The sequence below is a fragment of the Anopheles coluzzii genome, chromosome 3 (genome assembly GCF_943734685.1).
Source record: "Anopheles coluzzii chromosome 3, AcolN3, whole genome shotgun sequence".
In the NCBI taxonomy this organism is placed as follows: domain Eukaryota; kingdom Metazoa; phylum Arthropoda; class Insecta; order Diptera; family Culicidae; genus Anopheles; species Anopheles coluzzii.
Genome location: NC_064671.1, coordinates 82160942 through 82233030, shown reverse-complemented (window position 1 = coordinate 82233030; position 72089 = coordinate 82160942). Strand labels below are relative to the sequence as shown.

The 72089-nt window shown below is 42.1% G+C and overlaps 3 protein-coding genes and 5 non-coding genes across 8 annotated transcripts; 3 read left to right on the top strand and 5 right to left on the bottom strand.

Annotated features, from left to right (window-relative positions):
• Positions 1 to 3810: 3810 nt before the first annotated feature.
• Positions 3811 to 3883, bottom strand: Trnar-acg (transfer RNA arginine (anticodon ACG)). The gene has a single exon. It is a non-coding gene; the product is annotated as a tRNA-Arg (tRNA).
• Positions 3884 to 18222: 14339 nt separating this feature from the next.
• Trnav-aac (transfer RNA valine (anticodon AAC)) lies at positions 18223 to 18295 on the bottom strand. Its single transcript has one exon. It is a non-coding gene; the product is annotated as a tRNA-Val (tRNA).
• Positions 18296 to 21508: 3213 nt separating this feature from the next.
• On the bottom strand, positions 21509 to 21580 carry Trnaq-cug (transfer RNA glutamine (anticodon CUG)). The gene has a single exon. It is a non-coding gene; the product is annotated as a tRNA-Gln (tRNA).
• Positions 21581 to 29344: 7764 nt separating this feature from the next.
• On the top strand, positions 29345 to 29426 carry Trnal-aag (transfer RNA leucine (anticodon AAG)). The gene has a single exon. It is a non-coding gene; the product is annotated as a tRNA-Leu (tRNA).
• Positions 29427 to 55398: 25972 nt separating this feature from the next.
• Positions 55399 to 57908, bottom strand: LOC125907379 (translation initiation factor IF-2-like). The gene is made up of 2 exons (XM_049609135.1): positions 57820 to 57908; positions 55399 to 57461 (listed from the first exon to the last, which is right to left on the bottom strand). The coding sequence occupies exon 2, from the start codon at positions 57196 to 57198 to the stop codon at positions 56497 to 56499; it is 702 nt and encodes a 233-aa protein (XP_049465092.1). The 5' UTR covers positions 57199 to 57461; positions 57820 to 57908; the 3' UTR covers positions 55399 to 56496.
• Positions 57803 to 58891, top strand: LOC125907358 (uncharacterized). Its single transcript, XM_049609014.1, has one exon. The coding sequence runs from the start codon at positions 57803 to 57805 to the stop codon at positions 58889 to 58891; it is 1089 nt and encodes a 362-aa protein (XP_049464971.1).
• Positions 58892 to 60622: 1731 nt separating this feature from the next.
• On the top strand, positions 60623 to 61909 carry LOC120959648 (uncharacterized). The gene is made up of 2 exons (XM_040383217.2): positions 60623 to 60851; positions 60916 to 61909. Exons 1-2 carry the CDS (start codon positions 60638 to 60640, stop codon positions 61518 to 61520), a joined length of 819 nt encoding a protein of 272 aa, XP_040239151.2. The 5' UTR covers positions 60623 to 60637; the 3' UTR covers positions 61521 to 61909.
• A 740-nt stretch (positions 61910 to 62649) lies between these two features.
• Trnaq-cug (transfer RNA glutamine (anticodon CUG)) lies at positions 62650 to 62721 on the bottom strand. The gene has a single exon. It is a non-coding gene; the product is annotated as a tRNA-Gln (tRNA).
• Positions 62722 to 72089: the final 9368 nt, after the last annotated feature.

The following is a 72089-nucleotide window of genomic DNA, read 5'->3' as shown; positions in this document are numbered from 1 at the left end:
TAAATATCCGCAACATTGAAAGCACCGCTCCGAGACCTTTTTCCCCCCACGGGAGGTTAACAATAAATCGAAAGCCCATTAAATTGATTTACTTGCGTTCGAGTAATTATAATATCTACATTTTGGTTCCCATTTGCATAAAAACTGTCACGAATGGGAAAAATTAAAAAAATCGAATCAAGCAAAAACTTGGCCACAAACGGGGTGATATAGGATACAGAAGCACACACAGACACACACGCATGCAGCATTATCACACCGATTGCGTATTGTCTTGTCGTAATTTATAGGCATTTTATGCGACATTGGGTTTAATTAAAAAACAAAAGTTCATCCCGGCTACGGGGGGATCGAACCCCTTATTCATTGTGGCGTTTCGCGCAAACATAAACGATTACTGCCACTGTGTTTTCGCGCACGACGATGCAGCAAACACATGCGCTACGGTTGTAAATTGTATCGATTTATTAATTTCCCGTTTTTTTTTTTTGTTCGCTGTTTCGCGCTCGCTGAAATGTTTGTCGCCCTCTTCCTATCCCCTCCCCGCTTAGCGCTTCTGTTATCATCGAGTGGTGATCATCAAATAGCAATGATTTAGCCTCGGATTGCACCGCAAATGTCAACACTTTGTGCTATTATTTATTTTTAAATGTGTTTTTCCCTTTTTACTTTTTACACACATGCAGACACACACACACACGCTTCCCCGTGCTCTGTCCCACGATCGAGTGTTGCGCGCACGGGAGAGCGTGGTAGCTATTTCTTCCCAATCCCGTGCGCGATACGCGCTATTTCAATTAAAAGTGCGCCTCTGCACACAATATTTATGGCCCAATGGCACACATACGCACGACACGCAATGCTGGAATGGGGTGCCACAAAACAGGACATTCAGGACGAAAAAGGTCACACAGCGCAGTTGGCAGTCTTTTTTGAAGCACCCGAAAAACGACGTGCGGCTGATGTGCAGCGCACGTTTGTGTCCTCTGCCCCGATCGCAAGCAAATGGACAGTTAACACTCTGGGTGACATTAGAAAGCCCTCTCCGACAACTGGTACTACAGGTATCGGTCGGTAAGTGGGAAAAGGTTGCCTGTTTATTTGTTTTCTTTTATTCCAGGCTCGGAAATGTTCACATTAACGACCAAACGCCAAACACAATAGCGTGGATAGTGTTTTGTTGTCCCAGTCAGCTGTTTTACCCACGGTTTAAAGGTTAGTGCTGATGGGAGAGAGAGAGTGCCTTATCGATTGTCATCAAAGTGAACTGCTCATTCGGTAGCTCATAATTCATAATTTATTATCTGGGAGAAAAAAGGTTCATTTTGGGATGCATGTGTAGTTTGGCTACAAATCGTCCAAGTTTTATGGATGCTTTTGTAGCGAAAATGTCACGAGCGTAAAGATGGCTTGCATTTTTACTGTTTACTGTTGTTAATTATGATTTGTAGTCGCAAAAGGTTTATTTATTTTTGCCAAGGATTCGCTATTCATTGATTTTTGAGCGATTCTCACAGATTCTAGTCTGTTTGTAATGTGTATAAGGTGCAAAAAATATAATGAAACGCAGATAATATCGGTCCAAAAGCTTACTTACCAAAGCCTATGTGAATATTTCATAAGCGATGAATGAAATGTTGTTTAATGTGTGCTCTTTTCATTCTTTTGCATATTTGAAAGTGGAGTGAACATCCAGTTTTTTTTTAATTTATTTTATGATACTGGCTTATTGGCTGGTAGTCTTAACACTTTAAGAACTGTCCTAAACTATGCATGAACTATCGACCAATCAAGAACTGGCTTTAGGATGTTTAAAAATCAAAATACATTTAAGACAAGTTAATACTTTAAGTAAGACTTGGACATCAATGCTTCATAAGTGCTACATTGTTGCATCGTACAGTCAATAGCTACATGATAGTTAATATATTAATCATAATTCTACACAACTTTGGAAGACGTTAACATTTTAATTACTCAATTCGTAACATTCTAACAAACACTGCATCTGATACGATACCGAAGACTCATTAATACTCAAGATAAGACCTGGTAAATGATAAATAGAGGGATTTGAGGCAATGAAAGTCAGTTTGAGAAGCGGAGCGACGGTTAACAAAGTCTAGCATTCTGTGAGCTGATGATTGTCTCATAATAAACAAGAAAATCTTATTTGATATCTCACATCTCCTAACTCGCGTTATGCATGCGAGCGTCCTAATGTAGTGTGTATTCAAAATAAATAGGGGTTTAAATGATCAAAATACACTACAGTGCATTCACAGTCTAGAGTCTACAGTCTAGCGATCAGTTCGTGTAGCTCTATGCAGTCCAATGGTACTAGAACAGTATCAGATGTTCATTTCTCGTTGCACACATAAAAGGGTTCATCGTTAATGTACAACAAAAAGAATCCTGGATTATTGCCTTGCGGAAATCATAAACAGCTCTTCAACGTTTTCGATACACAGCCTTTGCTTTGTAGATAGTACTTTCTATATCAACCATGGTTTTAGAGATTGGGATATTCTGGTGCCCTAAAGCTGCTCATAAGGAGTTTTATTTTTGTTTTTGCTTAATGACCCTCGAGACTAAAACTGAGAAAGGATGACTAAGACGGAAATAAAAAAAAGACATCAATTAATAAATAGTAAATTTTTACAAGAGATTTATACATCCTTTCAGCTATTTTTCAATGAAAAAGCAAAGCATTATTTGAAATATAACATTTTATTTGAAAAAAAAACAGCCGCACCCGTTGGACACTTTTTGTTGCTCGTTCGAAATCAAACGATTCACACACACACACACATACACACACATGACCGAACAGCGCAAACATTTAACAGCTTCACCATTGGCTGTGCAGCAAACGGTGTGCGCCGAAAACATTATTTATAATCATTATTTATTATCGACGGGGCAATATCTCCTACCGAACCACTCGCGAGCATTTGCTGTCTCTGGCAGCGCTTTTCCGAGGTTTTGTTGTTCCCCACTTCCCGTTGCTGGTATGATGTATGGTTTTTGTTGCCGTTTCGTTTTGTTGCTACCACTCTCGGCCTTTTGCTTCCTTTTTTTGCCACCGGCATAGCAAAATAGCACCACGGTAATCCTCACATGACACCCTACCATTCCTGCGATCGCTCCACCGTTGCCATAAATACCCGTGTCCCAGTGATGTCCCAGCGTAGAAAGCAAAAATTATGATGTTCCCTTGACTTCGGGCTTCGGATGGTGTGGAGGGGTTGGAGCAGGGGACGAAGGAAGAGAAGGACGCTAAGCCCAGGACGGCCCAGGAGTGACCGGAAGCTCACCCGAGAGGAAGGAATTAATTGCTCGAAAGGAATTCCGTTGCCATTGTGTGGAGCAAAACCCAAACTTCACGGCACACGCTTCAAGACCGGGAGACTGTGAGAGGAACGAATAGGGTGGAGGGAGAGGGGGGATTAAAGATGCTTTTGATAAGAACAAAATAGCAAACGGCAACGTACTATTTGGGTCAGCTTTCCGCGCATTACAAGCGCGCGCGTTCGTCCGACCACTCGCCTATCGGTCAGCCACATTCGGCCAGGGTAACTGGGTCAAGGGCAGCTAGCTACTCGTCCGTGTGTAGCTGCCAATTTATCTAATCTTATCTAATAATAGCGAACGCAGCACGACGCAAAATCTTAGACATTTGCCGTGGTTTTTTCTGCGACTCAGCCGAAAGGCACAACAAACGAAAGCAACGTCATCAAGAAATTGATTAGAATGCTTTGTTGTGATGAACATTTGATAGTATTGTTTCATAAAAAAAGTTCTTCGTAGCGATCCTGCCAGGAGTCGAACCTGGAATCTTCTGATCCGTAGTCAGACGCGTTATCCATTGCGCCACAGGACCCGATTGACAGAGGCGAGGTTATTTTGAAATTTAAAAATAAATTTCAAACACTTTTCTAATCGCTGCTGCTTTGTTTGCTTGGATCTATTTTCAAATGGTTCTTGATCGAGAAGATAGTTGTATGCGCATGATCAAAGGCGTCTGCTAAGCAATGGTTGGATGTGATTTTAGATGGAGGAACGACCGCATTTGGTACTATTTTCTAAAGATTTTTTTTTAATTGATACAACTATTATTCCAGATCTATCTTCTTTATTATTAACATTGTATTTAATTTATTTCGCTTGAAATTACTAGTCAATGCGCTATATATTACAGTTGGATGTGACGAAGATGCTTTGCATTGGTTTTTGGTTTGTGTTTCCTATTTCTTTTTGAATCTATTTATTCGGTTTCGGAATCCAAAAACAAAAAAAAAAATTATATTAAATTTTATTATTGTTCATTTTATTTTAATGGATTAAGTTTAGTTTAATCTTTTATTGGGTTTTTAAAGGTGGAGCTTCGGTTGGTTTTTTTGTTGTTGCGCTAAGCTGACTGATTGAGCTCCAAATGACGACTCATGACTTGTTTCTTGCAGTTTGTGGATTCATTAGAACCTCTAATATGATTAATTTTAAGAAATTAAACACATTTTTGTGGTATCACGCTTGACAACATGCTTCAATCGCTTAAATCCTTTAATGCTAATATTTTCCATAGTTTTTCCATCATGATCATCATCATCATCATGGACCTAAGAATAGCAAATGCGACGAGAAAAAATTCCAGTTATGCCCAGTAACGACAACGCATAACGGCCATAACGATCCCCAGAACCACGTCACCATCGATCGATACTCTCTCACATCCTGCCTCATAGCACGCTACATAGCACGCAAACCCAACCGGGGCCGGACTCGGACTGCACAGTTTCCTTTACGCAGGTCGCAGCCGCCGGGCCCTGGCAGAGTTGTCCTTCGGTCCGACAATTCGATCACTGTAAATCAGTACACGATTTCCTGAGTTTAATAACCATCTCCTGCTCGGACTGCGGCAGGCAAGGATCCCATACATGAGCGACCGGTCTCCCTCCCTGATTCTATCCTTTTGGTTCGCCTTGGGCAGTTTCCTAACCTAAAACGGATATTGCAAAACCGTCCTCCTCCTCATCAGCTTCTGACCCCGTGCAAAGGTTCGGCCGGCATCATCATCATCATTGGTTGGAAAAAAAAACTACCCTTACGGTTATGTTGGTGGTGGCCAACGGTCGTTCACCAACACAGACACACACACACGGGAGCATACTTCCGGGGGCCTTTTCCGGCGCGAACGCGCGGAAGGGAAATTGAAAATATAATCACTAAAAATAACAATCACCAATCATCGGTCCGGCAAACGTGACAGCGATTACGATGACACGCGGCCACAGAAGGACACACACACACACACACGTCCACACACCACCATGAGTGTCACATTTCCCGGGGACGCTTTTGTCACGTGTGTTTTTTTTTTCTTTTTTTTCCCCGCTCCCGCTCCCTTTGCTTTTGCTTTTGGTTCGGGGGCGAGCAAACGCGAGGAGAGGGCCAGCGCTTACTTGGATGGATTTTGCGGTTGTTACATGACGCTTTTCGTTCGCGAACTTTGGTAAGGTTAGAGTAGTAAGGAAAGATAGGAAGAGAGAGAGAGAGAGAGATTGAGGGAGGAATGGTCCAATGTGTGTTGTTGATTTATGCCATTCGAACCGGAAGTTGATATTTTGGGTTTTTGTGGTTCTGCTGTGCACTACGGTCCAGTGTGGGAAGGAAACGTGGGAAAACTCGGAGTGGTGGCAGCCCGAAATCGGATTATAATTGCAAACGTACGTGTGTGTGTGTGTGTTCGTGTCCATGTTTAGTGGTGGTTGGGCTTTGTGGTTGTGGATTTTTTTTCTCGTCCCAATGTATAATCCAACTTTTGTTTCATATGTTACATAATGAAGCTGATGTTCGGCATTTTGGTTTGGTCGCCCTTTCTGCTACTGTGGTTCATTTTTTTACGTTTCTGTTCCCTTTTCTGGATGGCTGGAAAATTGCTTTTCAATGTAATTATCAAGCATCATCACCACCACCATCATCGTCCACCGTCATCATTGGAGCTGTCCTTGCAATCAGCAGCCGATGAGTGAGTAATTGGATTGATTTCGAGTTTCGACTGATAATTTAATTGATTTATTCACATCCAATACGAGGACAATTGTTGTTTGGGGTGTCGCACGCGGGGGAGACGTGCGCATAATTTGGGAATTGATTGGTTCAGTTGAAATTTCCATTTGAAGCATGATGCGGTTGACAATGTATATCGTGCGGTGGTGGGCACGATTCACTCTTTTGTGGTCAATCGGTATTGCTGGTCGGTTTTTACATTGTAATAATTTCGTTACAACTGTTTCAGCTACTTATAAACAAAATTAAATTAGTGGTTTTAAATCAAATATCAATGCTGGGTTTTTATGTCGTATATGTCTATTACAAAATAAAGATTTGCGGATAATTGACATTCGGTACAATTTTGTGGAGTTTAATCCAGAATAAAGACTTGAATTCACTCTTTTGATTTTAAACGCTGATTTTAGTTCTGAATCAAAAGTAGTTTTGCAATTTCGACCTAATCTCATGAAGAATCACCACGAATACGGAAGGATCCTGACAATTCCGGGAGATTCCGGGCGAGTTCGGATGAGTCCGGAAAACTCCAGATGATTCCGGACGATTTCGGACGACTCTAGATAAATCCCGACGACACCAAAAGGATTTTGAACAATTCCCGTTGAGTCCAAACTATTCCGGACGACTCCGTGCCGCTCCGGATGACTTTGGGTGACTCCGGATGGCTCAGGTTTACTCTTGTGATATCCAGGTTTGAGGAAGTTCGGATGACTCTGGAAAATTCCAAATGATTCCGGCTGGCTCTGGGCGAATCCAGTCGACTCTTGATGATTTTTAGTGAGTTGAGCTAACTCTGGATGTATCCTGATGACTTCAGGTAAACTGTATACGATTCCGTTTGAACTATGTTGACTCTCGAACACTCCCGAACTCTGGGAGAGTGCATTTATGTCCGGGCGAATCAAGATGGGTCGGGACAACTTTGGATGAGTTCAAATAAGACCATAAGATGCTCTATTCTCAAAATAGTTCAAACTCCTCGTTCATCTGGAGTCGCTGTAACTCATTCGGAGCCGCGGGTATTTGCCCGAAATTACCCGGATTCGATGCATCCCAAATTGGCTGAAAAGCGTTTATAAACCCAGGAATTAATCTGACTAGGATTTTTGTTAAATTTTCAATTTCCTCATCATTAGTAAGCTTAATTTTACGATACGTTAAGTTTTAGAAGTATGACAGATACACACGAATATTGTTTTTATTCATTAAGACATCTGTGCCGACATTAGAATATGTTGTCTCCGTTCAGTGCATCATCGATTTTTGCAAAGTACCAACTTCTATACGATTTACTCTATGTTTCAAAATTATTTCGAACTATTTTTACAACATTTTAATACACTGAAGTAGAGAAAAGTAGAGCAATTCCACCCAGACGCACAATAAAGTCTCCCCTTTAACAGTACGGAACGACCCAGGAAGTCCACCCCATGCCAAATTATACGAAAAAGATTATGACAAGTAAAAATAGCCAGAACCGTTCGGAGAAACGGAAGAAGAAAGCAACGGCAAAAAGAAAGCCATCCGAAAATGAAAGAGGAGACACTTCTTATCAGAAGGCAGGGTGGCAAGACCGAGCAAAAAAAAAAAAAACGACGTCCACAACTTCCGGGCGGCCCAGGACCAGAATAGAATGGGCATAAAAGTTCCCTTCTTTGCTGGAGAACCATCATCAACCCATCGTACGGGATTCATCCCAAAAAGAGAAAGGGATGGAAAAATAAAACTCATACATGAAGAGCACCACACCAACAGAGCACACGCAGCAGAAAGCCGGCTGGCCTCGGATTCCTCGGACGTAATGTGCGGAAGTGTAGCAAAATTCGCTTCTCAAGACGTTCCAATTGACATTCGAACTCGTCTGCTTGTGTGCGAGTATTGTGAAAACCGATTTGATTCGATCATAACTCTTCCCTCGGAGCAGGGGGAGAGAGAGTGAAGGAGTCTTTTTATCTCGATATTTGTGTTGTGCATCCCACAGCGACCCAGAGAGCTGAGTGGCCAGTGATGGATGGATGGCCCTCGGTGACAGGGCGCTACAAATGTCAACCGGAATTGCTCCCCACGGAGAGAGAGAGAGAGAGAGAGAGAGAGAGGGGGTAGCAGGTTGGCTCTGGCTGGTCGGTCGGGGTCGGGTCGGGGTGGATGCGAAAGCGACCGTGAAAAGTAAAGAAAACGGTTTCCATCTCGATCGATCTCTCTTTCGTTGGTAGAAAAGGAGAAAATAAAATTTTATTGCATATTTTTATTGCCATTTCTTCCTGCGTTTTCCTGTCGTAGGATGGTCCCGGTCGCCCGATGGGTTTGCGCATTGCTGCTGACGGAAGCCAAGGCACTGCTGCTGATTTCTGGTTACTGCCAGTTCATGTCCTGCCTTCTACTGTTTGCCCCCTCAGCCCGTGGCAACCCGGGGGAGATAAGTTGTTTTTCGATCAATTCAATTGCTCACCGCCGAACATGGAAGAGGCGGACCCCACCGGCCCATTGAGAAACGGTCGGTTCCCGAAACGGTTTGCCCCAGCGCTGATGATGGCGACAATAGCTTAGACGTCCTGCTCCTCGGTAAGAAGCTCCACACCATTTGAAGAACAGCATTTGGTTTGGAAAAGGGAAACCTTTTTTGGTAGGAGAATAGCATCAAGCATCAAACGGGATTTTTATTACTCTTCGAGTAGCATCGTTGAGTCGGGGATTCGGTGTCCTCTGGTTGAATGTCCGTTTTTTTTTTGACCGTGTCACATTGAACCCGGGGAGGGAGGATTGTGCTACAACGGTGCTTCATCAAGACGAAGACGGTGATGAATTTTCCTATTTTAATTGAAATTGTGTCCTGCCAACCTTCCTTCCCGATGTTTTTACGGAGTTGATGCACCGTAACAAACGGTGATTGTCAAACGAATTCGTAGCGTAAACGAGCTCATGAGAGTGTACTGTTTTGTACGGGGTGCTACACATACACCACCCAGCGGGTGGAATTGTTTTGTATTTTTCCCTTCCCGTTTTTTTCTGTTTATTTTTCGGGGCAATTGTATTTGTTTTATCGTTATCGAATTTTCATCAATCACTCTGTGGCTGCGGTTTGGTAGAGGATGTGTGGTACTGCCTGCCCAGAGGTTCCTCCCAGACGCTGTTTTGCCGCTGTATTGACAATTGCTAGCGTTGCGCTACTAGCAATCTCTTGGCTAATGTTTGTTTTATGCTGATGCGACGTAGAACGTCGAATAAATTACTTACTGATGGTAGTGGCTTTCGATTGGGTGGCACTGATGATCATCTCTGCTTTGCATTCAGTTTATTGAGTTTTAAATGGCAAAGTTCCATTGTTTTGCAAGGTTTCTTACAATAATTTTAAATAATCGTTTTTTCATTCAAATTAACTTAAATGATACCATAACCTCTACGGAAATCATGGATGATTTGCTCTCCAAATACTTTCTACTAAGAGTTCAGTGCATGTTATGCTTCAAATCTCAATTTGATTGTCTTGGAATGCAATAGTGTTTATGATAGGTGTGTTTACACTTTTAAGACCATTTTACATATATATGAATACATTGACACATTCTACAGTCTATAGAATATAAATAAATTAAATGTTATATATTCAAATAATTATAAACAGTTAAAAAAACATGTATCTGATTTTATTTATGAATTTACCAATGGATACTAATTCGCTTTTGTTTTGTTGTACTTTAACACCTAATTTCAAAAATGTTCCAAACAGCCTGGCTCTCACAAATGGTAGTAAGACCTTGGGTTCTAGGTTCCAGTTTCCAGCCGTAGTTCTACACGCAATGGAGTCTTCCTCCTTCTATTTGGTGTAACGTCCTACGCGGATATATCGACCTATACAAGGCTTTCGAGTCTTTATTCAATGCCACACGGCTGCTCGGGATAATCAGGTCCTTGATTCGGGGCCCTACATTCTAGGCTAGAACTCACGACTTCCATGTTGTTACATCGTTCAATTAGACGACTGTACCACGGGATCGCACTTATGGAAGTGCAAGCGAAACTATGTAGACAAAAACAAAACGGGTCATATCCTAGTCCGCAGTCTCATCATTCTACGATGTTCCACAGGATACTTCCCAGGTTCAAGCATTTTATGGTCCTCGTTCTTAGTTCTTAGATTATTGTTTTCTTTCTCATAATTACATTCTCCTGCTTCGGAAGGTAAGAGCCTGACAGTGGTGCCAGAGACCCTGGGGTCAACGGTAGGCACTAGTGGAACTGGCCATATGCATGTCGCAGTTGTGTCCTGATAAGTGGTGCGTCAGATCCATTTATTGGTTCTTGGCGGGCTACGTAAAGGATACTAGGGAATACCATTGTATTCGATGGAGTATGACCCGTTTTTTTCTTGATGAAACTATGTTGGTCATCTTGGGTGTGTGCATGACTCGGACAGCTCCTCTGAGAGTATTCCGATGCCACCACTTGCTCGTACAGAATATTTCAATATACCTATCAGAGTAATATTATCGTAAAGATACTTCCGTCCTTCTCAAACCTATGTTGGCGAAAGAGGTGGGACTTATCATCATCATACTCATGGTAATAATCAATTGTCTTAAGGTTCATATAGATAAGAGCTAATTTCTATAACTCCTAGTATATTTATCAAATCCAAAATGAATGTTAATAGTATGGAAACTATTACATTGAATTAAAAAAAACACAAATGATAAGAAAAGAAACTTATTTTATTTGCATCATCATTCGCTTAAGTAATATTTCATCGCTGCATCAGAAATAAGCAAAAAAATGGTACCAAACAATTTCTCCAACCCTAAACACTTGCAAAGTAATTGCACCGGCAAAGAGAGAAACAAAACGTACAAAAAAAGTAATATTTTTGCATCCTTGCACCTTTTCTTTGCACTCTCTATCTCTCTCTCCGGTTCCCAGTAATTCCTTCTCTGTCCAACGCATAAAGAAACGTTTGCTCTTTCTCGTATCCTTCCCGTGAAGCCACTTGATTTGTTTCTTAAGTTCTTTCTTAAGACCCGTTCCTTCCTTTGTTCTTTCATTACTGTGAAAAGCGAAAGAGAAACAAAAAAAACGGCCGGCTAGGTACAAAGCGGCAAAAGAAATTACACTGAAGTGTGCAATTAGTTGCATTCAAATCGAGTGCAGACAGGCGCGCCGTCGCCCCTCCTTCCGCTATGCCAATACTTAGCAAGGACTACACTTCTGGAATCTGTTCTTTTTTAAAATAACGGCGGCCCAGTGAATGGCGCGCGAAGGCGGCTACTGCGTTTTTTTCCCCCTTGACCGTAACTTCGCAATCATAATTTCCTTCACACCGATGGGGCTGTGGATGTGGCAGTGGGCGGCGGCGAGCAAGGCGTGAACCAGAGGCGCAAAATTTACAGCTCAATCTTTCGCGCCTTTCCCGGTTCTTTTACGCGTTTTTCTTCCACCACTAGAGAGCAAAAATTGTCTCCTTTTCGCACCCCAAAGCAAAGCTGCCATGGACACAAGGTGTCGTCGGCACAGCCCCACACAGTGGACGGGCCCATTACTTGGTGCGTTTTATGAAGATTGGATTACTTAATTGCGACGGACGGACGAGGGGATGCTAAAGTTACGAACGAACGAAAATCCACTGCAGTGCAAATGTCTGCAGCGGTGGAGAAGCGCATTAAAAAATAAATAAAAGAATGCCCCCGCATTCTCTCTCTCTCTCCTATCAAGTAATTAAATTTACGGAAAACACACTCGCACACAAATACAGGCGGGGACCGTTCTTGCATAGGAAGGAAGCATAACAGCAGCATAATAAGGCGCAGAGAGAGTTGGCACAAAAATAGCGACACTTGCACTTGCTATAACGCCCTCGATCAATAATGGATAGCACGCTCGGGGAGCGCGCTGTGGCTGCTCTGCCGGTAACGTCTTCGCCCCGGCAGGCAGGCAGGCCCGGCGGTGGTGACTCAACACTGTTTGGAGCAACAACTAAATTAGCATGTTGATGGCTTTCTTCGGTGTGTCGCCTCGAGGTGGTCCCGCGTGGTCCCCATTGTAGAGTGTCATATTTTGCTGTGCCGATGTGTTGTTATGGCTGTGCTGTGGCCCTTCCTCTTCGCAACAGGATCGCCAACGACGACAGCCCAAGACGAGGACCGACACACCACTGCAATTGAATTAGATGTGTCTTATGTATACATCCCTTATTGGAAGGCACCGTTTGAAGAGAGGAAAAAAAAGAAGAAAAGGAAAACACATCGCTCCGAGCCAACCAATCATCCTGTAATACAATTTCCAAATTATTCAATTACAAAAATAAACACTACTAACCTTCGGCGCTAAGGTTTGGACAGTCGCGGGAGCATCACAGGCTGAAGAAATTGGTAGAGCACGACACACAAACGGTCATAGCCCTTAGGATCTTAAACAAAGCATCAAACAAAAAAACGGGACACAAACAAAGTGTGACAGTCCTTCGCTTTTTCCCATTTTTTTCCTTCTTCTCACGTCAAACTGATTTTCAGTCAAAAGCGCTGCCTACTTCTATTGTCATGTTTCATTTTCATGTTTTTTTTTATGCTTCTGTTTCCGTTTTTCCGTCCCCTCTCCCGTTTCGCTTCACTGGAGAGCCAGTAATGGTGTAGCCTGTTTGTTTAGCAGCTAGTACGATAAATTGCTTGTTTGTTTAATCGTTCTCGGCTTGCTTTTTTCTCTCCACTCAGGGGACAATTTCGTTTGTGCAGCGGGCGCACGTCATCATTTACTGGCACGTCAATTGGTGATACACTCTCTCGTGCACCGGGGAAGGGAAAACTGTCAACCGTCGGCAATTGGCAATCCTGTATCCAGGAGATTGCTGCCGGTCGTGTTGCGTGCATATTAATGTCGCTTGGTAAAGAAATTGCTCACTTTCCTGTCCAGAAGTTGGGCCCCCCCGTGCGGCAGTCGTCTCTTATGCGGCCCTGCGAGGTATTGTGGATAATGGCACTGTTTGAATGAAGGTAATACGGTGAGCAAATAGGCGCACTGTCAGTCGCACGGAACCTCAACGCGCCCATGCGGTTTGGTTGTTTAGGTTCTTCGTGGGTTTTTCCATGTTCGTTGTTTTGTCGTTGAATAAGATGTTTTTACAATTTTTTCAATTAATTTCTGGTATTTTTAGGTTGTTTTCTTCGACAAGTTTCATCTTTATCAATGCTTTGTTACTTGTTTCAAGTGTTTTCTTTGTTAATCATACACTTGTTTGTCCAACTCCGCTATATGTCCTAGATGTTGCAATGTACGTGGTATGTGTTATAATTTAAATATTATGTGTTATTTACTTCATGTTTGAATGTAGATTTGGATCATTTATGCTGTTTAACAATCATTCCATAACTTTTTTTCTCAATGATTTAAAGTGTTGAAAACCCCCTCTAATAGTAGGACCAGTAATATCATAAACCATTTTAACTGAAATAAAATCCGTGTCAGTGTCACGTACTAAATTGTGATAGTCAGAGGGTGATGCTCAAACCAACGGTGGTGTGTCCAATACATGCTTGGTGATTTTTAGGCAACAAACGCTTAGTCAGTCACTATGTTATGACTTTTGTTTTTCACTGTGATCAGTTCTGCAAAATGTCATTGAAATAGTCAGGACAATTTTCGACTGAAACAAATTAAAGTCAGAGTCACGAGCTCTACTGTGATGATCAGAGGTGAGACTCAAACAGTTGGTGCGACTGTCACATGCTTGGTGACATTTTGAGCAACCAACTCTTGGTCAGTCACTTGGTCGCGACATTTTCTGTCGGTGATCATCACGATAGTCATGGGAGATAGGCGGTGCGTGCGAGTGGCCGTCAGTCGCACTGTCGGGTCAGACAGACCATCAAACCAGACGGAGTGAGTAAACATGCTCATTTTGTTGCTTGGGACGACACGCCAAGTATATTCCAAGAATGTCGTGATTATCACCTATAGAAAATGACGTGACCAAGTGAGTGATTAAGATTTGGGTGCTGCTTAAAATGTCACCAGGCATGTGATTTGTATTGGCAATGAGCATCAAGCGACCACGGATATGTTGATTGTTTTCTATGGTGATTATCACTTGATTCTCATGACATTATACATAACTGACTAGGAGATTTTCAAATAATGATTTCAAACATCAAAGAGTAAATGTAATATGATGAATGTGTTAGAACACAAAAATACCAAACCCTCCAGTGCGTACATCAGTAAAAGATTATATTCAATGGCTTTAAAAATTTAAATAAACCATCTCAAAACACTTTGATGTAGCATTAACTTTGATTTGAAAGAATAATCTGCAGTTATAAGTAAAGATCCTTGCATTATACTATATTCATTTGAATGTATTTGTACACGTGTTTCTACGATTGAAGATACATACAAATGAATGAGTGGGAAAATTCCAACTAATATCAACTACCACTATATCATAATATATCATCAAGAAAGCACACTTCCAAAATCTAACAAAGGGGAACAACAATGTTCCAAGTTTCAAAACGGTTGAGCAGCGCCGTTTTAATTATTGCCACACTGATCACCGTATCCACGATTTCCCTTTAATCCTACCAAGAAGAATCCGACAAGAAGAAAAGCTTCATAACAACAACGTCAATCTCTACACGAGATAATACACCGTTGTTGTACTTACACTTACTTCTCTTCGTTTGGGGATTAAAAAAATTTCAGAAAAATCAGAAAGCAAAACCAATTTTATAATTTTCGCAACATGCCGCAAATCAACTTCAAGCTAGGAAAAATACGATCTAAGACCAACACACACACACACACAGCACACAGCACACACTTCATCAGCAATGTAGCAAATGATTCATCACACCGTAATCCCATCACCAGCCGCTCTCATCATCGTGTACCCCGAAAAGCGGTACAGCTACAGCAAGTCAAAACTCATCCATCAGCGGCGGTGGTGGTGCTTGGTTCCTGCTATGGGCAGGATTAATTTCTTCTCCCCTCCCTCTCCGTAAAGGAAATGCACACACAGTAAGAAGCTCACGCGCGCTAGTACGCCCGGCAAACGGTTTCCCTGGGCAACGTAAAATGAGCAACAGAGCGCAGCACAGCGCAGCAGAAAATCCCCATTTCTCCTTCATACATCGCAATCGTGCAACGGTAGCAGTTACGCAGCAAGCCTTTGAAGCGAGTGTTGGAGCGCTAATCCTTTCGGTAAACCTCTACCAACCAGAGGGAGCGAATGGGAAGCCGGTGCCGTTCCTGTTTGCTCACTGCCCTTGGTTGTGTCGGTATGGGATCTGCAGGGAAACACGCGTTCGCAAAGCCGCGCATCATCGATGACGGAGGGCGATTAACTCTCTGTCTCTCTCCCTACACACCTGGCCATACACGGCCACCGTGAAGCCATCTTTCGGGGCGACGAATAAACCAATTCCTCTTGATGTGGCTTTCCAGCACCGTTTGGCATGGGGCGAAAATCCTGTAAAAGAACGGAGGGAACCACGGCAAACCACGACGCATCTTCCTTCCACGAATGGCGGCGTGTGTGTGATGAGCTTTAACCCCCCCCGTTACCTTGGCAACATTCTTGCATGATTTTAATTGACATTTTTATTTCTCCCTTTCGCACGCCTGTCGTCATTTGCCCAGGATGCAGGAGCCGAAAAATTGGAACCTGATCTCCCCGTACGCAATCCGGGAAAACCGGGAAGCATAAATAAACATGCGTGCTATTAAAATGCTAGCGCCCATGACGACTTCCAGAAAACGAGAGAACTCTGTATAAAGCCAACAAAGGATGTGCTCCTTGGCCTTTTTCTCGGCCGCTAACTGCGTAGTATTGCTAATCAGAAAGGAAGAAAAACGGTAAAAAGGAATGCAAAGAAACTCTTGAATCAACATTGTGCGCACAAAATAGTTACATCAAATCTATGCTTGGTGTGATTAGTTCCGGACGAGCGGATCCATTGCGCGTAGTTCGGGGACCATCTCATCACCGTTGTTGGGCCACTGGGGCGGGCGCGCCCAACCTTTGTGTATAGCAAAACGTTTAATCAAGCCCAATTACACACCAAACCGCCAGCAGCACCCTTTTGTGTTTCGCAAAAGGACGTGCAACCACTTACATTGCTTAACAGCAGGACCGCGCCATCCTGGCCAGGTGAACGGAGCACATGTATTGCCAGCTGGAATTCAGCATGTGTGTGCGTGTTGATTTTAGCGACCTCAGCTCGGGGTGACATTTTGGGTTGGTCGCGTTGCAGTCTTCCCTACCCTCCAGCGGAATCGTGTGTATTAGCCCGCTGGACAGGATTTTCCTCTTGTTCGGTGGTATGTTGCTTCAACTGTGCGCTTTGTTTTCGCGTACGCCTGTGTAGGAAAGGGGAAAGGAGGTTTGTTTTTGATTAACAATAGGTAAGCTTAGCCGTACACGGTTGGGTGACAAAGTGCTTGGCGAAAGAACTGTGAATTGTCTTGGTTTTGTAGCTCTGTTTTCGTATCTACTTATCCAGAAGCACACGGTGGATTTTAGGTTGTCCTTGAGTGAATAAGATGTAATGATAAAAGTAAAGTTCAAGTGATGCTAAAAGTATTACATTTTAACAGAGACACGGAAGCGATGTAAAGGATCTTGTGCTTGTAAAAGTGATTTTTTACTATAATTTTAATCTTTTTCATTTGTTGGTGTGTACCTGTAAAATTCTATTTTTAAGATTCTTTAACATTGCATTTGATTCTTTTTGCTTTGTTACGTTGACATACAGTGAACCCTCTCTTATTTGAGAGGCGATGGGACTGTCGAATAAGAGAGATTTTCAAATTACAGAGGTGGAAAGTGAATGAAAGGTCCTTCCAAACAAGAAAGAGACAGAACATTTAGTATGCAGCCTTAACTGTTGCTATAGGAAACTGCGAACAGGATTGCCAATTTGAGCATACATCATTCAATAACCATGGCAACACCATACATAAATAAGAGGGACACAGATTTCAGAGGTTTTCCAAATTAGAGGAACAAAAATGTACTGGAAATCAAGGGACTGTGCAAAATGTTCAAATAAGAGAGGTTTTTCAAATTGGAGAGGTGTCAAATAAGAGAGGGTTCACTGTAATTCTATTTTTAAGATTCTTTAACATTGCATTTGTTTCTTTTTGCTTTGTTACGTTGACATAATTGCTTTTTTATTCTCTTTATTCTCTTCCTTCTTCATCTTTGAATCTTCTTACGTATTAGTATTAGTTTTGATGATCGCTTTCTCATGTCTTACTTGTGTTCATTAATATATTGTTTCTTTATAGTTTTCTATCTATCCGATATACTTAATCATTTTTCATTTTCATAACTTAGCATTGAAATTGAAGTATTTCTGACTTTTTAAATACAAATATCATTATCGTTATTTTATTACTCTGTATACTTTCATTCCCTTCTTACGTTATTATTTTTTTCATACGTGTTTTTTTTATTTTCTGTTTTCCATATTGCTGTAACGACTTTTTTTTATATTTTTCATGCAATCTTAGCTTATTTGATAAGGGATAGAGCTTCTTTTATGTAGTGATGATTGGTTATTTGTTTGTTATTTTATATTAACAGTATTTTGGTTGTTTTATTATGCTTATTATCCAAATGACAGTAAATGTTATGTACACGAATGTTTAACACGAAGAATGTTGTCAGACTTGTATTTGTTTGTATTTGTTTGTATTTGTATTCTTTATGGTTATAATAGTTTCCGTGTTTTGCCTATGTTTTTCTTAAGAATTGTTATGTCTATTCCTTTGTTTATTTAGTTATGTTCTTCAGTTTTTGACGTAGTTTTTAAAGTAATTTTGTATCGAATTGGGATCATGTTTTAGGTGGTTGCTTCATTCGCTGTACATTTTTTAAAATAATTATTTCAGGTATATGGATTTTACTATGTTTTTCGGATCAATTTACAATGTTGACGGCATTACTCAATGCTCGGACGATGTATTTCAACAGCTGTCATGTATATTGAACGACAGAGCTGTTGAAAAACATATCGCAAGCGTTGAATAATGTTTTTCAAGTTGGAAATCGAAACCAAAAATCATTATTATAGCTTCAAACAATTACCTTCCGGTGAAAAATTCCTCCATCACAGACTTGTTGCTGCCTTTTAAACAAAAGACACAAACACAAAAAAGGTTCTCTGTTTCCGCCCGGGATCGAACCGGGGGCCTTCCGCGTGTTAGGCGGATGTGATAACCACTACACCACGGAAACAGCTGGATTTTCTATTAGCGGGAGCTTAACTCCTCACCTATTGCGGTGCAAAAGCATGTTTCGCTACGAAGAAATTAAAAACAAACTCGCCACCGCACATTACAAAAATACTACTACAACGCTCTTCTTGACTTCTTCATCCTACGATTGCCGCGAACCCAACGCAAATCCCGACCTCCGCCGTAGAGCCCGTATCGAACCAGGAATAGAATGCCGTGCACACTTGACTCGAGAGAGAGAACCAGAAGTGCCACTCGCCGGGCGAATAATCGGCTTGATAGTCGACTGATTCAACACGATCCCTCGGTTGCGTCATATTTTTGCGCCGAAATTCTTGCATTATCGCAAACACGCCGGGTCAAATTTGGCAAGCCTCGTGTCGTCGTGATGTGGGATGCAAACGCAACAAAACATGTCAAGAATAAGCCAGATATTGTTAACAAACAACAGCTTTGAAGGAGTCTGTGACGCAAAAAAACCGAAAACGATGATAAGTATTGTAGGACGCTGTGTTGAAGAATGGTGAAAAGGTGCGTTACAGTTGCTCATTATTTTAGATTAATATATTGCATTTTGTATGAACCAGCCGCAAACTCTCAATTGCCATTCCTGTAAAGCACATAACTCCAATAAACGATTCCCACTCCTCACCGTTATCAGTGGCCATTAAAGCGAGCAATTATAATTCAATCGCACTGACGTAATCGTCTGGCGCGACCCATGGACGGATGTGGAGGAATCCTTTATTGTCTTGCGATTGCGACCTCCTCGGCTGACCCTCGAGAGCATTTGCAAAAAAAAAACCCTTATACACTAATCAAACCATCCATTGCTCGGCCATATTTTACTGCTAAACGACTTTGCTCTTTTCCCTTTAAACGTGTTATCAGGCTTTGGTACGATTGGTGATACCGGTTCGAATCGGATCGGGCGTAGATTGCTCCTGCCTGCCGGTCTGAGAACTTCTGTAACCGGTTATCATCGTCGCGACTGCCAGTGAGTATAGAGCGGAAGCAAAAACCGACCAACAAACCAACCAACCGGGCAGCAATCGTCACTGTACGACAGCCCCCCGTGTCCCTGAACTGTGAGCGTGCCCCGAACCAGATTGCGAATGGTGGTACGACCGAGGGATTATCAATTTATTGCACAAACGCTTGATGTTAAGGTTTGTTGTTTCTTTCTTTTTTCTTGCACCATACCGGCAACCATATTGAAATGCAGCCATTATTGTTTTGAAAGTAGCGATCAAGTGCAATAGCTCTTACGACCACGATGAAGGATGCTCGAGAAATAATCCTTTAAAGAAATAAAAGGGTAATTATGTCTAGAATGTCTAGCAATACTTTAGTCGCTAGAAGATGAGATTTTTAGTAGAAAATTTCAAGAAATTGACGTCAATTATTTAATCGTTTTTGCAGATGAAGTAATAGAAGGAGGAATAAATTATTGAACATTCCAATAAAGCTTGAAAATACAGTGAAGTATCTCTCTACTATGAATCTTCAACGAATTGTTCTGAGAGAAACTAATTCAACTTATTGGTATGGAGTATACAAACCATCCAGTGTTGAAATATGATTGACATTAAGTGTTGGTGAATGTAGGTCGCCAAAACGCATGTACAACTTTAAGAAATTCGCGTTAGGAATGGAATAATCTACGAGGGACACATTTTATGGGACATCACGGAACCGTTTTATCTTAAAGAAACAATTCATCTTGCAGAGACAACACCTTGGATCCCTTAAATTTTAAATCTAAAACATAATCCAAGTTATTTTTCTATAGGTCTCTGCTATAAAACACAAAATATTCTTTTGCTGTGTTAGAATTTTGACATTCTTCTTCGAACCCGTTTATTTATCGTCTCAATTTAATTCATTATTAATTACTAGATATCTTCAAAGTACGCTCTTAATGTGGACCAAGATAAACCACGTATCTCGAATTTCCCTGTTTCCAACCAAAAAAACACTAATTTTTGTGTAATTTAGCATGTAATGATAGGGTTTAGTCACTAAATGTCTTATTTCATATGATTCTGATTCTTATTAATTATTACAATTTTATATCTTCATGAAATGTATGTATGGAATTCAACCAAAAGGGAATTTCTTTTCCATTTGACTATTAAAATGTTAAATCAGTTCAATTTGCTTAAGGAACTGTCAAATTTAAATTAGCCGAAACCGCGTATAAAGAAGGTACCGCGTATCTTGGATACTACCTGGGAACTACCTTACTACACAGGTTTTCAAGATACCTCAACACCAAGAGCACTTGTTTCAAACCCATGAGTATATTCTCCAACTTCTTTTTCTTCACTTACATTTATTCATAGTGTTGAAATGGAATTTTACTGATGATGTTAAACTTGTCAGAAAATTAATTTAATGCTTGATTCTTGATAATTCAGACACTCACAATAACCATTTTAAATATTAACGATCGTTTCCCTTGCAAAGCTTAACTAATACGTCAAAAAATGGTGATAATTTGACAATTTTGGGACAACAAATAATCTGAAGAGATGCGCAATTATAACAAATACAGGGTTTTCGAGGATTATATAGACATGTTCAGCGAGTTGTAGATTCGTTCAGTCATATAATAGACTCTTTCAGCGAGATATAGAATTGTTCGGAAGTAGGCGTAGACATGTTCAGCGATTCTGCAGTGCTGTCATTTGTTTTGTTTACACACTGTGCCGCAGGGTTCAATTTTTCATTCTGAAAAGTCCTAAAAGTAGCTAATAATCATTCCCCAAGCTGTTTAATACATAAATTAGTTGAAAAAAGCTTATTTTTTCGAAAACTGTTTGTTTACCTCCTGATGAGAATGATCCAAGCTGCAGTCCAAGGGGTACGAAAGTGACATCTCTACATTACATATAACCGAACATGTCTACGCCTACTTCCGAACAATTCTATATCTCGCTGAAAGAGTCTATTATATGACTGAACGAATCTACAACTCGCTGAACATGTCTATATAATCCTCGAAAACCCTGTAATAGAACACATTTTAACGTATTTCTTTATTTTGCAAGTAAGTGCTTGTATGATTTCTATGGTAGATGAGATCAATGATCATCTTTCTTGAAGGCAATTGAGCATTTAATGGTGTTAATGTTTGCTACAACAATACATTAATTATTACAAACCAATTGCTGCAATACTTTACCTACATAAAAAAGATTGCTTGCGGAAGAGGTTCTACCGAGATTTGAACTCGGATCGTTGGATTCAGAGTCCAAAGTGCTAACCATTACACCATAGAACCCGTTGATGCTAGCTGACGATTATAGCGCGCTGGTAGAGCCAACCCTAATCTTCGCTTCACCTGCAATCATCATTTCGCTAAGCCGCTCGGTCGATAGTAAATCCCTTCCCTCTTGCAATCGCAATCATACCTTATCGCGCAATGACGTATACCGGCACATCGTAACATAGTCGGAAAAGCAACAAGAGAGAAAAATGGTTCCCAATTCAATCCACAATTGCAGCGATGACTCACCACAACCCCGCAATAATCACGCCCACCTAGAGGCCCACTAGCAGCGAGCAAAATGTGGCTTATCTGCTGCAGTGGAGAGAGCAAAACGACGATTGCATTAATTAAGGAATTGATTCTCGATTACTTTTGCCGAAAATCGAAAATACATCGGTCGCCCCCGAAACCAATCCGATGAGGTTTTTATTGCCCTGAACGGGCGGCGACGAGGAACGTCATGCAGCGTATGTACGGTTCCATAACGCTTCCGATGGCTAATTGGTTGCCTGGAACTTCAAACGATCTAAAGAAGACCACAATGCTCCGGTGGATCGAAGCACCCGGGAACCTTCTCCCCGGCAATGTGAAGAAGTCGGTGCAAGGAACACAGCGAAGCGGAGCCTAAAAGAAACCGTTCGGGAAACAGAACGGCAGTGGATGGCATTAATAGGTAGTCATAAAATAATTTACGATAGATAATACGGACTCATTAAGGTAATCACAATAAATGCGACGACTTTGGACTCGGTGTGTGTGTACGTGGTTACATGGTGGCGTACCGTCCCGATCTCTCACCGCCCAAATCCCACACCCGTGATCGTTTCGGAGGGTTTTTTGTTCGCTCATTTAATTTCATCCTACTTTAACGGGGTGGAATTTACTTCCCAACGCCGGCACGGTCAGGGAATCTCGGCCGAATGCTAATCCCTGGCAACACTGGAGAACCGAACTTCGTTTTTGGGCCGTTTTTCGAGCCCCCACTAGATGGGGCCCGTAAATCATTCCCCTGCTGCTCTCCGGGGGCGTCCACAGCTGACCACAACGTCGAAGTTGGTCAGTCGAAGAACGTTAGAAGGCAACACACAGTGAGGTTAGACTATTGGAGCTTGCTGTCTATAAAATAAATACCTTCGATTTACTGCTCACAGAAAAGAAAACATTAAAACAAACAGAGCACCATAATGGATTAAAACCGTACCACACACACAAACACTAGAGCTAAACGGCAGCAGCTCCGCCCTTTTGCCGTGTATCAATAACCATTAAACTGCTACGTTGTTACGGTGCTTAGTATCAGCAGTGCCTGACACCGGCACAGCTCCAGCCCTTCAAACGACTTAGAACTTGGAACATAAAAGGCAGCTTCCCTTTGTGGTGGTGTACATTCGGCAACAGCGAAAACGAACAGCGTAAGCATCATCATCGTTATCGTTTGGTATCGCTTGCGGTGGAAGATACTTGGAAAGGTGAGAGACCATCTTCCCAATCGCACGTTTTGTTTTTCTCGCTCTACTACCGTCCATCCGCAAGACAGATATGCAGGCGAGCGATAAAATTCGTCCAACCACCACTCTACCACTCGACAAAACTCGAATAATGGCAATAATGGCAAATTACTTCTGCCACAACAATTCAAATGAGCTTAAAATCTTACACAACCCACTCACCCTCTTCGCAAACGTCTTGGGTGATACGTGTGGTCGCTTAAATGTGCATCCCGGACCCCTCACCCATCCGAACTTCCCAACGGAAAACAGTCTCGTGAGAGCCCGTGCAGGATACGAATGGGATACGGAAAATGTCTTTCCAAAGATGCCGACGCAATTAAAAACGCAAGGTGTATAGCATGGGCGGCGGAAGCATGTCCTTTGAAACGTACGCGCGCGTATTCGGCATTTGTCTGGTGGAAGTGATGGGCCTGGTGGATGAGAAAATTTATTACCTGTCAAAAGATTATTTGAGAAATGAAACAGAAGGTGTAACCGTACCCATTTATACGTATGTGCTCGAAGGATTTCGTATCTCCTTCCTCCATGGGCAATTAATAGCGCACGGGAGAGAAGAGCGTACGATCGAAATCGAGTCGAAAACTTCTGGATGGTGTGTTTTACGTGTGTGCTGTGAACAAAACGGGAGTTTCTGGTGACATTTGTTTCATATATAAGATGGCAACCCGATTGGTACTTAAGATATTATAATGTGTATCATGCACTGACGCAGGGTATGGTATAGGGGCTGAAGAGGTTTGCAGAAGGTACACGAATTTGCAATTACAGTTCCTATTGATTAAAACGGTGTTTTAACGGAGGGAGAATAGAGTATATTTCATTCCGGAAAGATAAGGGTAGCCTGTAATAAGAATGCTATTGCTGTAAGCAGAATGCCAACAAACGTGAGTAAAGCATTGTAAAACTGTATATCATACATTTTTACATTCATTAATTACTTTTTTGAATTGAGTTCTAGACTAATTGTATCGCTATATAGTCACACCTTGCTAAAAATCAATTTTGAGCAATACAAATTTATTCATTGTGTTTTTAATTGATTTAATTGGATAACCAGTACCAATGGTTATCCAAATTACCATGATATTGGTTTTTACCAACAAGATCATCATGGTTTTCACCAATAAGAGATCAGATTTGAATCTTATTGGTAAAACAATACTTATTTATTAGTTATTAGTTTTTATCAATATTTCTTATTGCTTTTTATTAGAGATGCCACCTATATGGATATTCACTGGCGAAGTAATGACTTAGATCGTCTCTTACATTCAGCTCATATGGCATCCAAATCCCCACACTTTGAATCATTCTAACTCAGCGGTTTTCAACCGGAAGGAATTCTCCCAAAGGGGGGATTTAGAAAAAAAAACATATTTTTGGGATTTTTTAATCAAAATTTCACAAAATCCAAAGAGTCATAACCAGATTATTCGTTTTTTTTTCATAACCAGATTATTCGAACATTGAAGAAGGTTGTTGAAATTAAAAATTGTTGTGTCAAAACTCCCTATTAAATGCAGAATACAACTTTTCAAGGTACAATATTATGTTCATGCAAAACCAAGTGCTGAAAGCGAATATGCTTTCATTTCACAATGTTGCAAAAACGGCTGTGCCAATGTGCGGTACTATTTAAGACCAATTTACGACCATACATGAGTCATCCAGAATAACTTTAGGTACTCGTACGAATAATAATAAAAAAAAAACTCCTATCAACCCACTAATGCTTCAATTCGATTTAATCGATTAATTATAATTTACTGAGACACCTCATGAGTCTTTGCGACCTCTTGACACGCTTTTGCAGGATTTTCATCAAGCTTCGATTCTTATTATCCATCCTTAACGATTTCCTCATGAACAATTCTCTTGTAAGCCTAACAAACCACTTCTAACTAGTTGCTAGGTATGCTTTCTCAGACTCTTAAAAGATAAATTGTTTTGTAAATACAGCGTATTATACGACATCATATTAAAGTGGCATCACCTTGTATCTAAATTCCATGACTATGATAATGGTCATCATCATGTCATCGTCTAAAATCTATCTAAAAATATGTAGAATTGCTTTTATGAGTTAAAGAAAAGATACAAATAATCCAAGAAAAGGGAATTCCTTTGTGATATCATCCTATCCCTTTGTGCAATCTATTTTAAATATTTTGGCTCAATCCATCCAAGCCGAGCACTGGAATAGACAACAATAATAGTCTCCCATTACTCACACCGCAGCACAACCGCATCTAGCATTTAGCATCTAGCAACTGTCAAATTCAACCTATCCCTCACAAAAAACCAAGCTCTAGGCTAGTACCACACTGTGTAATCAATCCTCATTATGCGATCGTAGTAAACACATCGCGCTAGAGGAAAGAAGCGGCGGTGCTCACCAGCCAACATGCAACAAAACACGCCAATCTGTCTCTCCACCACACTGGAACTGCATGATCCGAGCAACCACATGACCGTGCACGAAACACCACCTCACACACACACACAACACGAGCTAGATGATCTAATTTCATCTCCATGCACTTTCTGTCCCAGCAGCTCCACCATCAAGGTGTATGGATATTAGGAGGTGAAGTGCTTCAGAGCAAATTGACATTTCACGACTTGACATAACAATACTGGGGGCTCCGGTATTAAAATCGGGGAGGGCTGGAGAGGGGTATAGAAAATTGTATGCGATTTGACATAACAATACTCAATGATGGCGCCCGGAAAACGCGCTAACAATTCACCTCCTTAATAAACACACCTTGCTCCACCATACAGCAGCTGTCAAGTTTGCTTTGACAGTTGAGAGTTGCCCATTCCCCGAGTTGTTGTATTCTCCCGTTGGGCTCTGTGATTTGGGGTGTGGGATGACGGCGCAACGGCGCACAGCGAATTTGTATCACAATTAATCGCTTATTTAAATTCATCGCGAAATCCATCCGCCCCAACCATTATCGCGCGCGACCGCTCATTTTGCACGTGTTTTGAGCGCATGTGTGTCCACGGCTACGGGGATGGGACGACCAACAATAATGGCGTGCTGTGCTGCCCCAACACATACATAACACAATGGAGCTTTTGTTGTGGCACACAAAAGCGCATCGCGCTGTTGTTTTGTCCCCCCCCCCACCCCCCTCTCCCTCCCAGAGGAAAGCAGGGCATGATGCGATGAAAATTGAACTCCGGTAATTTCATTATTTTTCGTACCGTTTTGTTTTCCAAACACTACGGTGTCGGGGAGGAAGAGAGGGGAAGAGGGCTTTTGGTTTTAATGCACGCGCGAGATACCTCTCAGCCCCAGTCCCTCATTGTGCGGGAAGAATTCGATTCGTTTTGGCAGGATTATCTTACCTATTGCGAGGGGAAGGCTAAAGACGGTGGGGGGATGTTTTGCAGCAGCATGCATGCAGGAGGATTATCATCGTACGCCGAATGATGTGCGCCCCCCTGAGTGATGATGACGCAGTGCTATGTGTTCTCGTTGGCCGATGCTCACGCCACCTTAATCCGATCGGACATGAGAGAGCACGTTTATTTAAATGAAAGACTGCAATCACGCAAAAGGGATTAGCCGCTGTTGTTCCACGGTTCACCATTGCGCGATCGTTGTTATGTGTGTTGGCAAATGAAACAAGTTGCAGCATGTTGAAGTTTAACAGAGTAAGATAAGATATTTGAGGTATTTTACTAGCCAACAAGATTGAACAAACATATCGACAAGAGATTTCATCAAAACACTTGAAACATGAGTCAAATAATCAAAATTTTTGAAGAATCTTTAAATAAAAGTTTAAAAAAATTTAAAACTTAAGGAGATAAATAATGAATGTTAAACGAAATCAAATAAGACATTTTAGAAACAATGACCATAACAAATAAAAACAGTTGACAATGCGAGTAACGGAATGCGAAGCAAAATAGATACATAAGAACGAAAAACGAACAAAATATAAACATAGAACGATAACATTTAAACGAAGATAATTTACAACACACGAAATACACGCAATTTACTCGATTTAAATAGTTAAAATAGTTTTTCTTTTGCCATTTACCCATTGTGAGTCAATTAATTTCGATTTCTTAAAACCTCTGATGATTTGGTTGGATTTGTTCTTTCTACACTCTCTGTTTTTGTTGTTTTTGTTGTTATTGTTTTGTTTTTGTTTGTTTGTTTTTTTCTATTGTCTTTCTTTCTGTTTATCTCTTTGTTGTGTGTTCAATTGTACTTCTTTTTTTTCTCCTTTTTTCCAAGAGAGTTTTATATTTTTGTTTGGCAATTTACATTGTGAGCTAATTAATTTCAATTTCTTAAAACCTCTGTTCATTTGATTGGATTTGTGCTTTCTACACTCTCTTTTTTGTTTGTTTGTTTTCTATTGTCCTACCTTCTGTTTATCTCTTTTTTGTGCGTTCGATTGTGCTTCTTATTCTTTTCTTTTTTCTAAGTGAGTGAACAAATTCCTGCGTGGAATTTAATTTTTCAACAGAATTATAGAATTCACTGTGCCAAAATCGAATAAGTGGATGTAAATGGCAAATATAATACATCATACGACTTACCACATAATTTCATAAGAAAAAACATTAATTTAAAAATACTGCATGAAATATACAAAACAACATCAATACAGCACATCAAAAGTGCCTGCAATATTGAAATGATTTAAATTTAAATCTCATGTACTGTTAAGAGCAAGCATATAAACAACCACTAAACTTCTCATATTGCAGACACGCAATTACACCCACTTTAAACTCAATAGTAGCACAAAAGCTGGCCCCGTTTGAAATGATGATGTTTCCAGCGCACCGGTAAATAAATTAAGTCTCTGCTTTTAACGCTCGCCCGATCAACGCGATTGTGGTGCGAACCGTGATTATCATTAACCTCAACGTCCACGTACACAAATACAACATTTTCAATATTATCATTACCTATGCAAAAAAAAAAAACAAAACAAAAAAATGCTGTAAAACGAGGATGTACGAACCAAACACCCCCCCTTTGCCCTCTCGAGTGAACTTTGTGATGCGCCATGTTGTTGTGCATTACGATTGAAAATGACTTCATTATGCATTTTACCTATTTGCATTGCATCTTCCATCCCCATCCCACCCAATAATCCGGCGGTTTCGAATGTCCGCAGATCCATACAGAGAAATGGTATCGAACACGCTGCGCGCTGGCATTCGAAATTATGCAATAATGCCGGTGCAGCACGTTTTGCGCCGATGATGCTGCTGCTGCTTACACATCAACAAACTTTGTGCTTTAATTGGGCAGGAGATCGTTTACACTAGAGGGAAAGAGAGATACAGCGAGAGAGAACTGGATAGAAGAGATGCCTATGGCCTTACATTGAGCCATTTATCAGTGCCGGGTGGGTGGATGTGTGTGTGTTTGTGTACATAATTGCGGAAGAGAACAACAAACGGAACCCGAACAGAACAGAACGGCATAGAATCAAGTGCAGATAAGCGCAAATGGTACAGCACGTGGTGGAACCAACTTGCATAATGGCTATCTTGGGAAGGAGAGGGGGTGTTTGGAGAGCTTCTTTCTTCCGTCCCTCCCTTTTGGCTGGACAACATCGTCCACCACCGGGGACGGGCGATAAGAGCTTAGTTAAACATCATCTACTGTGTGGTCCATGCTGCTCGTGCTGTATACATAATACTTCACGCTGTCTCTCTCTCTCTCTCTTTTACACCCTATAGAGCATATTCAATCATTCTCAGCTTCATACAAACACACGCACAAAGTGCAAGTTTTCAACGTGTTCCGTTGTTTAATCCACACGCGGGCGAGAATCTTCGATAATTGGAGTGCTTGTTTATTGATAAACACTACCATCCCCCCCTCGGGGGTCCGCTCGTCGCCTGGTGTTACGTGTAATGATGCCGTACCGGGTGTGTGGGTCCACGTAAGGGAGGGGCAAGTGTTTGTTTGTACGTGTGTGCTTGCTCCAGCATTCCAACCGCTGGTTGAAACAAACAACTTCGAAGTACCGAACCGCGACCGTATCAAGCGCAGAACGTTGGGGCAGATAGCTTTAAAGTTGAATGTGTGTGTGTGTGTATGAGGGCATTTACTTCCACCCGAATGTTTGACGAAGAACTGTTCTAAGCGATGTAATAGAGGGATGAAGAATGCTACTCCGGCCGGTGGGGGGGTTAGTTATGCGCGTAAGACGCTCACACAAAGACGAAACGGCACGATGCTGCGGATCGATTATAGACGCACCACACGCACCGAGGTAGCGTGGCCGAGCGGTCTAAGGCGCTGGTTTAAGGCACCAGTCACTTCGGTGGCGTGGGTTCGAATCCCACCGCTGCCATGCGAATGAAACTTTTCTTTTTATATATAAGTAACGACGATGCACGGTTCTGTCTCTAAAGAGCAGCAGCTTTCGTAAAGGGTAAGTTTTAATACAATGATACAGCAACATACAAGACGAATTGCTGCCAACAGTAGTTAGTTGGTGTAGAAATTAGAGTGTTTATACAACTTAAGGAAAAGATAAAAATAATTTAAAAAAAACTAACGATTAAGTTAATAATGTACAGATGCAGTTTGTAGGAAGTATAATTTTTATGAACTGTTTCCCATTATTTGAATATCTATAGTTTACTTTAAAGATGAGTCCTATATAATTTTATTTATTTTGTATGCTGTTACATTTTCCCCTACGCTTTTGAATGTTTATGATATTTTGTTTCATTTTGCTATGAATTTTCATTTAAAAATCCAATTTAAAGTGTCATTTCGTTCTATCTTTTGAAAGTGTTAAACCAACATTGCATGAGTGCTGGCTTCCCTTGCTCTCACTTCCGCGCGCTGTAAATTACCAAAACATTAACCAAAACTGCACACAAATCCGCTTAACAATCTATTTCCCATGCGAGATTAGCAGCGAGCTGCCTCTATGATCGTTTGATCACTTTCGCTTGCGCTCGTTTACTGCAAGCCAGGCTCGTCTATCATTAGACAAACCCTTGGCAAAACCTGCTACTTTACAGCAGCGCGCGGCCGCGTCATGAATCTGTCATCAATTTATGGTTTCATCCCCATCCATTATGTGTGCCATTTTTTTCATTCTTTTTTTTGTGAATTATTTCTATCCAACATTCCATCAAATATGGAGCCGACAAGAAGAAGGAAGAAAAAATGACGCGATGCTCATCTCTATCTCAAAACACGTCGTCACACACCACGGTGGTGATGAGAGCTGCATGGCGCTGCAAAACATTCCACTCCAGGCTAGGGAAGGGAATTCTGGCAGAAGAGCATCATCCCGAACGATACGCAAAACGAGTCAAAACTCATTTCACATCAACATCGCCGGCACGTCGTCTTTCTCCTTTCCCCGGCCCATCAAAGCGATTAATGTGTACCACCACCGTACCCGGCAAGCGGCAGAATCCGTATCATCGTTGCACTGGAGGGCCACACACACACACACACACACAAGGACATGATCATGTGATACATCGTTTGCGGTGGAAATGAGATGAGATTACATTTTTCCACCGCACGGTGATGCCCGTTTATGGTGACATATTCGAGCTTTTAACGCTCTCGCCATGCCCAGCATGCATGTTCTGACGTGTGAGCGCGCGCGTGTGTGTAAGCTTGTCCGGCATGTTTTTTTTTTGTCGCTCTGCGAAGAAGTTGTGCATGATTGTATGTTAGAAGGTAATGGATCTTCTGTTGAGCCATGTGCGAGTTTTCCATTTTGTTGATTGTCATACATAGTTTTTGGATTTATTTTTTTATAATAAAGTTGTTGTTGTTAAGTTGTTATTTTTCTATTTTACTTTACTGCTGTAGTTTCATGGTTACATCGCACAAACATATTGATATTAATATTCTGTTAGTTTTCATAAACTTTCGCAGTTTTATTTATTTATTTATTTATTTATTTATTTATTAATTTATCTGGTTTTGCTATTCGCTTTTCTTTCTTGCTTTTTTATTCTTTTCGTTCACTTTAAGTTAAGTCTATCTGTTTACTGTGTCATTCAAAATATGTTATTTATGCTTATAAATGCTTTGGGATAGCTCTCGCTTTGATTTCCTTGCGTAATTTGATTTTATTTGATTTTTCATTACAACTTTAAACTTACTTTTTTGAAAGATTTCATTTGGAAAATTATTCTGCTCTATTTTTTACGCTGCAAAAGGTTGATTTTTACTTTTTTTCTCCTTTCTTATAAGTTATTGAATGTTTCTCATCACTTCTTTCTTTCGTTTCTTTTAACGATGATGTTAATTATATTAATTATTTGCATATTTGCAGTATCAAGTGACATTTTCGTTTCACTTTCTAATTATCTTTTCAATCGTTAAATATAAACTAATGCATGTGTTAAGCTTCTTGTATCTTTCTTTTTGTTGTTTACTTTTTTTATACTTTGATAGGTTATTACTTTGTTTGAAAAAGGGTTTGTTTGTTGTTTTTTATGTATTAGCGTTTGCTTTTACAAATTTATTTGATTTTCTTACAGGGCTCCGCAACGCAATTGTGAGGTATGTTGGTATTAAATTTAAAGAGACTGATACCGAATCCACACCAGTAATGGCACTGATATTGAACTCATCCCGAGCCTGGCACTGATCCTCTGCCTGAATTTATAGAAGTCCTTAAACTGATGCTGTAGCCCCATACCCCCATGCATCCATGGGTAAGGTAAATGTGATTATTATTAGTATTATTATTATTATTATTATTATTATTATTATTATTATTATTTTAGTTTTTTAGGACTAAAATACTAGTTGAGAGTGACATATGATAGAATTTGACTAACGCTTTAAAACGATGAAGCAATATACCCCTAGAAGCTATTCGATGAGGTATATTAACTTTATTAAATCATTCACCGTCAATTTTCTCCCCGTACAGCTCATTAGCAGGTTCAACTGTGCAGCAACATACTTCGAACAAGAACTGACCACCAAAAATGTATCGAGTAACCAAAACCCTACTGTGCGGAAGATAATGAAACATCTTCTACCCTATCCATCCGGTCCCGCTCATCCATTGTTACGAGCCACCAAGCGTCTCCATGTGGAAAACGACCCGACCACCTACAAGTCAGTGGTGGTTTGCTTGCTTGCTCAAACAAAGAAACGGTTATTTACACGCGCGGGCAAGCGACCGTACTGCTTTCCTAGAAACAATCGACCAACAGAAATTCCACTTTATGCTTTGGACGCTGGAGCTCGCGTGAGCCCAAATTGCTGTGCTCCTCGCACAAAACGCTCCTTTGTAGTGTCCGCCGTGTTCGCCGCACAAAAAAGAGGGAAGTAATAGCAAATCTTGATGTAAAGGTTTGTAAAAAAAATCTACAAACGGTAGATAAAGGAAAGAAAAATCGATTTTCCTTCCTGTTTTTGTGGGAAGGGGTAGGAGCGCTCCTAGATAACGATCGACGTGGGAGCAAGTTGCAATAAAATTTAAAAGCCTCACACACCATTAAAACAATTCAAAACCGGGATGAAATTTAGGGTGGGATGAAACAACTCACATTTCACACAACGGAAACAATCACAAACATGCCCCAAAAAATGGTAATGAAAATAAATGACAATTCCCATCTTCTTGTGAATGTTTCAATTTAAACGTTCCCGTTTTTCTTCATGCTTTTCTCCAAAATAAAAAGGGACAAATAGCTTTGGTCGCCGCAAAGGCATTCGCCAACCCGTTTCCGTCACTCCATTGATCAAAAACCATTGATAAGAATATACGCTCAATAAATAAAAGTGATAAGAGAATATAATGTCAACGTACCTATTCTTTCCCCCTTTCCTTTTCCCATGCCCTTTCTCTCGGGTTGGTCAATTCCTCATCCCAATTCCATGTGATTGAAGCCATGTGTGCCATGACGCCGTTTCCTCTCCATCAATCCCATCACTGTGTACGGGGGAGGAGGAAAAAGGAAATATTTTCATACTTTATGTAACCGCCGTTGCGACACAGACAGCAAAAACCGACTCACCCCGAATGACTTTTTTTTTGCAAAACAAACACAGGCGCTTCTCTCTTCGCTCTTGTTTTTCCGCGCCACATTTTTTCTACACCACTCTTTTCTTCCTCCCTCTGTCCATCCTCGCTCCGTGCCGGCAGCATCTTTTATCCAAGCTTTTCCCACTTCACTGTCACAATATTTGCCATTCAATTTCCTGTGCAAACACGGGACTCTCCATGTACCACAGACAGCATACACGCACACACATCGCCATACATGTGTATACCGCAGCCTACTACTACTTCAGCTTTGCTACGCCGTTGCTGCGAACTTAAATCCTTTTGCTGCGCCTGCTTTTCCCGATACATTCCAGCGCGCTTGAGATGAAGGAAAGCGGCCGAAGAGCGATCGGCAAATTGGTTGCTTCCTGCGTGCGCTGCTTGTGAGTAGCAATTTTTTTTTTGGCTTCGGTTTCGCGACAATTGCAGAAAAGACACAGGTATGGGGTTCCAACACTCCACCGCAATTAGGGAAGGTTTATAGACCTTCTGTCTGTGTCTGTGTATTTTAAAAAAGGAGTAGGAGAAAAAAAAAAGCATTCCATTTCGATTATAGCGTGCAAACAACATTTATCTTCCATTACCCCGAGAATATCTCGCAGTGTCATCCCCGCATAAACCCCCCTCTAACCATCGTACAGAGAATAAAAACAACACACCCCAAAAGCAACGACCTTGACGCCAAGCTATCTCGACTGTTTTGCCAAAGTGTTGTTTTGATAATCACCAGCACGAAGCACGCTTTCTCGCTCTCTCTCTCTCTCTTTCTCTCTTTCTTAGTCCATACGCACTCGTGCTCCAAGACGTTTGGACACTTCTGTCACAACTCTTGGCTACTACGATTGTCACCCGTCCGTTACTGTACGGACGTACGTATACGTGACAAGCCCCACATCGTCCATCGTGTGCCGAACTCGCGCTAGACTCAGTTCCTCCATCAATGCATACTCTCCCTCTCTCTCTCTCTCTGTCTGTCTTCGTGCAAAAACAACTGAAACACACCCTTAACTAATAAGAAAGCAGGAAGGCAAAACGAAACGTAAAGCGAGCGCAAAAACAACAGCAAAAACAGGGCGTAAATGCGCGAAAACAACCGGCCCCAAATGGCTGCTAGTGTCCGGCTTAAATTACCCACACAAACGCAGCTCCGAGAAAGAGAGAGTGAGCGATAGAATCAACTCCATCATCGCTCATTCTGTTCCTGTTCCCTTCCCCTCTCGGGGACCTGCACCACCTCTACTCGCATACCCCTTTCTCAATCTCATAGAGTCAGCACTCGCGAGAAGGAGGTAAACAAGCATCATCACCATCATGACCGTCATCATCATCGCTCAAGAGGTGGACGGACACCCCATCGCCCCGCCGTAACCATGCCAAACCGGGGAGCCCTTGTGGAGGGGCTGACACACACACACACAACACACCCATACAAACGCAGTGCCGTTTAAATTTGCCATTTCGCTTTCCCACATTCCGGCATTCGGTGGGCACGGCGATACACGGGGGTCGCGCGTAGTAAACAGTTTAATAAATAGACGCTTTTTATCAATTTATTTCAACCGGTCTATTTTTAACAAAACAACCCCGTTGAAGGAAGATTCTCAAAATGGGGGCTCCGGGCGTTGGGTGGGTAGCGGGCGGATTAATTCTTCTGGGAGGAAATGGGAATAATTGTGACCAGGTATTGCTGTTGCTGCTGCTGTTGCGCTGAGAAACGCTGTTGAATGTCTGTGACGTGCTCTGTTTACGGTTTGCGAGGAAGTGGACAAACAACAACATTATTAATAATGCTCGAGAAAGATTGCGCCTTAGCACAATGTTACAGTTGTGTTTGTTTTCACTTGCGAGGACATTCTAAGGTGTAGAAAGACATGATTCTGGTTTTACATATTAAACACGTGTCACTTCGCCTGGTACAGTTGGTACACCTTTCTTATGGGTTGGAATATATTTCCTTATTGAGAATATCACAGGGAGCTATGAACAGATTTACAGGCAAAAGAGTTCCACACGAACCAAAGTTTCTCTAAATTATACCAACAAATACTATGAACAGATAGCGAATATTAGCAAATGACACTTACACTTTCACTTTTTTCGAAATTCAATGTTGGACAATTTAACGTAATAATAAGTATTTGATTCGTTTTCGCACATGTTCACAAGAAGTTGTACATCAATCTACATTAATGTGTATATTGAGTATTACAATTTCATATAAACGTGAACGACAAGATACTCAAATCTTGAAATAGTGGAATTGATAAAGTTGAAATTTTTCAAAAATTGCAGATATAAATTCATCGTTTTATTTGGCTTAACAACTGTAGTTAATGTCTGTTTTATGCACTCATGGGCTAAACAATCTCTTACATGAGATGAGAGGCTGGATTTATTCGCGATTTTAGCTCATAAATGGCATACTGTTAGGTTGTGCGACTTGCTAAATGAATTTGTGGACATCGAATTTCATACCTATATTAAACATTTTTATGGAAATATGGATTATTGTTTATAAATGAATGCCTTACTATGAATGTATAATACTTGATTACAATTTATTCAAATATTTGAGTTATGATAGACTACAAGTAAATATGCTATTATCCCTTATTTTAATCCACTACAATGGTGTTCGATCGTATCCAAAACGTTCAGGACCAAAGTTAAATTCTAATTTTGATTGAATTCGGTTATGGTTAGTTTATCGCACACACTTTTCCATTTCCATTAACCTCTCCACGCATTAATATGAGACGTTTTACGGTCTTATTAGAATATGTGTTTTTACCCTTCATCGCTGAGTATATAAGCTTCTAATTTCTTCTATCCGCGAATACCAATAAGATCATCAAAGCTAGCTAATAATACATTATCAAAATACTATTTCACGGTGGGAGATTAAGCGTTGTCAATTAATTACTTCTAAAACTTTATTTTTTAATATTTCTCAATTCCTGAAAATCTTCGAATTTTATCAAATAACCGTGTTTTGAGAAATTGTGCACCATTTCAACAAAAACTGGAAGAAATAAGCAGTGTTTTCTCAATAGCTTGAGAAATATTTCGTTAAGATCGTTATATCGTTAAGATAACAGAGCTGTCAAACAAACCATATACAATGCATCTTCACAACAACAGCAAACGAAATGGCACATAAAGACAGCCAAAGAGTTCTAATCACTCACTTATCTTAATTCCCTTCAATTAACAATGCTTCCCCACGTCCTCATCCTAACAGCAAATGGTAATAAAGCGCATATTTAATATCTCACACACCAACGTTAATCGCCCCGGCGTTGAGTTGGTCATGAGCTAACGAACAACAAAGCGGCAATAACAGCAGAAGAAGAAAAAAACGACAAGAGAAGAAATGAAGCAAAAAAACAGAAACAACAAACAGAACGCGCGATTGGACTCAATTTAAATACGCAACCGGCATACACACAGAAAGAGGCACGGGCGCGAGCGCTCGCGGTTCGCGAATAAATCACCCCTCCTGTGTGCCCTGCCTGGGTGTACTTACCCCGCATTAGCCCTCAATGCTGATTCTACTGCACAAACGAATCCCCACACGAGATCCCCCCACACCACCCAAAACTGGGTCAAAGTGGTGCGCAGTTCGCGGATCACTCACAACACTCTCTGTCCCACTCTCTTGCGTTCTAACTCATACACGCCTCCGTCCCTGCGGGCGCTTTATCTAATCGCGAATTATGATGTGTGCATGGGTGTGTTTGTTTGGTCGCGCGAGAAGAGACAACAGCGTATAGAAACAACAACAACAACAACAACAACAAAAAAGCGCAAGAGATTGCGCGAAAGAACGGGCACTTCTCGTGCCGTCCACCATTGAACCATTTGACAAACAACAACAACTGCCCTTTCTCACCCTCTCCCGGTTCTTACTTGTTGCACACTGATGGACCAACCGGTTCCATCAAGATTGAATTGCCAGTTCTCGAAGGGTGGTAGTGGTGGTGGTGGTGGGGTAGTTGGGCAAATATCATAACAATTTGCGAATTTTGTGATTGCCTTGCCTACATCATCATCGGGTTGGGCGGCAGATAGCGTATGCGTCCATGGTTCGAGAGTAAAGGGGAATCAAAAGGGTGTGTATCGAAGCATTTGTGTATCGATTAAGGGGAACACATGAACACCATTCACAATTGCACACAAAAAAGGTTGACTTTGACAACAATATAAAGGCAAAAAACCGGCGATTTGGAGGTATGTACACGCGCGCACATGCCGGAATAATTAGAAAACCGCGGGAACCAGGAAGAAGGCACAACCGATAAGCCCACGAGCCGGCGCGACGATGACAAGCCTCCTGCCCTTACGCGCCGTGGCATGATCGCGGGCGCGGCCCGTTTGCATTCGCTTTCAATCGCCCGGTCGGGCGATAGCCGAAAAAATTGCGCAGTAGCGCGTGCTGCTTTGTGTGCTGGTGGCAAGAGGCTCTTGAGATTTGGTTTAAACAAAACAACAATCGCTTCATTGACAACCCGCCACATAGCCCGGAACACGGAAGAAAGGAGGCAGGCAGCAGGGGATCGCTAGCTGCTGTTGTTTACAGTCTTTCACCATGCGCGTGGAGTCACGGTCGGAGCCGAACATTGACTTTGAATGTTTTTTATTTTTTTGCACATTTATTTGCGACATTTTAAACAAAAAGGAAAATAAATGCCCCTTAATTAGTCGCAATAAAGTTTTATTTATTAATGGCATTATTTTTTTTTTGCCATGGAATCAAGCTTATCAGCAGTTTGAAAGCTCGATTAAAACTCGAAAATAACTTGTCCAGAAGTAAACTAAAGCTACTCTGCTCTTATCAGTTTAAAAACAACAATAGTGATCTTGATGGATTGGTTGACGGTTTGGAGCAAGATTCTAATCCCTCTCGGGCATTCATGTAGGGAAATCATTAATCTTAAGTTGAATGACAACACTATTAGGTTTGAAACACCCGAAGAGGACTGATGAGTTAAGAAAGCAAAGTGTTCTCTTCTGAGAACTTTTAATTGATAACTTTCAATTTTTATCTTGAGGGCTACTACAGTATGCGGTTGTAATTGTCAAACTATGTTCAAACGGCAAGTGTCAAGAACTTCTTAAAGTCATGTCTACAACTACAGTAGAACGTCGATTATCCGGGGGCGGATTAACCGGCGGGCGGCTTAACCGTGCGCATAAATGTGACAGCTGTTCAAACGTACATCGAACATTTGCTGCGATAGTCAAGTGGGCAACCAGTTTTTTGTGCAGCTCTGTAGTGTCTAGTGGTGTTTTCGAAATTTATTTTTGTTCATGAACAGTTGTTAAACCTATAGTTATTGATTAAAATAATATTCTACTAACGATTTATTGATTGATTCAAGGTGAATTAATCATAAAATTAGTGGATTTTTTAATTTTCATATGAATTTGACATTTCTTGGACCATTATCCGTGCAAATCGATTAACCGGCAACCGCCCGGTCCCGAGCTGCCCGGATAATCGACGTTCCACTGTATTGAATACCTATCAGATATCCGAATTAATGATATAAGCCAGGCAAAAAGTTTTTCAGTTCTTTGACGCTACAGCCTTTGCCTTGTACCACTACTTGATTTGGCTATCACTGACTTTTTGATTACTCATAGCAGGATAGACAGTCCTCAGGTCAGTCTAGATGGCACGATCCATACGAGGCTTCAACCCATGACATAGCATATTAGTAAGATATACGAGTAGACGACTGTACTTGGGGAAATTTCTAGGCTTATAAAATTATTAAATTCTCTTGCCTCTCTCCTACACCTAGATCAGGCCATCAGAAATACGAAGGTTGAGAACCATCTTATGCAATTCTACCCAGTTCCTGCTATATGCTAATGAGACTGAAACCGTTGGCATACCAGTCCTACTTTGCAACTGAAGCCTATCGCAGAGGTGATAGAGAACAGCGAACTGTAGTTCAACGAAATAAAGGTAAGCAATGAAGTACGTCTCTAAAGTATAGACACTGTCCAAATCTGACAAATCCCTCTTGTCCGAGTTTGAGAGTAAGATCCCAGAAAATTTTGTGGCTCCATGTGTTGTTTTGTGGCCCCCATACAATGTAGTAGCCGCTACATCGATGAGTTGTACAAGCTGTCGTGCCGATCTCACTATTATGCAGCTTAATATGTACCCTTGGCTTCGATGGGCTAGCCAATGTTACTCGCATGGAATAGGACAACACGGTCCACGAAGTCCTTTAAGGCCTGAAGTGCGAAGTTAGAACTGTAATAAGAAACCCTTTCAGAACTGAGACGACTGTGATAAGAGATTTTAGAATTAACCTTGGAATTGCACATCAGAGACTATGTTAGATCTTCTTCCAGAGCACGAACCATACATGCAGGTCTCCAATATTCACAATACACTTGGGACAGTGTAATAAAAATATATTTCAAAGGTTATTTGAGAAGCATTGCATGCATCAAATCGATTTGGAATTATTTCTTCCTTATAAACCTTCAAGACGAGTCTTGTATAACCACCAAAAACGATTCCATCACCACCATCAATCCTGCCAGCAAATAATTACTTTCACTTTTAATGCCCTTTTTTGCACAACCTCTTAAAACCGCTTTGGTCCTATGGTACATTTTTAATTTTTTCACAAGATTAATTTTATATCTAATTACCAGCACCCACCCAGCCTCATTCGGCCTAATCCTAAGCCATCTAAGAAGCGGCAGAAGAAACACTAATTACTATCCCGAAAGACAGGCCGGGCGCTCGTAAAATCGAACGATTCTCAGCCATCGCCAACGCCCTCAAAAGCACGCTCAAATTGTTTTACGATCAGCATCAAAGCAACGTAGCTTCCATTAAAATACAAACCCAACTCTCCCGAAGCTGGGAGTGTACTTTTTTTGGGAAAATTGTGATACCGACATTCCCTTAATGATAACACATATTTACACTTCGTCGAATTTTAGTGTGGAGTAGGTTTCCTTGTGCATCGTTAAACCGCTCGGTTGTGAAATTAAACTCATCTTCGCGGGATTGTGGGGGGGGGGGGGGTTCTTGTTATATTTATCAAACAATACAACACACCACACACGAAAAAGCCCTCCCTCATTACGTTTACAGTCAGCTCGTTGAGCGAAACTTCAATTTAACATAAACCTCGACTCAATTTCAAAAACCAGCAATTCCTCAAACTCTACCAGGAATTCTTCGGTTTGCTGATACTGAGACTGGGAGCGGTTGGCTCGGGCACGGCAGATGAGGATCAGCTACAGTTCATTGTCGCGCAAAGGCGGGGAAAAACCGCAACCCAATGTGAGAGGACCCTCGACCCTGGATGGAGGAGAAGCCGTCATATACACGCGCGAGACAAACACGGTTAAAATTATCGCAAGAATGAGATTAATAATTTAACTTTATTAGCAACCGGAGTGTCGTTTTTCCGAGCAAAACGCTTCGCTTCGTTAGCGTTCCAGGGACACACACACACACACACGTACACATCGAGTTTTTCCGTCCCTTCGGCTGGTTTAAGTCACAGAAGTAATAACGACACTGGTGAACCCCGCGACCACCGTGTTCTGTCCTTGGAACCGGCCCCCTCTCCGGGGTTCGGTTGGAATTACGGGAGCAAAGTTTGCTCCCCAAAGGAAAGACGAAGGTGGTAAAGCCCAGAGCCAGAAACTTCCCATGGAATGTAGCAGCAGCACCGGGGAAAATCTACCCATCCAAAAACTAAAACGCGGAAATTCAACCCCGTTCGGGCTGGAATTTACGGTGTCAATAGTTAATGCCACCTATATCGTGTGTTCGCTTCGCAGTTGTGTGTAGGCCGCCGCGGGTATGAAAGCTTAAAATCCGCTTTAATATACAGCCGTGCATTAATGAAGTGAAAACTACCCGTGGTTGTCGTTATCCACACCGCACCGGGCACATGTTGGGTTTTGACGGGGGGGGGGGGGGGAGAGGGGGGGAAACAAATGAGACAAACTTTTCCTCCACAACCTCTCGCTTACATTCCTGGACGGCCTAGCGAGCTTGCCTTCTTACGCGCGCTGTTGGTGCACATTAATTTCTAGCGAGCGAACTTTTGCGAGCAACTCAGTTCACCGCATTTGCGTAAATTACCCGAGCTCCTGCGGGAGGACAGGATCGACGTGCGAGTTCGATCTGTTCGGAAGGTGGAAAATGCGTCATAGCATAGGGAAGGGCTGGCTTTTTCCACTTCCACTAATGTACTAATGTAGTGTTTGTTCCGAGCATTTGGGTCGTGCGGCGAGTGGTGGGCGAACCGAGCGATTAATGCCAGTGTTCGAAAAAAGGGACATTAATTTTCGTAACGCACGTAGATTTTAAATGTCATAGGGGCGTTTAAGTTGAGCATGTGTAACGATGGCTTACCGGGGACGTTTTGTCCTGGTGAAGTGTATTTGGAGCAAAGCGGTTTGTTGGATTTAGGATCTATCTTGTTACAAATTGTATGAAATAAAGCTCTTACATTTTAATTAAATAATTTATCAATAAAAGGAAATTAGTATACACTTCAACTACGAAATAATCGCATAAGTTTCATGAACGACAGCCTCCATCCATATCAATCGTCTTTGTGATAAGAAATTACGCCTCAAAGCTATGCAATGTTTTTGTTCCGTTACTACTCAGCCACTTTCCGCTATTTCACACCGGTTATCAGTAAGCTAGACAAGAGCAACCAGTGGTTCGCATGCTAAATAAAGTCCACGAGCTTCTTCTATGTCACATGCGGTACAATTTTAAAGATGTATAGCTAAACTAAATTAAAAATAAATTGTAAAAATGTAATGTTATGTAATTCAACTAGAATCAATGCTGTAAACAACCAATTGTAATTTCAATCAAACATGAAAATCGAACATTAAACATCAATTAGTTGATTATACAGAGTGTATGAAGGTTGAATATTACATATGAATAAAAGATAGACACTTAATAAGATGAAATGCAATAAAAAATGCATCAAGGAACACAAAGAGTGGATCATATCATCCCCGATAGAATGTGTTACTCTATATTTTGGTAAACTAATGAAGAAAGTAGTAAAAGTGTAACTAACTTAGTCGTATACCGTTCTGTAAGAAGCCTTAGTAGCATTTATCAACTATATGGCAAAGAAGTAATGAAAAGCTTCGGTCATATTCTTGATGTGGCTCAGAGTCTATTAATATAACATTCGGAGATATCTATGGAACAAAATGACGCATCATGTTCGTGTGAAATGCTTCGATCTTGATCAGAGAAGCACGTGTACTATTGAACTACTTCCAATAGGATTTCGCCGGATTTTGGGTCACTTGTAAGACTATTAGCTTAAAACTTTAGCGATGATCAGGCCTTTGCCTGGTGAATAGTATGCGTAACCATGCTTTGATTGAAACTGTATTGCATCCAAAAATTACTTTAAAAATATGCGAAATATGTAACAAATCAAGATACTAGCAATTTAAAAGAAAAAGTTAAAATATAACGTGCTCTTAGGCTACCCCCAAAAACATACATTTTTTTAATGTCTAAATATATAGAAATGATTTCCGATAACTAAATGAAGTTCATTAAAAGACAAAAAGTAAAAATAAAAATAAATAAAGAACTGTAGGAAGCATTTTTGCATCAAAACAATAATTACAGGGTTTCTCTCTAGCCAGCTCAACACTGTAACGCCTCATTTATTATCCGTAAAATTGCAATTAATCTATCGTCAAATGTATGTCGTACACGTACAAAAAGCAACCAATAAGCCTTATCACGGTGATATTTCGAGTAATTCGAAGTTTCAAAGCTTTTAAACTAACCAATACACCTAACAATGTAAAAAAGTCTTCCATGCCGAAACTTCGTTCAATTTTCCGTTTTACCTGCCGTTCGACCTGTCGTTCGAACACCGTGATTAGATTGTATCATTCGATTTTCCATAATTATTATTTAAAATCTATTTTGCAGAATTGAATTGTTTATGGTGCGGAGCTGGCTAGAGAAACCCTGTAAATGAGGATAGCTGCAGTATCAAACTGGGTATTGTATCAACACTAAAATTGACGATATTGTGACACAATTCTCAATTGCCAAAAACCATTTTTGATAAAATATTAAGCTACAAGAGAAAAGAAATTAGTTGTTTTTGTGTTAATTTAGCTACAACAATTATTTAAAATTTGAAAAAACCTTAAACAAAGCTGTAGTTTACCCGCGTGGGGTATTTGTGTTTACCAACAAAATATCTACCAAATATTTCTACCTATTGTCTACTATCTACTAACCATCTTCCTATAAGAAATAAACCTTTACTGTCTATTAAAATAATATCCTTTTGAAACTCTCCAAAGCCTTTTCTAACTTTTCTTCAACTTCAGCGCTTCGTTAGCGTAATCGAAGCGCGACTGATACTAACAAAAGATACTACACGGAAAGACAACAGCAAAAAACCGCCGACCCCTCACCTCTCTTAACGGGAAAAGCCTCAATGCCTCCAACGGCCTGATGCCCAAGCCCACTATATAGCCAATTTAATTAAATGGAATTGATTTTAAGTAATCGGATAAATCGAGGATTATGTAGACACTTTATGGCATCACAAATTCCAGCTGCAGGCTTCTGGGAGGCTGCTTGTCTTCCTCCCACCCGGTACAGTCCCCATGAAATTGCAGTCAGCACCCGTTTTTTCCACGACCCGTGCTTTCCCGTGCTTACTGGATGGGTTAAACAAGGGAAAAACGCTTCTCGCTTCCCATCCAAGAAAGCATTGAGCAGTATTAAAGGACACAGATAGAGAGAGAAAAAACAACATCCCCCACCCCCAAGCTAATAGCGTGATGGCGATGTGTTCGATTGCTTCCAGCCGGATTATCGTTAGGTTTTCGGTTCATTGCTGCTGCTACTCCTCGTTAAGCCTCTCAACAGTGCCTCAACTGTCCTTGCTGCTAAAGTCGCTTAACCAAACGGCGAACCCCCCCCCCCCCCCCCCCCCCCCCCCCAGTGACGATGTAAGGGGTGTGTCAGTGGCGTCTCACCAAGGGGCCAATATTTCGTCGCCATCCGATACATCGCACCGTAGAAGAAGCAGCAGCAGCGTAGGATGACACTTCCACTGCGAGCGAGCTAACCTCACTTAACCGTCACCGGAGTGGGTCGCTGTATAGCCAACGAGCACAGACTACAAGGCATGGACAAAAAGTGGGGATATCTGCTTTCTAAGGGCAATTTCATTAAATTTGAGAGAAAATATGAAACCCATAAGTAATGGAAGAGTGGCAGAGTAATGCGGTCCAGTAAAGCAAAATTGGAGCAGCCCAAAAAAAGAAAAACAGACGCAAGACACAAGCATCCGAAGGGCGCTCCAGGAGTGTCGAGAGTGTCGTCTTGGCCTTAGCACGGACACGTAGTGCAGCGAAAAAAAAAACGCTTTTGCTCTTGTAGAAGAGATGCGAAACCGATCTGTGGGGAGTACGTTAAGGGCTGAGACATTAAGCCTCTGATGACATGCTGGTTCTTGGGGGTAGCGCAACGAACCAGGGCAGCAGTAAGCAGCGTCCAAACTATATCCAATAGAGTGGTTTTGGAAATAAATTTCAAATATCATTTAGGGAATTGTGCTGGAAGGTTGCTAGCTTCTGTATCGAAGAATATCGGTCACTACTACCACTAAACGGTAATGAGGCTCGGGATGCTCCTTCAAAATGTCCTCCACGGGCAGCTGGCATGTCTTCGAAGGAGATTAATATCGTACGACGACTATCTCTTTGTACCAAAGTTGGATCGTTTTGTAGATGAATGTGACACCCTCACCCTTCAGAGCTCGGAGTAAAAAAGGATCCACAATTTTATCACTGTTTCAATTTTTATTCCAACATGGGCAAGCCTCAACTAAAGGCAAACACACCAAAAAAAAATGAAGATGCCTCAACTAAGAACAGGGCGAGCGAAAGACTGCGGCAAAAAAGCACACACACTAAAGAAAAAGTGGCCCATCAACGCAGAATCATATCGCAATAAATCAGATTTAATATTTTATGAAAACGACATGTGCCACCGGTTGGCACTCGGCATGGCAAACCGACTCTCCTCCTGCTTCACCGTTACATTACTACCTTAGCATGTTTCTGTTTCTTTTCCGCGAATGCCGGGGAGGAGAGTCACACGACGGGGATTGATGTAATAACGGTTGGAATTTATGAGCGCTAAAGATGGTTTTGATAAGCGTTTCCGTTTAAGTTCAAGTGAGTGTACCATCTTTAATGTGTGTATGTGTATGTGTGTGTTTAGTGTGCTTTTACATGTTTTCTTTTTGCTCTTGGGTGGTTCGTTCACGTGATGGTTAAAAATCAGCAGGAATCAAGCAGCATGGTAAGAACAGAGCACCAACACTCACTGCTGCATGACACACACACGACAGACGAAGGATACGAAGTTGTGTGTTCGGTGCTGGTGGTGGTTGGCTGGTTCCACCTTCAAGCATCCTAATGATGGTTCACATGGGCAAAAGGAAGAACCATTTGTAGCTAAGCGGAGAACCATCTCGAAACGATTGTTGTTCAACTTGTGTTTGTTGTCAAGGGAAAGAATGTACTCGGTATTATTGTGGAGGTTTTTTTGTTTATTCAACTCTTTACAGATTGGTTGAAAAAAAAAGTGTCAAATGTTTCATGTAAGCAGAAGTTGAAATGTTTCGTCACCTTCATCAAAGTGTTTGAAAGGCAAAACAGCGTCATTATGCCAATTATTTGTAATATTTGTAATATTAGCATTTTGGTAGCAATGTGTTATGCTTCTATTCATGCTACCCATGCCCACAAACTTAATGTTTTTCCGCAGCACTTTTCATCAACGATAGTTGATATTCGTTGTCGTGACTTTTTTTCTATGATTAGCTATGACACTGACATAGTCATGACAAATTTAGACTGGAAAATAAATCATGTCAGCGTGTCACGAGCCATACTGTGATGATCAAATGTGTGACTCAAGCAGTTGGTACGACCATCACACGCTTCCCCCGAGAATGTCACGATTGTCTTCTTCTTCTTCTTTTTGGCACAACAACCGCTGGCGGTCAAGGCCTGCCTGTACCTACTAGTGAAGTGGGCTTGGCTTTCAGTGACTTATTGCTACCATAACAGGATAGTCAGTCCTACGTATGGGGGCAAGGTATATTCGGGGCTTGAACCCATGACGGGCATGTTGTTAAGTCGTTCGAGTTGCCGACTGTACCACCAGACCGACGATTATCATAGGGTGAAAATGTCATGATCAAGAGTTGGGTGCCACAAAACAATGTCACCACACATGTACTTGGTCCACTAACTGTATGATTGTTATCCCTGATCATCACAATGGTGAACGTGAGCTGATTTGAGCTTCATTTCAGTCATTAGTGCTGGTGACTGAAACAGTGGCATTTGGCTGCACTGTTCATAGCGAGTAAAAGCTCATGATTATGCTGATGTCATGACCATCATGCGCATGTCATTTTGCGCTGATTTTTTGCATATACATCAGCGAAAACATTCGATGTTGGTGAATTAATCAGTATACTTCTGTGCTTTGGCATTATTTTCATTTATGTAAGTCACTTAAACGGAATGCAAATATATGTTTTATTACAGAAAATACCAAAAAAATGCATATTATTTAGCATTGAGAGAAACATCAATGCATTAAGTTCATTTTATAGTTCACTGCACCTTTAAAATTTATTTAATTTTTTCAGCATTTCAAAGCAAATAGTTACTACAATTAAAAAAGGCGAAGTTTAAGCTACATAAAGTAAACATAAACGAGCTAAGAAAACTGACGAAAATATAATATAATAAGCAAAAATATAAACATCTGAAAAAAGAGAGGTAAATAAATTAAAAGAGGAAAAATATTGATGGCCAAAAAAATAACAACATACAACATAATTTCAAACAACAAAAACAAATGATGAACTGAGAAGAATATTACTAAAAATCTATACTAATTGGATAATACTGTAACAACACATAACTTAAAATTCCAAATAAACAACGAAAAATGGATATATAATATAGCCAAGCCATATATATATTTATATATATATATATTATAAATAATCTGCATAAAGGATGGACCTCGATTACAAAGCGTGCGATGAGGTAGGGTAAAACGGTAAAAAAAAGACATTTTCTTAACCTCAAACTACCCAACAGGATAAACATGACGGCAACAATAAAACAATCCTAAATAATAGTGAAAGTGCTCCTTTTACCTGACGGATGCAGCACAATGTCCACAGAACAAAAAAGCACACCGCAGGTTAGTGTCTGCTGATTGCCTTTCTTTAAGCACAGACTTCTCTCTCCCCCTCTCTCTCCCATACAGAAAGGCACGCACACATGGAACCGGTCGTATGATGATGCTAAAAATATGAGCATTAAAAATTATGGCTCATCAAATGAAAACGATTGCAGCGGAGAGAGTGTGTGTGTGTGAGTTGTGGGCTTACCCCGAGAGGCAGGCAACGGCACATCCCCATGGCCACGCTTCAAGAAGCAAAAGGTGGTGCCTCCTTAACCGTACTCAAGGAAGACGACTATTCGGCAGGGTAAAGAAGAAAAAAGGTTCGTACTTTATGTTTCCTTTCTTGTCAGGTTGCGCCTCACAGCCAACAGCCCCCACTTAGAGCGGGCACGGTGAAACGAATTCAGGGGCAGATTCCGGTATGTCCCGCGTATCCCCCCCCACCCCCCGTTGCCTGTTGTACAAACACGACACAACGACGAAACGACGACGTCGACGAGAACGAATGCGATAAATTTATCATTAAATGTATAGGAAATGGAAAAACCCGGCTTTCGCTTCTGGCGTGTGCCCCACGACCGACCTGACGTGCCTCTGACGTTCCTCGCCCCACCAAAAAAAAACCATCCTCCCGGCGGATACTGAATGAGACACCCGGGACACCCGGGATTTTCTTCTCAATCAGATGTTTTCACCGACGATGGTGGGTTTGCCATTTGCTGCTTTCCATCACGCGCCCGCCTCGATACGCAATCGCTTTGGTTCGGCTGTATGGGGAACGGTTGTACCGAAAACAGAACACCAGCTACTAGCAGCTGACTGTGACTGTGACTCTCGGGGTGGGGTAGGAGAGTGGAAGGATAGATTAGGGGACGCAGAACGCAGGACGACCCCATTAGTTGCAGGACATTAATTTCCTCCCGAAGCATTATTTATCAATCGGGTGAACGATGGCTGACGACTGGTGGATATCGCCCGTGCGAATTGCGAATGGTTTCCCCGGACTACCCTTCATCTCTTCCCCCCGCGGAAAGACTCTATTTCCGCTCCTTTGCTGTGCTTCCTTTTCTTGCTGGCTTTTCTGCTTTACTATCAATGCTGTTGCGCGCTAGAAAGTGAACAACAGAACGGCGTTAACGTTAGGAGTTGTTCGGAACGATCGAATGAAGTGTTTCCGATTGAGAAGTGGAGAGGAGCTGCAGCAGGGGGGGGGGGGGGGGAAACACAGAGCACATCCATGGCTGATGAGAAACTCGTTAAAACGGGTACGAAAGTACGGTTAACACTTGTTTCTTGTTGCAGCTTTTGTGTGTGAGTGTGTTTTGCCATTTGCAGTTGGCTACAGTGGCTAAAACATATTTTATCTGGGTTTTTTCTATCTTTTTGTTTTTGTTGTTGTCTCTTTTGTTTTTGTTTTTGTCTGTTATTGTTTTTTGTTTTTGTCTCTTTTTTACATTTTACATTAATTTGTAGAGAGATGTTCTTAGTTTGAACTTTTTGCTTTTTGCCTGGTTTTGTTTCATTTTTTGGCACAATTTTCCGAACATTAGTTTAATTGTTTGATTTGACTTCCTGCTTATCTCGATTATTATCAAAAATTGTTTGGTAATATTCTTATGTTTTTTTACCTTTACATATAACGCATAAAGCAAAGCTTCTTTTTATTTTTTCGATTATATACTCGCACCAAATAGTTTACTAATTTATTCAATATTTTTATAAACTTTTCGAAAACTGGAATAAAAAAAATAAAACAAATTTAAATGTTTTACTATTGTGCGAATTACTTAAGTCAAACCAAAAAGAGTCAAACAAAACCACACTTAACAAACGGAAACGATTTCTCTAATTTCGCAAATCGTGTGGTTTCAACATATTTAGTTAATTCCGTTTTCCAAATTTGACAGTTCCTTGAGCAAATTGCAAGGTGTCTTTATTAAGGAGGTGAATTGTTAGCGCGTTTTCCGGGCGCCATCATTGAGTATTGTTATGTCAAATCGCATACAATTTTCTATACCCCCCTCCAGCCCTCCCCGATTTTAATACCGGAGCCCCCAGTATTGTTATGTCAAGTCGTGAAATGTCAATTTGCTCTGAAGCACTTCACCTCCTAATATCTATACACCTTGAGCAAATTGCACTGAATTGACACATTCAACGTCAACATCAAAATAACTTCCCTTTAAACGAATTTTAAAAATCAATCAAAATTGTAAGTTTTAACCTTTTTGATTATTTTTTTTTGTAAATTCAATTAATTGGGAAATTATTTTGATTTGGACGTTGAAATCACATGCGAAATTATACGACAATTTTGGATGTAAACCGCGCGATTCGACTTACCCAGAAAATCGGGGCTCAACCTGTAAAGATATGTTGTAAGAGTAAAATAGCTCAATCCACCCATGATTTCATAACATTGTAACTCTTTCGTATTCCTTGCCTAAGAACTAATTTACTTACTTCTTCTCCTTTTCCTTTCACAGTTGAAATGCAAGATTGCTGGCAAAACATGCATCCACTTTGCGTCTGTTCCTTCCATATATCGTTAATAAATTAACTCACAAAAGTATGTACCATCAAGCAATACTTAGCTGATCAGATGCAGCGAAGCAGTTGAGAATAGAATTATTTTACAAAATCTTCCATACTTCATTTGCTTGCTGTCTACCTCAAGATAATCGATTGGTAGCAAACAGCATTCGGACTGCATTTTAAAAGAAGTAAGCAATAAGACAATAAATGTCGGGGGGAAAAGCATCAAAATATGTAAATATCATTCCAGGCGAATAAATGCCAACCAATGAGGGAGAAGAGTCGCTCTAAAAACGCACACGATGGCGGTAGAAGAAAATGTAAATCGCTTCAAAATGAAATTATAATGAAAACAAAAAATCCCACCAAGACAGGAATATTGTTCACGAAATCTAAGGGAAAGCAAAAGCTTTTCCCGTCCCTCGCATAAAGTCAGAAAGCGGATCAGCAGCGGCAACTTAAGCCAACGCTAGAAAAGAACAAACACACACACGCGCACACACATGATGGGATGTCACCCGGCTGGTATTTTATTCATTTTCCAGTATCAATCTAGTATCGCTTTCATCGTACATCAGCGCGACACAGTAATGCCTTTCATCGCAGGGAAAAAGGCAGACACACACTCATCCGGCGACGCCAGCCACCGAGCGAATGCAAGGATGATAACAGCTTTAAATTAAAGAAACATTCACCCGAACACAGCGAACAGGCAAACCCTGGTGTTCCCTGGTGGCACAGTGGCTTCGCGCACAAGAGGGAAAACCCCAGCAAAGACGGGAAACGAATCGCATAAATTGTATTTTTATTTATTATTAAAAAAGAAGTCGCGCACAGTCGCCGCAGCGCGGCGTTGTGGAGGAGACGATGGGCACCAAACATTTCTTTGCTGCTGTCGGCAGGGTTGGCGGTGCTTGCTCATATTTCATGCGGTTAATATCGTGTGGCAGTGTGGGGAGAAGTGGTACGAAGGATGGAACGGAAAAGGTTGCCTGCATTCTCCTGTTTACGAGGGGGCAGGTCTTATCAAAAATTGGCTCCTTCCCTTTTATCCATCGGGTGGATGCCATCGGGTGCGCGGGGAAAGTGGGATGCTTCATTAGTGAGGTTGTGTGGGGCGGATGAAAATCGCAGAAGATGGCACACAGGTTGGCAGGTTTTGTGGCTGTTTTTTTTTTATTAGAATTATGTTTCATGTGTCGTTTAGGATGTGTGTTCTGGGTTTTTTTTCAGGAAAACGATTCGATTTAGCTCGATTTCTTATGAAAGGTTGGGTGATTACATTAAAGGGCAGATTTGCAAACGATAATGGTAAGGTTGATGGGGTTTTTTCTGTATGATTTGAAGTGTAAAATGTACGCAAATTGCGCGCTGTTTTTAATTACATTTTTTCATCATTTTGTGGAATGGTTTTTGTACAGCTTGGGTGTGTAACAAGAACATAAAAGTCGAATGCGAATTACAATAAAAAAAGAATATAAAATAAATAAAGCAAGAAAGAATAATTACACCAGGCATCAACTTTCCAAACCTGTCTTACAGTCAGTGCTGCAAAATGTCATGAGCATCACGAGATATTCACCAACACTCATGACTAAAACGAAGCTCAAATCAGCTCACGTACACAATTGAGATGATCAGAGGTGAGACTCAAACAGTTGGAGGATCAATCACTTGCTTGATGACATTTTGTTTAACTCCCAACTTTGTATCACTCACTCAGTCACGACATTTTCTGTCGGTGATAACCACTAAAAGACCATGCTTTCTCGCTCTGTCTGCTTTGATTGTCAGTCGAGTCAAACAGAGCGAGAAAACATGCTCATTTTGTTTCTTGAAGCCACTCACACGCACCACATATCTCCCGTGACTATCGTGATGATCAGCAACAGAAAATGTCGCAACCAAGTGAGTGATACAGAGTTGGGAGTTGAATAAAATGTCATCTAGCATGTGATTGGACCACCATAACCTGAAGAGTTGGTTGCACAAAATGTCACCAAGCATGTGATGGTCGCACCAATTGTTTTGAGTCTCACCACTGATCATCACAGTAGAGCTCGTAACGCTGACATTGTTTTGTTTCAGTCGAAATTTGTCATGACTATGTCAGTGACATTTTGCAGAACTGATCACAGTGAAAAAAAGGTCATGACACAGTGACTGACCAAGCGATGGTCCCAGAAATGTCACGAAGTATGCATTGGTCACACCAATCGTTTTGAGTATCACCGCTGATTATCACAATTACTCAATTGTAACGTAACGTAACGCTGACATGGATTTTGTTTCATCAGATTTTTCTTTTATGACATTGACAGTCACATATAGCAACACTGCTTACACTACCTTAAATCAAGAATACCCAATCTGTCCCAACAGTTTTTCGGCGATTTAAAAAAGCCTTAGTCCTCTTCACGACCTGTCACAGCCAAAGAAACGCCACCGCCGAGAGCGTCACGTGTGTGTTGAGCGTGTCGAAAAGCGAAGCTTCAAATGCAATGCCTCTCCACTCCCCTTCCTCACCACCGCAAAAACAAAAAGATTTCCCCCAAAACTGTGTCATAAATTTTGGGCACCCAAAATCCCACTTTACAATTAGCTGCTTGTCTGCCCACTTTCAAACCGATTTCCGGGAAAATCCACACTCCCCTCCCCAGTTTAAAGCACACTAAATCACGTTGTGTAGCGGTTAGTAGTCGTTCACATTACACAACACTGCTGCTTAAACGCGCTGACTGACAAAGGCAGGCAGGCAGGCAGAGAACCACGTAGCAAAATGCTTTCCAATTCACAAACCAGCCCCCTCCGCTCCATTAATCCCTCGCGCGCTTGTTACGCAAGCCAGCAAGTGGCCACGTGCTTCTCTTACGTTCTTTTGCGCTGTGCGGAGCGTGGGTGGGGTGCCGTGGTGGTTCGTAACGTAACCCGGCACACCCTGGATTCATTTCCTGGAAGGACAGAAACTTTACATCGAGTTTTGCATCGAGTTTAGGGTAAGGGTGTCGTGGAAAAATCGTAACGAGAAATCACACTTGCTGCGTCTTTTTTTTTTCTAACAGGAATCTTATGTAGTATTAGAGAAGCGAGTACAATTAAGTTTTGGCGATGAAGATGGCGCACAGGAAGGATGGATGGAAGATGGAAGGTGTGTAGCATTAAATTACAGTTTGATGAAGGTAGCAAAGAGGATGGTCAAGTGATTAGGAAGGGATCGAATTTTTATCGAGTTTTTTTTTATTACGAAGTTGACTAAAATTGGTAAGGTTGGTGTATTGTAGCCGAAAATTGTACCAACAGTATAGAAAATAGCATGTCATTATGATAAATGAACGTTTTAAATGCGACTGATCTTATGCTCTGTGCAGTATAAAGTAAGTAAACATGACCCATTTTTCTTTATCTTTCTGTTCTTTGAATTAAATAATAAAACCATTGTGAACGCAACACGATGGAGGCGCATGGTACTTTGTGAATTTCAAAAATCGCACACGAAAGCAAACCTCGATCCGAACCCATACTCACACACTAGCATCGCCTACTGCCTGTCCTTACGCACGAATACTTTAACCAGCGGACAGCAGCAGCGCAAACAACTCCCGGAAGCGTAGCGGGCCGCACAAAGAGTGAGAGCACGTGGAATATCAACAATCATGCACCAACAAACGATTGTACGGGTTTTAAAGAGCATTGGTCGCGTCCACCCAAAGAAGGGAAGAAATTGGGCGAAGTGTATAGCAAAGGTTTGTTGTTTTTTGGGTCGCTTCCCTTTGGTTGCTCTATTTGCACAAGAAGGTTGTTTTGCCAACGTGGTTTGTGTACACCGCAAACGTGACGAACGTCGTGGGGATGACCTTCGACGAAGTCGCCAAAAATTGAAAACAACAAAAAGGGAAGTCGAAAAGAAATGTCGAATTAGAACAACAAATCCACACTTTCAGTTGCAACCGAAAAGGTAAATTGCGCAAGAATGTTTAACCTATGTTTACCCATTTTTGCACCTTCTAGTTTGATGTGTTAAGGTGTATGTGCATATGGGTGTGTTCTGCGTACTTTGGCGAGCAAGATAAAGGAAGAGAATCGATCCGTGAAAACGAGCGTGTAGAGGAGGACTGACAATACATACACAAAAATACGCACAAGCATATAAATCCATTTCTGGCACAAAGACGGATTTTTGTTGTTTGCTGTTTTGCTGCTACCACCTTTTCTCCACCATTTCATCGGCCATTCCGTTTTTTTTCTCCCACAGCTGCGTCCGATATTTTCATTCTTAGTTGCGCTTTCCGTTTATTTTCCACCACCCGCCGAAACATGCCGACATCCAATTGACGTCAATGGGAACAGCAGCCGGGAGACGCTGTTGGTCGCGAAGGAAACCAAGAAACGGGTCGAGTTTTGTTTAAAAAAATGATAAAAATAAAGAGTATATTTTCCTGATTACCTGAAATACCCTCTCAATCACCAAGTGGTTAAGTTTTTTTTTTTTTGTTAAATCTGTTATTATGTTTCTTTTTTTTAAGATTCAAATTTCGCAAAATGATTGCTTTTAGTTGGGAAAATATTTTTTAAATAAATAGTTGCATCGCTTTTTCTGTATGGTGGAGCACAAATTTTGATACTTTTTTTTTTAAATAATTAAAAACCAGTTTGAAAATTAATTCAAAATAAAATAACAATTCATATCTCCAACTATTCCTGGCACCTCATGCAAAAACACACAAGAAAGTGTTAATATGACATGAATAATACAAAAAAATGCAAAAAAAACAGCACCAAGAAAACAATGCTTCTCTGTCACGCACACCACCCCACCTGGAACGGGTACTCACGTACTTACAACACACTGTACAACAGCGGTAAACAGTATCAACAGAAGAAGAAGAAAAGCCAGCCAAAAACTTTGCAAAAACCAAACAAAAAGCAACACACACACACGCACACGTTTCGACTGTTGTTTTCCACTTACTTACTAAGAGAAAGGGGTCGAGGGAGGGAAGGAGGAGCACAGCATTTTGCCAATCCACTCATCAAAGCAAGCCAGTGCTGCCACGTCACTTCATCTGTCACTCGAACGGTGCGTTTGACAGACGTGGTAGTAGTGCTAGTGGCGGAAGAACAATCGCAAGAAGAGCAAACCCTCCACACGAATTTTCACACGCACATGCACACACACACACAGCCATTTCAGAAAGCGATGAATGATGTTTTTTCTCCTCGTCCTAAATGGTATATTCGGAAAGGAAAGGCTGGTTCGATTTTCCCCTTTATAAAAAATACTTTAACCTCTGTTCCGCTTATTTTTGTGTTTTTTTTTTTTTTTTTGTAGTGTTCTTTCCTATTTATTCTTTGGGTGAAAAAACAACACATATCTCAGATGTTTTTCCCCCAAATTCTCAACCCATTTCGAAAAAGAAAAATAAATAAAAAAAGGCAAAACTAACAAACAGACCTTAAAATAGATTTAAAAATAAAAATCCAAAACCCCAAAACCGAGAAAAACTACTCGATTCGAGCAGTTTTGCCTGCTGACTATGTGTGCGTGTGTGCGTGTAAGCCCCGCAGGGCAGGCAAAAGTGGGCCCGTCCGTTGCATACAGCCGTACCACCGTACGCGTGCCTTCCCCGGTGTACATGTGGGCGGGCACTCAGCTGATCGGGGCACATCCACCACTTTTCCTTTCGAAAAAGCGGGGAAAAATCGCCTATGTACGGTCGCTCCTGCACCACCACCACCATGGCGTGTGGGGGTCGTGTCTCCCACACGGCCACCGCTCAGCTGTTGCCGTGGCGTGACGTCGACGAAAAGTGGAATCGATCCACACAGACACACACACACAGGTCCGGAACTTTACATAACGGCAAAGAAGGAAAAACGCCGGCAGCTGACACAAACACATTCAAACACGCATGTTGCACTTTGCCGACACAAAGATGGGGGATGAGTGGATATAAATATAGCAAACCCCGTCGTCCAAGCTGCCCCCGGAAAAGGTATCCTATATCCTGCAAGGGTGTGCGGTTAGCAACACATACTATGCATCCCTTTTGGCTTCCATTCTCTCTCTGTCTCACTCTCTCTCTCTTTTCACTCGTTCTAGGCAACCTCTGGAAAAGTCCTTGAAGAACGGGAAGAGATTGCGCAATACCGAGGCGAATGCCTTCCTGCCACCTTCGAACGATGAACCGTGCAGCAACGCACACCAAGGCAACGCACGGAAAAACGAAATCGAAATCCACATACACACAAGCAACCCGTACAGAGTAGTCCGTGTATTGGTGTGAGCGGAAAAAGCCGGCTAAGGGTGTGTTGGTGGCGCATTCTCCGTTTTGCGAAAAAGCATGCGTATTGTACAATTTTCCACCGAGCGCTCTCGAGAGGTTACTTCAGAACAATACACACACACACACACAATGATAACGAGCAATGTTTCTTCCCTTCGCAGAAGGACAAAGAATGTATTTGAATTGAGCTACAATGAGGTTCACAAAAACAAAGCTACTTTAAATTACAGCCCCCCCACACGGGGGGGAAATCCTGTTCCGCGGCTCAGGCCAGCTCCGAACCGGCAATTGCAGCCGTGTCCAGCGCGCGCTTCTCCCGCATGTACTCGCGGTACACCAGCTGCAGCATCTTGTCGTAGATGACCAGCTTGCGGGCGGCCGGAAAGCAGGACACGTACGGATAGACGCGCGTCATCAGAAAATCGTAGTCCAGATCCTCGCCAATGTTGATGGTAGTGCCGGCCGGATCGGGGATGGGTATGCGGTAGTTGCGGTTACGGGACGACGCCGCCCGGCTGGCTTGCTGCGGTGGCGGCTTGCTCCCGGCAGCGGCTGTCCGCGGGACGGCTGCACGGGATGGTCGGCGGGAGGGTGATGCTGCTGCTGGCTTCCGGGTCGTCGTGGCACGTGCTTGAGGTGGCTTCCGTTTCGGCGCTACCGGTGGACTGGCGATCTCGTCAGGCAGAGATGACTGCAACGAAGCTTGGAGTGGCACGATCGGTGCTGCTTTCTGGCTTGGGGCATCGATGCACTCTTGCTTCACCTTTGCTGGCCGTACCGATTCACTTTGAACGCTTCCGGATGATGGAGTTGGTTCCTGCTTGATGTGCTGAACGCCACGACGCCGTTGGTACGGTGTTGCACAAATGGAGGGACCCGGTAAAGACGCCATGGCGGCTTCAGATTTGTTTGTTGAAGTCTCCAATATTGCAACGCCTTTGGATGATCTGTTCCTCGCAGGTTTCATTACGATCGATGTTTGTTGAGAATCGTTTATTTGCAGATACGATTTAATAATTACTAAGTCCCTAAGACAAATGTTGTCCCCAAATGTTCTAGAATCTTCTAGGGAAGGGATGACGCCATTTGAAACCTCTTTTTTCTGGTTATGTAACCGACTGTCACTTCCACGTATTGTGCTTCGTCATCGCCGGCCAGGTCTGACAGTTTGACAGTTCCAAGGGTAAGTGTAGTGTCACCACGTGCTAATGTATTTGTGTATCCACTACCCTGAAATTGAAGAAGGATGATAAGAAAACTTATTATTTGTGTTCCCGATATTAAAATTAAAAATTTAAGATTTATTAAGATGCAGTCCTTATCCTTGCCTAGGCCTTCTATTACTTTAATCTACATTAAAATGTAGTCATCATGTAAGCATGTAATGACACCGATATGTCCCCCCCCATAGATCAATGTCAAACTGTTGGAAATGGTACAACCGCACATCAAGAAGTGACACATGGAAGCAGCTAACGATTGCGTCAGCAAGAACATTTTCACTTACGTAACTTCTTCCGATCAAGCCAGTCCTCCTCCTAACCAGCACGAAAAGCACTCCGATCAAGAAAATGGCATCGAAACGTACCTGGGAAAGCGCTAATCAGCAGCCGCGTTCATCCACGGCACGCGCTAGCAGAGTATTGCGAGCCGTACAAACGTACCAGATCATTGAAGATGATCCGGCACCGGGCACCTCCATCGCCGGTCCATCCGAAAGCCGTAGCCTCCTCGTTGTGGCTCTGAAAAAGCTGCAGCATCAATCCACTCAAACTGTGGAACCGTCGGAGGTGCGCATTAAACGAGAGCGCATCGATGAACCGAGTGTGCCATCATCGCAGCAGCAGCAGCGGCCGGCCTCTAAGCCGGCAACTACTGCGCCATCATCACAGCAGCAGCAGCGGCCGGCCTCTAAGCCGGCAACTACTGCGCCATCATCGCAGCAACAGCAGCGGCCGGCCTCTAAGCCGGCAACAACTGCGCCATCATCACAGCAGCAGCCGCCGGCCTCTAAGCCGGCAACAACTGCGCCATCTTCACAGCAGCAGCCGGCAACTACTGCGCCATCATCACAGCAGCAGCAGCGGCCGGCCTCTAAGCCGGCAACAACTGCGCCATCATCACAGCAGCAGCCGGCAACTACTGCGCCATCATCGCAGCAACTGCAGCCCGGCTCCCAACCGGCACCAACCGTCCAAACCACGCGCGAATCGTCCGGAGCGAATAGAACGGTCGCTCATATTGCCTGCCTTAGTGTGACGTCACCAACGAGCAGCAACCAAATGTTGCAATCTTTATTGCAGCACTTGCTTAACCCTACGACTGCAACAACCTCAGTTTTGGCCGGCTCCACCGACGCTACATCCAGTGCTGCCAGCGCAACTGCTGCCTCGGGGGTACGCGCCGATGCCGGTGGCTCACAGCAGCAAGCCCAGCCAGCTGCCGACCCGAACCCGACCGCTGAAACCGCCGAAGACGCCGGTTACGATTCGGACACTGCATTTCTGACCCGAGCAATCTATCCCGTGCTCAGGAGCTGCCGACGCCCCCAGACGCGCTGGTCCAATGAGAAATTGCAGGAGATTTTGCGTATTGCTTTACGCCAAGAGTTGGTCCGCTGCTGTGAAAAGTACGAACGTATCATCGCAGATGTTCTTTGAGCGGAGAGCTTTTTTTTTCTTTCTTTTCTTCTTAATTTAATTTAATACATAGGCCAATTGGGCTGGCAGGAGATGGCCGCTTGTTGAATGCGACAATTTAAATACATGAATTAAATAAATATTAGAATTTTGCATTTCCCGCTAAGGATGTATGCTGCTTTACTAATTCAAATGCGTTTTGTGCTTTACTTACTGAAGGTCTTAGGAATTCAATCATGATCCAATTATTTGCCTAGAACTTTAAGCCTGGAACCCAGAAAGAATGATACATTTAACAAATACTCGTTTCGCGTTGTTGGGCCCACCGTTGCGCACTCAAGTAAGCTTCAGTCTGGCCAGCTTGTTCGTCCTAGTTGGCTCTGGACGTAAATTTGAATATACGCGGGTGAAAGCATAGCTTCAGTAAGCGTTCAAGGGTTTTTTTTACAGGCGTGTGAGTTGAAATTTCGAGATAAAAGCTTTATTTTACTAAAAAAAACTAAATTGGTATATTGTGCATTGGAATGTTATAATTATGAAAAATTCGTTAGAAAAAGAACATTTGAATCGATCATACAGCAACCTGTGCTTACAAACACAATCGTTAATTAGCTTAAACCTGGCAATATTTTAGCTTTAATTCGATTAAAAAGAACGTTTAGCTGCTTCTAACGCCTGAATAAAAACGATATGCATGCCAAGCCGTGGCACACCACCGTTTTGTTATCGGTACTGAGCTATTTTAGACGATTTCTTTATCGTTTCCATACAGCCACACTCCCGGATCACGCATGTAGATGATGTTTACGTAAGGAGGTTGTTCGCGATACCAATCTGTAACAATGACCAGCATCCATCTAAAAGATATGTCAAAAGAGGATTAGGTTTTAGATAAGAGATTTGCACGGAGAACATTTCCTTCGTACCGAGTGTTTACAAACAACCAAGTGGTGCCGCACTCGTCCACGCATCATGAAGAACGGGTAAAAAAAACCGTAAATCATGTCAATTTCACCTGGAACAACTTGGAAAGTTCAACATAATTTCATCGTGCCCTTTGCCACACACTTAATCAAGCGGAGGATTTACTTTTTGCCTACGATTGTTCAATACAAACACTTGGAGCGACCAGCAGTGGGGGAGCCTGTCATCTAGTAGCCGATGCTGTCACATTGATGACATCCTGCAACTGGCTGCGCGAAGGAGAAAGAAGCAGCGTGCGTGCTTGTCAAACGCACAGCAATAACGCAGACGAAACTAGTCCAATCAAGGTAAGCTGTGTGTGCGCGTAGCGTTTGATCCAGTTTGACGCAACGCAAGCCGCGGTGTGCAATTTTCAACGCGAAAGGATTTTGGTGAAGAAAAAGGTGAAGTACAGTTTTGGTTTGGATTTACCTTCGTCATTGCTTAGCAGTACACTTTCCGAGTAAGTACCAAACACAACTAATTCGTGTACGCACACACAAGAAAAGCGCTCCAAATTCGCATGTGAGTTCAGGCGCACACGTCAATCCGTCACCGGCAAATCGAACAAGTACCAGTGGCAATAACCTTCCCAATTGACGTGTTTCTTTGTATTTTAGGTTCTGCAACAAATTTCTCACCTGTTCTTGCCGTTCTTATCAGCACACTATCGCCAACGATTGCGTACCCCAGACCGACCGGTGCGCGTGTTTTGGTGTTCACGCGAGATCGTACCGCAACACAATCGAGCAGCACAGCAAGCAGCTGGGGTTGTTGCCTCGCAGGTAAAAGAACTCAACAGAGATGGAGGAGGAATGTGTCCTGGAGCAGCAACTTCCAGCGGAGGTGAAAGATGAATTTGGGCGGAAGCGAATTTTCGGCCAGCAAGGCACACTGCGCCTCATCGAATGTGTTCGCCAACGACCGAAACTGTGGCATCGCCAGTATCTGCGCAGTCGAGCGTCGGGCATCGATGATTGGGAGGAAATACAGCGGACGGAATTCAGCACGATCAGTGGTAAGACAATGAGCTTTAAAAATGTTTTACAAAACAACATTACAATCACCTTCCCGGTTTGCAGTGAATCAGTTGCGCGTGCGCTGGAAAACACTGCGCGATTGCTTCCGCCGGGAGGCTAAACGTATAGAGGATGGCACGATCCCAGCAATCCGCTGGCCACTGTACGACCACATGCAGTTCCTGCACGGTCACTTTCGGCTGAAGAAGAGTAAAGCACGCAAAAACGGTGGAAAAACGGTATGCCGGCCGGAACGTGTGTCTTCTCCGCTGCAAAACAATCCCAATGAGACTGAAGTCAAACAGTCGATCAAGTTCGTACCGATCGAGGAGGACATCAAACACGACATAGGTCCCTCTGAACGTTCGATCGATGAGCAGGACGTCAAGGAGGAGGATGATGCATCAATTGATGACAGTGAGGTTACTTACAAGAATAAGTTCCGGCCGCGTTCCAGCAAATCCGCTTCGAGCACCTCGACCGGTGGCGGCTGGGTGAAGCCTGATGCCGAAAATCCGGACTGTCGTTTCCTGATGAGCCTGACGCCATTTTTGAACGATATGCCAGCGGAGGAAAATTTAAAAATTCGCATCAAAATGCTGCAACTGGTAGCGGCTGCGAACAGAAGCTCGGGCTCAGAGACGTTTATTAGGAAGGAACGTTCCTAAGGTTTTGGAGCAAAGGTCAAGCGTATTAGGAGGAGTGCAATTCGAAACGTGGTATGTGATTTTGCTCGTACACTTATAGAAAATGATTTGTATTACTGCCGTTTATGCAAGATAAGTACAGGTATAATTGCAAAATATTAATCATATTAACTAGTTGTACGAAATTGGATTACAAATCTGTAGACAGGGGTGAAGTAGGACGGGATAGTTGACTTGAGTACAACATCCAGCAATGGAAGAGGATGAAAGGGTATATCAGAACGGTGCAATTTAACATCCCATCTCACATTGTAGACTAATTGATAAACGAATATTCTAATACATACTTGCAGGGCTTGTTAACGACCAATCTTTAGCAAAATAGACCATTTAACTGGCGACTGAACGTACTCTTCTTGGTATAATTATTTGTTTTGCCACGGTAGCCATAATAATATTTAAATTATTATACGCAAGAAGGGATCACTATCCAACATGTTGGAAAATGGTTCGTTGGTTTGTAAATGTACTACCCCTAAATGTAAATTTTGGTGGCTTTAACCATTTTAGCTTTAAAAACTAAAGATAGTTGAGACAACTTGTGCAAGTAAGGTAAGCCGTGTAGCTTATTTTGAAAGTTTTCGCGACTGAATGCTGTTAAAAATTTACTTTAAAAAGTAAAAACCAAAAGAGTTTAGTTCGAAAAGGTACGTCCAACATTTCATACCGGATATTATACTGAAGAAGGTGATTAAACCATTACGGTCGAATGGTTTAAGCGAAACGGTAGACGAATCCTAAGTATATTGTAAGCTATCGAACCGTAAGCCAACTCTCGGTATCCCTTTAGTACGTCGTTGTTGAATGATGTACTGATAAGTTGATGTAACACCTTCGATAATATTCTGAAGATAATGCTAGGAAAGCATAGAAAATCTGAAACCGAAAGAAAGGTAATTATGGACATTGATGCAACCGCGTCGTTTCACTTAAAATCGATGTCGGATGGTTCTGTGCGCCCCACATCACCTGCGAAATTAGTAAATTTAAATATGCTTGTAAATTACTACCTTCTTGTACAGATACTGTCCTTAGGAATAATCAAGATAATTTAAAAAAAAGTATATAAAAAAGGAAAATAAGTTTTGACAGGTTCCACCGAGATTTGAACTCGGATCGTTGGATTCAGAGTCCAAAGTGCTAACCATTACACCATGGAACCGTTGATGTGGGAGGGCGTATATGCAGCGTCCAGGTAGTTTTAAGTGCAAAATTAACATCTATGTTTGATTAATATCGTTTCAGCTCGTTTTTGAAGTAGGTAGAGATTCGAAGATGCATACGATAACGCAAAAAATATTTTAATCTCTATTTCTTAATCTTTTCTTGTCATGCCATGTAACTTCCAAAAGTTACAGCAACAAACGGGTTAGTTTTAATTGCCAATCGCAATTAAGTTTGAGTTTTTAAGTTTTTTTCTCTGACAGTCAAGAAGCCTCCCACAGCATCCTTTTTATTAAACAAAGCTGCTCACGATAAAGACTGTAATCATGGGCGCGTAGTTGCGGCTAGAGCACGCAGCGTGAGTACATGAATAGGTACCAATAAGGTTCATCAAAATATCCCTTTTGCAGCTCTCTATCGATGCTAATTAAAATAAAATAAAATAGCTTGTTGTCCCGTCCGACATCCCAATTCGGACGAATTCAAATTAACGTCCGAAGCGAGAGAGAGAGAGAGAGCCACCGAACCAAGACCGATGCCGGGCTGCGGCAAACTCTACCGAATATGACAGTTACGCAGGCTTGTCTCTAATTAACGTGCGGTCTCCTTCTAATTAGCACTCCGCTCTATCCCCCATCCAACCGAACTGTTTTGCTACACGCGGAGAATGCAGTGCCCCAATGCCTGGGAGAAGTCGAACGCCCAGCACCCAACCGGCGACCGGCCGGCAGGCAGACACTTCCCGAACAATGCGAAACACTGATGAAGGCTGGCTGAGTGTGGAGTAGCTCGGTTGGTGCGGACGAGGTTGAATCGAAAGGTGTAATTAGGCTTCATTTTAGGTGTGTGTGTGTGTGTGTGTGTGTGTGTGTGTGTGTGTGTGTGTGTACTACCCAGGGCAGCTAGCAGCTCCAGTCGACGGTCAAAAATCAAAGCCTTCTCGAAAGCGCGGTGGTGGTCGAGGAGCCTGATGGTCGGGTGAATCAAATCAACGCGCGACACAGAGAGAAGTAAATTTAATCAGACAGTAGCGAGGAAGGATGCGCACGGCGCATTTGGCTACAAAGTTGTCACGGCAGACAGTTTGAAGCGCCGTTTGTCGCCGGGCTAGTTGTCCCCGAGACCACCGGCTGTGTTGGGTGGAATAATTATCCTAGCCCACAAAGTTGGGCGCGCTCGCTCAATTCGGCGAAGAAAATGACATATAATTTTAATTTCGCTGCGCGATAATTCGTGCAGCTTCCGGTGCGGCCTCCCCGGAAGTCAAGGCTGCGCCGTGTCGTGTCTACACGCGAACCAACTCGGGCTAATAATTCCTTCGGTTCTTTAGAAAGCCAGCCAGCGCTGCCAGCAACTAACCACCATCATCATCATCGTTGTCGTCGTTTCAGCAAAAGGACGCAGACCAACGAGAACCGAGGACTAAGTTTGGCACAACCGTCGTCCTCGTCGTCATCGTCGTTGGGTGGAAGTAATTTAAATTCAAAATGTGATCGTTGTGCGAAAACTTTCGCCCATGTGGCGGTGTGTCCCTGGATTGAGGGAAGAGATGCAGATGTGTGACGACGCTCGAGCACGAGCAAAGCGGATACACTTCACTTGTTCCACACATATGCACACGAGAGCACTGCTGCTGCTGGGAACTCCCCAAGGTGGCGGCAGCAGAGGCACTTTCGTCTTGGAAAAATATTACCACAAAGTTAGCTCTACGCCTTCCGCGGGCGTGTGAAGAGGGAGTGGACCCTACTACCCGGCGGATTGTAAATCAGATGAGCTAAGGCACACCAGGGCAGACAGCAACCGATGGAGTGGATCAGGCTGGTTTCGTAGTTCTGTTCTGATCTCCGAGTCCCCGAGCGAGTGAGTGTTGAACGGGAGTAAGTAGTTTTGGCTGAACACAGACACCTTTTCCGCAGTGTTTTAATGTACTTTGCTTTCCCTGACCGAGACACAGACACGTGGTGCGAGGAAGCCGTAGATTGGTTTGCAGGTCACACATTTTACGCCCAACTTACGTCCCAAAGCCGCATGCACATGGCGGTGTGCTATTTCCCTCTGCTGAAGCTAACTTCATTCCCGACCGTACTTGGGAAGCGGTACATACTAAGTAACTTCCGCACGAAACTGCAATCCAAACGAGGTGCAGTTTGAAACTTTTCGGCAAGCTGCTTGCTTGCGACCGAACACATCCGAGACGTGGAGTTCGTCGATAATTCATCGTTGATAAGGATTTGGTGGATGCGATGGTGGAGTTTGCTCGGCGATATATCACTGGTTTATCGGAGCGTTTTTAATGCATCCTCTCCCTGTCTTGCTCTCCCGCCATCGACGACATCGTTAGAAACGATTCTTGTCGCAAAGTAGCTCCTCCACTGCTACGTCACGCGCTGTATCCGGTTCGAAGGACCAACACGATGGCGCATCAAATGCGCTCGCCCCCATTAAGCTGTAATTTAAATCTACTTTGTCGTTACAAGCTGTATCGAACGTTGAAAACGTGTTCAACCAGGATAGAGCAAACATCTCTTCGGAAACACAGCCAGAATCCTTCTCCTTCACGGATCTCGGGGTTCTGGATTTTGAAGGCACCAGGCATAAAATTACGCACCGAATGTACTGTGACGCGTCCTTTACGCATCAGTGGAGTTGGGGTGGAGTGGGAAATTAAGCTCCCACAAGATCTGACTTTCCATCCGACAAGCAAGTAAGCCCGATCGGACCAATGCTAACCGAGGCCTGGATTCTGTCACCCAGAGCCCGGTGGTTTGAGGGGGTGCGGCCGGCTGTCCTTCGTCTGGTTGGGTTATTATGCCAATAATGTTATTTTGAAATTCAATTCCTTCCCCTAGTTTCGCACCAGTGGGAGGAGGAGTATTCTTGCCAGTCCGGCTCGAAGATGCGGTCCCTCTCTCGGTCGCTGCAGAACACCGTAAACTAAATATTGGATTCGAAAGTTTCCTTCCTTTTGCCCACTGTTGAAGGGGGAATTTTCCTTACCCGCGTGTTCTGCCGTTCTGCTACTCCTGTTCCTCTGCCTGCGGTTGGCGGTGTGTGTCCACGTCCGCAACAAAATACCACTGGGAACGAAAGGAACCAAGGATAATGGAAGGCGCTTTTGGAGGGAGAGGGCGTAAGATATTGTTTCAGTTTCGCTGTCGTTCTGGGTTGCTGCTCAGGCGCGAGGGATAAGCGAAAGAGAGCAGCAAAGGCAAGTTGCCTTTTTTTGTTTGCAATCCCAAGCGTAGTAGCCATGGCTATTTATGAGCTAGCTGTCATCCATTTTGCCGTACTTTCTACTTTTACCCCACCCCGGGCTACTTGATCGGGCTACTTTCAGCCATTCTATCCGGCTTTGCCGTTGGCAATGCCTGGCAAAGCATTCGCGGGGCTCTTTCAGAACCACGGCAAAGACAAGATAAAGAACAGTTCGAGGTCGTGGCGAAATCGAGTTAAAACGGCTCACGAGGTATTTTTATAATTGGGAACGTTTCTTGCACTTGCACAACCGACTGTAAGCACAGAGCATGGCGACTTCGGGGTGGCGCGCGCACACTAATTGTTTTAGGTATTTTTCCAGATAAATTCCGAACCCAATCGCCGGTTCGCCGTTCGCTGCACCGGTCGGTGGTGGACGGCCAATTAAAATCCTGGAACCAGCGCAGCACCAGGAAGCACAATTTCACATTCCATTGCATAACCCCCTCCCGAGCGTCAAACTAGCCCCCGGGATGATGGTGGTCGCGTTCTCCTCAGGTACGTTGGGTTTGTTTTTTTCTCTTCAGCTCACTGGTTGGTTCCAAAAACACAAAATCACAGCACACTCACCAACAAAAAAAAACCCAGTTGGTTCGTTTTCTAAAATCGAAAATCGTGACTTCGTGTCCGGTGGAGGAAAATTGGTAATTATGATCCTGAGCTGAATGCACGATGAGGTTTCATGGCTTGCTACTACTACACCCAGTACGTACTAGCAACGGCATCATCCTCATGCGCGCACGTGGTCGTATGGTCAGTGGCGCTTCACCACATTGTGGTATGGTGGGCAGCGCTGTGTCATGTCACGTGCCTAGATGGCGCACTTTCCCGGAAGTGGAATATCAGTTGCATTCGCAAGAGGAGTTTGAACATCGGAAATTGGAAGGAAGTTTTTCCCCCACACCAAAAAAACAACAACAAGACTAGTCAAGTCATCCGCAAACTGAGCGATGTTGACGTATGGAAGCGAGATGCGAGAAGATCTTAATTAAAGGTTTTACAGTCCCTGTAAACCATCACTACTCGGGCGTTACAGTGTCCTTAAAAACGCTCCAACTCCCCCACCCCCATTGGCAGAGGCTGCAGAGTTCGTAGAAATTGAGGGAATGTTTCCATAAATATACTTTTAGGATGGTGCGTTCCCGTCGCTGCTGCTGTTGCTGCTGCGTTGCGCAAATACACACTTCGGTTTGAGTGCGTGTAATTAAGTTTTAATTGAAAATTCCTGCCCCGTGGGGTAGTTTTCCGGAGGAAGGGTGGCCGTGAACCCCGGGAATCTGTGAACCTGCGCCGGCCAACCGGAGGATGTTGTTCAAAAGTTGATGGTGAGTAATGAAAACGAAAATCTGTGTGAGAGGGATAAGGATGGGTCGCAAAACACACAGCAGTGGCTTGAACTTAGAAGCGCGTGGTTTATTGCATGTAATTTGGCAGCAGTTTTTTGTTGTTGTTGTTGTTGTTGTTGTTGATGATGTTGCGTTGGAATTGTTTGGCGTTGGAGCTCGGGCAGGAATGGTGAGGAGAAGAGATGAACTCATAAACGGCGCTAGATTATTGGACGCAATACTGCGTGGCAATGAGTGTTACAGAACATGGTGTACGGAGTGAGATGTTTGGCTGAGGTGGTAAAAATATCCTGATTTCAGGATGGGAATTGGGCAGTAATTCCAGGACGACCAGAAATGGACAGTAAACGTCGATGATTCAGTGGATGGAGTAGAACAGTCGAATAAATTCCATCAGAGTGTTTGGTTTTGCAATCAAAGGTTTAGTAAATAGGTTTTTTTTATTTGTTATTTGTTATGGTGTACTACTTCATGTAATGTGTGATTCAAAGGTTTGAGAATCCTTTCGTACAGAGTTTCCCACCATTTGTTGGTTCCCGTATTATTTTTGGGCTCGTCTCACGATTTATTCAAAGTTTCCCATAGACTTTAGGTTCGTTTCAACGATTGGTATCATCCCGCTGGGTATCAATACAATTGAACCAACAAATTCTGGAAAATGCCCAAACATCGTGGGAATACACCCACCAAAATATGAGAAGCAACCAATAATTTTTGAGAAACAAACAAAAAACCTTGGCAAAACCTGTATCGTAAGACAGCGCAACTGTTCTGAACAATCAAATTATTCCAATACCACAATAAACCTTTTTGGGTTACCACCAGATCTTACTTTAAAACGCTATACTTTAGATTTACCTAGCCTTGAGACACTTCCAAGAAGTTTAATATCACTCAACAAGTCGCTTGTGGTGTAGAATCTTATACTTATTCTGAATAATTCTGTTCAAAGATCTTAAGTCCCGATTTGCCACATGTCAATAAGTTTTCCTCCAAACGATCTTTGGGTGTTTTGTAGTCGACTCTCTAGACATCAAAGAAGAGCAGAATATTACCTAAAATGGAAAAATTGGGAACAAGACTATTTTAATACTACTTGAAGTCTTCAAGAGCCAAGCAAATGAGTAATTATTTATCTTACATCACAGCGCATATTATTGAGTGAGGGAGAAATATAGCTGTAGATTGGGAATATTCTGCAAACCAGTTAATATTATTTGAATAAATTCCATCATCTGGAGAAGTCGTAGTGTTCTTTATGCTATTGGGGGCAAACAAAAAAAAGAGAAAGACGTTTCCTTCACACTAAACCAGTGTTGACTGCATAGCATCGAGCAATACAGTGCCACAAGAAAAGCAAATTAATGTCGAATAGAGAAGAATTCATTGGAAATCAAATGGCTTTTATTAAAATTTCTGCTTCGCCAAATGCTCCCTCTGCTCATCGGGTTTTCCTCTTATTAATGATGAATTTGCTTTTGTTTTAGTGTGCAGTTCCCCGTCACGGTCGTACGACATTGCCGAGATTGCATCTAAAAAGCAGAAAATAGACCTCGCTTTTGTGTTTTGAAACCGTCAAGTTGTCAAATGAAAATTCTCTCTGTGGGATTTTTTTTTTTGCTTTTTTAGAATATTTTTTACCACCACAACAAAAAAGCACAACACATCATCACGCAATGATGGACGCAAGCAGCACAATACTCACACACAAATGGGAAGCACAATCCTCCGTCCCGAGAGGGAATCCTTGCGCGAAAATACCACAAGGGGAAAACAAGGCACGGTGCGGCGTAGGGAGCGAACCATGCACAGCGAACATGAATGACCATCACGTGGAAATACGCGCTAAGCGAGGACCGACAAGATATTCACAGATAATTATGGTAAATTATGGACGCGCGAAGTATTTTCGTGTTCGTGAAATTAATACCACTCCCAGGGACAGGGACCAGCACGGGCAGTTGGTTGGTTAGTTGGTGAGCCTGTTTTCCCCCTGACTACCCTGACAAACCACTAGTACGAAAAGAGACAGAGAATGAGCGAGATACTCAGAAGAAAGAGAGAGAAGAGCCAGTCAGTAGCTGTTGATAACAAGCAACTTTGACGAGCGGAATGGATTGAATTACAACGCGCGATTGTTCATGCTTAAATGCGCCTGAGTTTTTTTGTTGCTGTCTGTACCCCGAGCCTTAACGAACCCTTTAAAACCGCTGGTTTGCGGAAGCATTCCTAAAGCCACACCAAATCGTAGCTGTTGTGTGCCGTGCTGCATTGGGCTATGGGACTTTGGCTTTTTGCATGTACACACCCCTGTGATACAATTGCCTGCCAGCAGGAAATTTACATCGAGCGTTAAAGAACAAGCGAGCACCAAGAGATAAGGAATCGCGGGGTTTTTGCTCCTACTATTCAAATGTACGATGTACCAAAATAATAATGATTATTACCACCACCTCTCAGCCACTAATTAGAATGTAGGCTCTCACCGTTGGGAACCTTTTTTTGGGATGCGAGCGGTAGGATGGTGAAGGCTAGCCCACATTAGAATTAGGCTTTTTACTCTATTTGCTCTGCTTCAGGAATGCCTGAAGACATTCAATTAGCGGCTGAATTGAATTATTGTACTATGGCATGCAACGAGAAAGGACAACGAACAATCGAAACAAACAAATGGGATGCTAGAAGCAAGATTTTTAATTTTGTAAATATGTTCTTACTACAATCAGCGTTCTAACATCTTTCTTCTATTCTCTACTATTTAGTGTTCTGTTGTATCATTTTTCAGTCCTAATATATGGACTAATATTTCACTGCTTGATTATTACTGGATGAGGAATCTTTACACATCTTGCGTAAAATCACGAATTTGTATGTATTTATAATGTCAAAAGAAATGATTAGCGATGGTAGCTTGGAAGTGGCTCCATAAATCGTCCTTTTTTGCAATATTCATTTACATTTCATTTTACATTTACTTATGAAGACTTATAGACATAGTTATATTTACATTTATTACTTTACATATATTGCATGAAAGCATATGAAAGTACTAAATTAAATTAAGGTAGAATGTGAAGTTCTAAAACGAATAATATTGTATAACCTTCCCTTTATTTATGTACACAATCGTTATATTCGTGAAAAAAACGAAAACACAGTCGTTGCCACTAAACTATGGCTCTAAGGCTTTAATTTTTGTCAGTGAGCATCAAGTTTTGACTCTAACGCGCCTATTTTTGTTTGCAAGTGAACAATGTTTTACCCTTGAAGATATCATTAATTGACCAATTTAAAAGGTATTGGAGAAGATTTATAGCACCGATAGTTTTATATCACAAAAACACTACAAAACCCTGTTAATTTGATTGCTTTTTAGTTTACAGAACTAATAAAATTTAATAAATTCTCAAGACATTTTTCCACCAGAAAAATGTCCACCAGGCATGTCAATTTTTTCACTCCATTTACACTTCCAAATTCTGCTTGACAAATATTTAATTTATTTATATTTTTTAATAACTTAAACTGACTGATTTTGAAATACACAGTTTGAGACATTGGGTTGAATTAAAAAAAAAAACAAACAAATTGATGCTTTGAAGGTGAAAATTATCCAAAATTGCTGCCTTATTGCTTGACACAAATAAGCGAGTTAGATTCAAAAATTAGCAGCAATATTACGGAAACATTTTTATCAAAACCTAAATTATTCCAATTCAATCTAAATAATTAACATTAATTCGGTTATTTGCACCATTAATTCTTCCATTTTTCCTAATAACTTATAATCCTCAAATGTATTTTGTACTTTCCCTTATTTAACTAACAACTTGTTTATTTATCTTGAAAGCTACAACTTTATTAGCTTCCGATCGTCCTCCCTGTTCGAGTCCTTTTGCAATGCAATATTTAATGCAATTAGCTGTGAAATGTCCACGAATTGCGACATTTATCGCACAACTCGTTCGGGAAAAGGAAGTTCGATCGGGAGTTGAAATTCAATACGAACCCGATTTTCCGATACAGGATATTTAGAGCTATTAAATTTAAAGCTCTTATTATTATCCCCTGTCCACCGAACCGGGCGAGGGCAACGACCGCAAACCGAGAGAAAGTAGGAAAGAAAATCAAAGTGAAAAAAAACCATACAACACAATTGGTCGCATTGAGTTGTTTTCACCCTCATTTTTGTTCGTCTCCTCTCCTTTTCAATGGCGGTCCTGACAGAGGAGTTTTTTTTTTTGCTTCTTTGGTTTGGGTTTTGGGTTTTGAAATTCAATCACACTTTTGCACACGTCCCCTGCCCCTTTGCGCGAACACTGTTCACTGTTCAAAGCGCTTCTTGTTACAATTTGGCACCCTCAAAGTAGGGTTTGGGTTCAGCTTTTTTTTCTGCTTCTTCTTTTAAATCTTTAATCTTTTCGCGTCTTTTCTCTCTGCCGCTCGACCCCTGACCTATTGACAGTTTTCGCGTTTTTTTTTGCTTTTTCTTAGATTTATTTTCATTTTTCAATAGCTAATAATGGCATCCAGGCAGCGCAGTACCCTCTTCCCTGAGGGCTCGTTTTTTTTCTCCTTTTTTGCTTATGGAAAAAGGGAACGATTGTCACTTAAATACAATTTTAATATTAATAATTGAATCCGTGTTAGAAACGAGGATAACAATTGTTTGCCTTTTTTCTCCCTTCAGTGTTATTTTGTTGGTGAGTGTGTACAAAATTTTGAACGAAAAAAAAACTCTCTCACACACACGCATCAAACGCAG

Bases quoted from the DNA above. Each gene is read 5' to 3' on its own strand.
- LOC125907379 (XM_049609135.1), bottom strand. From the start codon at position 57,198: ATGAAACCTGCGAGGAACAGATCATCCAAAGGCGTTGCAATATTGGAG.
- LOC125907358 (XM_049609014.1), top strand. From the start codon at position 57,803: ATGGCATCGAAACGTACCTGGGAAAGCGCTAATCAGCAGCCGCGTTCA.
- LOC120959648 (XM_040383217.2), top strand. From the start codon at position 60,638: ATGGAGGAGGAATGTGTCCTGGAGCAGCAACTTCCAGCGGAGGTGAAA. The intron at 60,852-60,915 runs GTAAGACAATGA...CCCGGTTTGCAG, and splicing joins GGAATTCAGCACGATCAGTG to TGAATCAGTTGCGCGTGCGC.